This window comes from Xyrauchen texanus, chromosome 42 (assembly GCF_025860055.1).
Source record: "Xyrauchen texanus isolate HMW12.3.18 chromosome 42, RBS_HiC_50CHRs, whole genome shotgun sequence".
In the NCBI taxonomy this organism is placed as follows: Eukaryota; Metazoa; Chordata; class Actinopteri; order Cypriniformes; family Catostomidae; genus Xyrauchen; species Xyrauchen texanus.
Window position 1 is genome coordinate 8009673 of NC_068317.1, and position 72089 is coordinate 8081761.

The 72089-nt window shown below is 39.3% G+C and overlaps 1 protein-coding gene across 5 annotated transcripts; it reads right to left on the reverse strand.

Moving 5' to 3' along the window:
* Positions 1 to 8033: 8033 nt before the first annotated feature.
* LOC127634723 (ATP-dependent 6-phosphofructokinase, platelet type-like) lies at positions 8034 to 42244 on the reverse strand. 5 transcript variants are annotated; one of them, XM_052114388.1, is made up of 23 exons: positions 42032 to 42244; positions 37639 to 37712; positions 35589 to 35666; positions 35221 to 35410; positions 33581 to 33746; positions 33419 to 33463; positions 33140 to 33248; positions 28270 to 28365; positions 27039 to 27131; positions 22975 to 23100; positions 22394 to 22458; positions 21843 to 21912; positions 19949 to 20095; positions 16637 to 16707; positions 16432 to 16519; positions 15569 to 15721; positions 14513 to 14665; positions 12902 to 13066; positions 12662 to 12723; positions 12260 to 12371; positions 10304 to 10403; positions 9005 to 9110; positions 8034 to 8624 (listed from the first exon to the last, which is right to left on the reverse strand). In XM_052114388.1, exons 1-23 carry the CDS (start codon positions 42120 to 42122, stop codon positions 8468 to 8470), a joined length of 2517 nt encoding a protein of 838 aa, XP_051970348.1. In that variant the 5' UTR covers positions 42123 to 42244; the 3' UTR covers positions 8034 to 8467. The 5 variants fall into 5 exon arrangements, with proteins under 5 accessions (XP_051970348.1, XP_051970344.1, XP_051970345.1 ...); XM_052114384.1 differs by lacking the exon at positions 15569 to 15721; XM_052114385.1 differs by lacking the exon at positions 14513 to 14665.
* Between the last annotated feature and the right edge of the window lie 29845 nt (positions 42245 to 72089).

Below are 72089 nucleotides of genomic sequence, written 5' to 3' on the forward strand. Positions count from 1 at the left end.
CTCTTAAACTGATATGTGTAGTATAATACAAACATTAATGTGTATTGTGGAGTGGATAATATACTTAAGTAATTATATAAAAAATTATTGAGAGTGTTGTTTATCTTCCTCAAAGTAAGTAAAATGATATACATGTAAGCGAATAGCATATAATCAACATGAAAATAGCTCATCATGACTCTGCAGGTATTCTCCGAGTCCTTGCTCAAACCATGAGATTCATCCGCCACAAGAGCAGTGCCGAATCACAACTGATGTAAAGTGTTCCTCTGCAAGTAACCACTAGAGGGGCAAAAGTTACATAGTGTAGCTTTAAAGAAATGTTATGTTAAGCTAAATTAATTATTTCCCCCAAAAAATATAATTTAGACTCGTACCTCCTTTATTAAAAAAAAAAAAGCACTTTGGTTACGGTTAGGTGCTTAAAATGTAAGTGAATGCTGAGTCCATAAACACAAAGACACACTGTTTTATAAAGAATCGCCACAAGACGCTGACTTAAAGGTCCGTGATTGATGTTTGGGTTTGCAAGCTATCATGTGTCATACAATAAAATTCAAGCATCTAAGCAAACTATCTGTTCACGATATACCCCATGAGGGATGAGCTCGCTTCTCGTATGTCTTTATAGTCGTGATCGATGTTTCACTTTATAAACCAATGTGTGGAATAGCAGCTGTGATTGTTCACCAGACAATGTTAGATTGGGGTGGGTCTTTTCTTTTCCAGCATGACAATGCAACACAAAGCGAGGTCCATAAAGGTAAGGTTTGTTTGTAAGGAGACTTGTGTGGAAGAACCTGACTGGCCTGCACAAAGCCCAGACCTCAACTGTGATGTGAGATGTGATGCAATGGATAGATGTCCTCATTTAAAAATATGCTCAAATTTTCAGTTTTGCTAGTGAAAATGTCGCCAGGGCAAGAAAAAAATCTACCGGCTAGCTACCGGCCAGACTGGTCCAGCAGAAGAAAATAAAAGTTGATGTGTATGAAAACTATTCCTTTTCTTCTCTATTTAAAAACTAAGTCCTGGAGAAGGAGTCGGTAATAAGGCGTTTGATACAATCACCAATAACAGGCCAGAAGGCAGTGAAGCGTCCAGTCCTTAATCAATGAAGCACCCAGTGTCAGAGACTGTACATTGTACAGCATGCTACAGATGTGTTCAATCTACAGACTGGTACAAAGATTTAAAAAAAGTTTCACATTTATCATCCACGTTTTATCGAGCAGCCAAAGCTGTAGCATTACGGTAGTTTATTTCTGCATAGATTTATTCATTCATAAATATTCATCCTCCACATATGTCACACACATGTGCAATTTATCTGAAAGAGAAATATTGCTTTTCTAATATTACACACCGAGATTTATTGTCTCTCATTATTATTGTTATCGCAGTAGCTTTCAAGTAATCTATTTTTACCACTATGGGTGTTCACTATTTACTGCACAGGAATATCATCCTGGGATCATACATCTTTCTCCAGAAATCCATACAAGTGTGCAATCAAATGCAGAAGTCTGCAGCATGAAGCATTATGGGACCCTACGGTGCTTGGATTAAAAGTCTCTTTAATGGAAATGGTCTATTTGCAAGGGCATTAGAATGATCCAGACCTGACGTTTAATTGGAGTACTGTGATAAGAGGACTAATGTTAAAGTCGGGGGAGTCCACACATCTGTTCTTGATACTGAACCACAAAAATCTCCTCTGTCCAGGGCTTGATCAGTCCGATGAGATCACAGTCTGATTTAAAATGGAAAGAACAAGGAGAGATGAAATGGTAATTACTATTGATTGTCTTTGTGCATATGACCCCACAGGCCCTGCTTTGCATACTTAAATCAACTTAAATAATTGGATTCGCTAATTTTTTTAATGTGTGTGTTTGTGTACCAAAGTGCACGTGTGGGGCTAGGACTATGAAATACCTTCATGATCACAGTAGAGAAAATAAAAGTGACTTGCCTCACCTTTAGTTTGGAGCATTTTTTTTATTGGTAAAATGTGGCACATTTCATTGTAGCCTATATGGTTATTGCATTGCAGCGGGTTTGGATTTAGCAGGCAACAGTTTATGATTCAAAATGGTTTGGGGGATTAAATCTGTTCTATGAAACTTGCTTACAAGCAAATACTGTACCATGAGCATATTTGCAGTATGATGAAGATCAGCAGGAAACATTCAGCAGTGGTGGTGTGTGTCTAAAGGAAGCGTGGTTGACCATGCTGCAGAACACGTGTTTACATGTCTGTGACTGTGATGGTGCACTTCTGCCCTCCGCTGGGTTGAAAGCGAATTGCACTGAAGCATCACACCACATTCAGTAGTAATTATCATGTTTCTCATCATCTCAATTGCAAGTTTAACTGGTGTCTTCAATAATATCCCGATTTTTTTTATGCATTTATTTATTTGATTCATTTGGAGAACAAAATGTGGAAGCCAATGTATTTTTATTCCACAAATGAATTATGTATTCACATAATTAGGCTACTTTAAAATAATATAAAGAGGATGCATTGTTTTATCTTAAAATAAATGATAAAAAAGTGAATCAAAATAACAATATTTGATTGTGTACAGTACAATCACAATGCCCAGATGTTTTATTTATTTATTTATTTAATTTTTCCATGTAGAAATGACTAAAGGTCAAATAGCCAAGTATTTCAAATATGAAATAAAGACTGCATAAGCTTTGGTTAAAATTCCTTTTTCTTTTTTTAAACTATTTTTATTATAATTACTCATTTTTTAAATAAAATAAATTATAAAAAATTAAGTTATTGTTATATTATATTTTGTATATTTATATTTATTTATTTATTATGTTAAGTTAATTTATAATTGTATGTTTTATTATTTATTAAAAGTATTATTAAATGTTATTCATAAATTATACTTTAAACATTATAACAATAAGTAATATTATAAATATTTTATAATAATAATAATACAATAATAATAATGTGTAATAAAGTGTAAAATACTTTGGCTATTAAACTGAATATAATATGAATATTGCAATCTTGTTTAACAGACATAGTGAGGATAAAGCAGTGATTAAATACTTGTCCACATGCAATTTGCAATGTTATAGTTACAAACTATAAAAATCAAAAGCGTTGATGTGTAAAAACAAGGTGCTTGACATTAAATATTAGATCTTAAAAAATACAGGGCCTTGCAGGGCACACCCTACTTCTAGCTACAAGTGATTCCCTTCAGTGGGGAATTAGCAGCTCCACTCCGCCCTGCAACCAATCTTTGTGTAATGGGAGCCGGCTGGAAAGTTATAGCTGTGCAGTGTGTTAACCACACACCTCTGGCCTCAAGAGGCACACTAGCAAATTATGCTAGAGGCTGTAGCATTAAACCTCTTCGTCACTGTGCCCACCTCCCATGCCGGTTCAAATCCCATTCGGAGCAGGTCGAACAGGACCGCTTACATTTGCAGGGTACACAAGACTAAGTCTAAGTGGTTTCCCTAAATAAATAGAGGACTGGATTCCCTTGGCCAGCTACATGGTAATCCCGCCCAGAGTGCTGCATCTGGACCTAGGAAATATAAGAGCAGCGTAGTTCTAGCAGGAAGACTAGCAGCTGTACATCATCGCACCACATGGCACCTGTGCAAGAAGGCTCACTGGGGGAAATGCGTACTTGTGCAGCCCCGTGGGCCAGCTGTGTGCCAATGCGTCTGCCCCGAGGGGAACCTCTGACCGGGCATACCAGAGCGGGCAGTGGGAGGTTTCTTGGGAGGCAAACAGGTCTACCTGGGCCTTGCCAATCCGCTCCCAGATCAGCTGGACCGACTGGGGGTGGAGCCTCCAACCCCTCTGGTCAAGCGTTGTCGTGACAGCGCGTCCGCTATCACATTGAGGTTGCCGGGGATGTGAGTGGCACGCAGCGACTTGAGTCTCCAAAGGAGGAGATGACGGGCGAGTTATGACATGTGGTGGGATTTATATAGGCCGCCACTGTGGTGCTGTCTGACCTGACTAGGACATGTTTGTCTCGAATTAACGGGAGAAACTTCCTCAGGGCAAAGAGAACAGCCAACAACTCTAGGCAGTTGATGTGCCAGCGCAGCGGGGCCCTGTTCCAACGGCCCGCAGCTGCGTGCCCGTTGCACACGGCGCCCCAACCCGATTTGGAGGCGTCAGTCGTGACCAGGACGCGTCGGGACACCTGCTGCAAGGGTACTCCTGCCTGTAGAAAGCAGAGGTCTGAAGGTTTGGCAGCAGGCGGTGGTGATTCTCACATAGTGCGTGCCGCGGCACCATGCTTGTCTCGGGACTCCAGTCTGAAGCCAGTGCTGAAGTAGTCTCATATGCATCAATCCCAGCAGCACGGCCACCGCAGAGGATGCCATATGCCCCAGGAGCCTTTGGAAACGTTTTAAAGGGACCATAGCGCCTGGCTTGAAGGAAGCGATGCATTTCAGCACCGACTGTGCACGCTCGTTTGAGAGACGTGCTGACATTGAGACATTGAGTTTAACTCCATGCCGAGAAAAGAGATCTTGCACTTTTCCCAATTGACCGGAAGTCCCAAACGGCTGAGGTGCCTGAGCACCTGGTCTCTGTGCGTGCATAGTAGCGAGTGGGCCAGGATGAGCCAGTCATCGAGGTAATTGAGTATGCGTCTGCTGGCTTCTCGGAGCGGGGCAAGGGCTCCCTCTGCGACTTTCGTGAAGACTCAAGGGGACAGAGACAGGCCGAAGGGGAGGACTTTGTACTGATACGCCTGGCCATCGAACGCTAACCGTAGAAAGGGTCGGTGTCATGGCAGGATCGAGACGTGAAAGTACGTGTCATTCAGGTCTACAAGATTCTCCTCCCGGCCCTCCTCCGGGGGACGGAGCGGTCTTACCACCTCCAGAACTAACGTCTTGGACTCTGGGTCGGCTGTCTCCAGAGCGCTTGGGAGACTTCCGGGTCCTCGAGGGGGTCCATGAGACAGGGGGCTGAGAGCTTGGCCCGGGTTGAGGTGGAGCAGAGTGTTTCTTAGCCACAGGGAAACGCCCTCGGCGAGCAGACGGGGCATGGCCCAGGGTGGCAGGTTTGCGGCGGGGCATGAGGTGAGAGATGGCCTCTGTCTGCTTCTTCACCGTGGAAAACTGTTGGGCAAAGTCCTCGACGATGTCGCCAGAGAGGCCGAACTGGGAGACAGGGGCGTTGAGGAAGCGAGACTTGTCGGCTTCATGCATCTCAACCAAGTTCAGCCACAGTTGACGTTCCTGGACCACGAGTGTAGCCATCGCCTGCCCGAGGTCGGTCGCTGAGCACAGTTCCTGCAGCGTGTCGGGATCAGGGCCACCCCCGTGCATATTTCTGAGTGCCTTGGCCTGGTGAACTTGCAGGAGGGCCATGGCATGCAGGGCGGAAGTGGCACGTCCAGCAGCGCTGTAGGCCTTCACGGTCAGTGTTGTCCTACAGGGCCGGCAGGGGAGTACAGGTCGGCCCCGCCAGGTGATAGGGTTTCTGGGGCATAGGTGGAGCGCAACTGCCCTATCCACCTGGGGAATCGCCGTGTATCCGTGGCGCGCTCCGGATACCAGAGAAAACCAGAGAGGACAGTGCCACGTCTCGCTTGAAGAGAAAAGGTCCACTTCTGCTCTGCTGAACCTCCTACAGATTTGTTCCATAATCTGAGGATGCATTCTCCGGGCGTCAGACCCTGTCTGGACAGGAGATTTGCCCCCAAGTTCAACCAGCCTAGAACATGAATAGCTTGTAGAGATGTACATTGTAAATTGTCTTGTGATCACAGAAGAATGCGACGTACCAGTCTTAGCATTGCATGAGTGCGCACCTCTGCCTGGTGATTGATGTAGGACACCACCGTCTTGTTGTCTGGATGAAGACATGTTTGTCCTGAATCTCCGGAAGAAAAAAACTTAATGCCAGCAGCACAGTGAGCATCTCCAACCAGTTTTATCACCTTGCGGCAATACACCCGTCCCAACAGAACGGCCGACATCAGAAGGCGGGTCCATTTCCATTGCAGAAGAGTTTGGTAGCACCCACGCATCACTCTGTGTCCCTTTGTGGAGTTCATCCAGCATTGAGAAATACCTGTTTTGTTTTGGCACAATCTGAATATGGAAATAAGCATTCTTCAAATGTATTGTTACAAACCAGTTGTACTTGTGACATTATTTGTTCATAAATCATTCTGAATTAAAATTTTATTAGGGTGAAATTCAAAAACGTCTCAAATCCAGTATGGGACGCAACTGCCATCTATTTTCGGGACAAGAAAATAATGGCTGTAAAAGCCACATTCTCTCTGAGTCCGCCTTAGTTGAGTGTGAGTCAAGTCTGCGTCTATAAACAATCGAGTCCGAGTTGAGTCCGAGTCCAAAAGGGGCCGAGTCGGACTCAAGACCGGGTCCATAACAGGCCGAGACCAAGTCAAGTCCAAATGAATCTGTTCAAGGAGAAAAAAAGGAGAAAAATTATCCTTGCTTTGACAAGTTGCTAGAAACAAAAACAGGCTTAGACAATTTGTGCACTGAAGAACAGAAATTCTGACTTGATGGCATGAAACCAAGCACCTTTATGAAGCCAGTGATGTAGCCCCCGAGGGTGTCGCTTAAGCGGCATCAACCAGTAAATCACTTTGATTGTATAAGGGCTTCAGACCATGTGACACTCGGACGGTGTCCCAAAGCGATCATACACAGCTCGAGTTCCTCGAAAGGGACATCAGAGGTGATGAGTACATTTAAATTCTATGTTGAATAGATGTTTTTTCAAACTAATAACGTTCTGATGCACCGAAACAAATTATAGTGAATGATGATTCAACATTAAAAATGTATTCATGACTGATACTGAACTTTACAATTAAAAATAGACATTGAATTGGTGTCTCTTTGATGTCTGCTTAAGTGCTTTAACAAAAATCTTCCACTGTAAGTGCAACACTGTATCAACGTTTTTTTGTAAGTTTCTTTTTTCAAAATAAAGGAAGTTAAAAAAATCTGTGATTATTACAGCATATGCCACAGATGCTGTTATAGTTTAACTTGCATTGAACCCAGAAACTTACTGATTTACTTGATACTGCATTAAATTAAAGAATCTGCTTGTGGAAGGCCAAACATTTTTGTATATTTTATTTTACACTGAATATTAGCGAGATATTTTAATAATGCTGGGCAGATTTCTTCTGAAGTGTAATCTGGAACTGATTACAAATTACATAACTAAAAATTCAATCATTGACGTAATCTCTTGGATTATATTTTTTGGGTAACATAATATGATTACTTTTAGATTACCTACTCCAACCTAACTCTTATTTAATTGATGTTTGCATTTGAGGTGTATCTTGGATTTTTGATTGTGACTTCCTTTCTACCTCCATTTACTGTTTGGTGCTAGAGTTTATATCCCATTTATTTGTATATCATTTACTGGTCTCTGCTAAATAGTCTCTGACTTCACACTCTATAAAACTACAATGCCCATCATGCACTACGTCTCCTCTCTGAAGTTTGCACACTTTTACAACTGATTTCTCAAAATACTGGAAAAAGTAATCTGAGGACATCCAGGCACAAGAACAGTTTTTACCGTTAGGCCATTTTCCACATGAACAATTAAACTGCCTCAGGACTCCCATAGTGCAATAATGTATATAAATTTTTCATGTGCACATGTAAATTTACATATTTAATTTAATAAATGTACTTACCCCTATCTTGCACATACATTAGCACTTGCACATGCATATACGTTATTCTGTTATAGGCCCTATTATTTGTATGTCTATTTATACTCTTACATTATTTCATATTCTGTGTCTCACTGTAATGTTCTGTGTGCACTTGTTTCTCCTATCAACAAAAAAAGAAAACTACTTGTGTAGGTGAGAACACTTGACAATAAACCTCATTCTGATTCTTAATCTGATTACCAATCCCACGGTATTACCTTTTTTGTTAGTGTTTTTAGATTGACAGTACAGTATGTTAATGCATTATCGTCAAATATCAGACACATTTTCACACATAGTGACTGATCTTTATTTCGTCAGGCAAATATTAACACTTAGTCACATAATACATTCAAACATCAAACAGTGCTCTTGCAATGGTGTTGGGCCCCGAAAAGTGGAATTATGTTTACTTATTTTAAGAGAATTTCAGTGAGCAAGGTTTGTGCTTTGAAGTTTAACACTATTGCAGAGGTGAAAGGGAGACAGTACTGCTCACAGCGCGGCAACAGAAGTGATAAGACATAAAACACAGTCTAACAAAACAGCACTGCATCAGACTCTCCTATGATTAAAGGTGCTTTCTGTAAAATAACAGTGGGTGACATTATTCGAACAAAGCGATGACAGAACAAAAAGGTGCGAGCCTAAAGAACTAAAGTGTCTGACAGCGCTCGCAGGAGATGACGTGCCTGTCTGAAGCGTGACCTTTGAACATCGCCGTTATTTCAATGAGTTGAAATGGCGACTGAATCTTTGGGTCGATTGTGGGCTACGTGCTCCAGCTGACCAGAATCTGACACGTCGTAGCTGGTCTTGTACTTGGCCAAAATCTTCATGAGTGGACGTAACTTCAGCCACCACTGCTCTTTAGGAATTCTGTGACTAGAACACACAGAACAGAGGATATAGAAATTTAGATGAATGGTACTAAATGGTAAATGGTCTGCACTTATACAGCGCCTTTTTTACCCTTAGCGCTTTACACTGTGTCCCACACACACACTCATACACCAATGATGGCAGAGCTGCCATGCAAGGCGCTAGCCTGCCATTGGGAGCAACTTCGGGTTCAGTGTCTTGCCCAAGGACACTTCAGCTTGTGGAGTCAACCCTGCAATTAGTGGCTGACCCGCTCTACCACCTGAGCCACAGCATCCCCAGGTTCATAATGTTGTTAGACAAATCTACATAAATTTCACAAGATATTTGATCATTAATAGCAGAATTTTTAAATATAATTGTTTAAAATCGCATGCACATACATAAAGTCGGTCTCATCCTTCAGTTGAACCACAGGTTGGAAGATCATAGCACGACGCCGCATACCCAGCAAACAGGCAGAGTCCTCTGTGTTGGCAAACACTCTCCCTACACAACACACACACACACACAAGTTCAACAAACACAGTCACACATTGGCGTTGTGTTGACATTAGGTGTTGAAGTATTGTATGTGTTTCTGCAGAAGAGGTTTAGGTTAAAGATAGTATAGCTTAAAAAAAAAAGAAGAAAATATATAGCACACCAAAGGTTGAAAATATAAATAACAAAAATAAATAAATAATCAAAAATAAACAAGTTTGAGAAATATCAAAACAGATATGCCTTGTAAGCACTAATAATTGCTTAATGTATAGCATTGCTCACAAATGATCCTGCTTTGAGATATCTCTGCATGTATGTGTGTTTAATGTTGTTACATTTACAAGATTTTCTATCATCAAAAATAATGTTAACAAATAAAATAAAATAAAAAATGCATAATTAAAAAAATACGTTTTTACAGTATCAATCCCCTCTGTATTACATCACTTTTTCTTGGATAAAGCTAGATAACTGTCTATCAGGAAAGTAAACAATTCAGTAAAATACAAATGTTTAGCTTCATCTTTATTCAGCCACAGGCACAGAAGAAAGTGTGACAACACACACTTACAATATTGAGCTCAAATATGCTGTTATACTTTAAAATGTAAATCAAGGTGGAGTAAGTGAGGTGTGATTAAAGGAATAGTTGAAATGAAATCTCATCATTTGAAATCATCTCATCATTTACTCACCCTTATGCCATCCCTGATGTGTATGACTTTCTTTCATCTGCTGAACTCAAAAGAAGATTATCTCCACTCAATACAATGCAAGTGAATGGGTGCCAACATTTTTGAAGCTCCAAATATCAAGTTTCCATAAGACTCAAGTAGTTAAATCAATATCTTCAGATGTTTCTCACCAACAGCTATCATTTCACTTCTGAAAAGTGGAGTCGTCTGGATATAATAATATATATATATACATTTTGGCACCCATTCAGTTGAAGTGTGAGGACCTACAGTGCTGAAATATTCTTCTAAATATCTGAATTTGTGTTCTGCAGAAGAAAGAAAGTCATACACATCTGGGATGGCATTAGGGTGAGTAAATGATGTGAGCATTTTTCCTTTGTGGGTGAACAAATCCTTTAAGAGGAGTGACAAAAAGAAGAGAAGATTAAAATGTATCACAGCTGAAATGCATTTTAGCAAAGTTCTTTTAATAGTAGACAGAACTGTTGTCAGTTATACCTTGCTTGTAGCTTTCATTCAGTTTCTTGGTGATCCACTGCATGGCTTTAGCAGCAATTTTAGTTCCAAAGTTGCGGTCAAATGGAGAGGGAGAGCCACCCTAGTGGATGAAGAAAGGAAAAGGCTATGGCTGCATTCAGAATTGAATAGTTGTTTAATGCTCACTGTGTGGTATATATACATGTACTGTTCAAAAATAAATACAAGGCTGTGTGTAAGTATGTAGTACGCACAAAATATTTCAAATAGTAGTATGCTGCATGTTTAACTCCACAACTGATGTCCACTTATCATCTCAAAAATAAATATGTTTTTTATATCTATCTTATATAGAGCTAGCTAACACATACTACCCAAATTATGATGATCTAAATGTGTCCATTTCAGATGATTAGAGCTCTCCTTTTAGTTTTTAAGTAACAGATTCGCTGAAAGTAATAACAATAAGCAGTCATAATCCTTTTTTTCTATGGACCCACACATTTGATGTTCCCCTAGCCTTTGTGAAAACAGTAGAAAACATGATATTATAAAGACTTCTTAATTTCAGGAATAAATAATTGGCTTTTATATAGTCAAAAATAAATCAATAATAATAATAATAATACCACAATTAAATAAAGATAGAAGATATTTCATTCTTATTTGGTTGACAGTATACAGTATCTTTCTTATGTTGGAGTAATGTTAGATGTATACACCCTGATGGTGCGTTCACATAGAACGCAAAGAAAATGTTTGCCTTGCATTGCTCGCGCGAGTTTGACCACTGGCATAAAATTTGTGTTTAAACTCGCGTAAGTGTGAGTAATGTGAACCTGCGAGTATTCCCCCTTCTCTTCCGGAATAGGACAGGAGGAGGGGCTTCTACGACTTGATTCCAGCTTTTGGTTGTACTTTACTCTGAACCAAGTAGACACGCATATTTTCAGAACTTACCAGGTAGTCCAACTTCCTCGCTCACTTTCCTCCAAGCGATGTCTTGTTTTGTCCGGTCTCTGTACATGTATGACATTTTGTCATGCAATTCCGGATGCCCACACAACACTACAAACATGTTTTCATACATTTTTCCAGATTTCTTCTACTACTATGTCAGAACGTCAGTGACATCCGGACTATCTCAATGCTGATAGGCTTTCACTACAACACGTCATGCGAATTTCTCGCAAGTTAAAAAATTTTAACTTGAATCCATTTTGAGTGTTGAAGTCGAGTCATTTGCGCCGCCCGGCTTTGCATTGACTATGTATGTAAACGCGCTGCGTGAAATGTGAATAGTGAATTACAACACTTATTTCTTACATAAAATAAAAAAATATAATTTTATAATACACAAAATGATATGCTTGTATTTTTATTTTGGTTTCTATTTCCTGCTGTGGCCGTCAATACAGTAAAATAATATGTGGTTGACTGATATTGATATCGATATCTAGCGAGTATGATGGCCAGTAGCTGACGAAAATGTTAATATCAATAATACAATTAACAGCAAATCAAATGTGCACAACATTTCTAAAATGAAAGAAAACATATTTTATACAATATTTAATGAAATTCTCTTTAAGTTTAAATAATAATAAAAAAACTTCTATACTTTGAAAGATCTATTGGTAGATTTTAGAACTGACAGAAGGTAACACTTATCACTTCTGTTATTATCAGCTGATGCCGATAATTGTGAAATGACCAAATATCACAAAAATACTCATAATTAATCTAATGATCAATAATTAGACAGTTACAACAATGTCAAAATGTAAACAAATTTAAAAAATGAAATGTGTTGCTTGAACACCCCTGCTCTAGACTGCAATTGAATAAGCTGGCCAATAGAAAGCATTATGCCTGCAACAGTATACTGATTCATTAGCTATGAGGTAGTTGGGGCCCACATTACATGTAGTAATTTATCTGCCATTCTTTCAAATAATCTATGGAGATGTGCATTACCTGCTGCATGTGACCCAGAACATTCTTCCTGCAGTCAAACACTCCTCTGCCCTCCTCTGAATACAGCTGATAGATGAAGTCTGTGGTGTAGTTCTCATTACTGTTCTCATTCCTGAATGAACACAAGTACACACACATACACAAATAAACCATCTGTGTGAGGAGGGTGTTGTGAGTGACAGCACACCTGAGATGCAACCACAAAAACTCTCATCTGAGCTGATACCAGGTGAGAGAATTCAGCCATATCTGTTACATATAGAGAGCTTGAAAGAGTTTGTGCCAAAGTACTGTAGACAAACAGATAGATAGATAGATAGATAGATAGATAGATAGATAGATAGATAGATAGATAGATAGATAGATAGATAGATAGATAGATAGATAGATAGTCTGTTTTACCTCAGAACTAGTCCTCTCTGAATGCTGGTTTTCATTTTCTCTCTCAAGTGCTCCACATTAGACTGCGAGGCAAAGAAAAACCCTTTCTTAATTTGACCAACAGATGGCGCTAATGTTTATGTTAAATAACAGCACAAAACTTGGCAAGTCATAATATAATGATTTATAAATCATGTTATGTAATTCATTGTATTACTAAGGCAGGTTTAGGATAGTGATTATTGAGTGTATGTTGGTAACCTGTAGGTCTCTGATGTCAAACGGTTCCTCATAGATGTATGCCGCATCTGCTCCAGATGCAAGACCACCAACACTGGCCAGATAACCACAGTATCCTCCCATCGTTTCAATGATGAACACACGCCGCTTCGTACCACTGGCAGACTGCTTAATACGGTCACATGTCTGGCAAACATGCAGAGATTTCATCAGAATTTTTTTTTTTGTGCAATAATATTTAAAATATTCCAGAAACATTCTCTCCACTGAATTACTAAGATGCCAAAGTACATGCCATGCAACAAGAACCACTTTGGAAATATAGCGAAGATCTCCTTTTCTTTTTATAAACACAACTCAATGTGAACACATGGAATTTCTGCTGTCCATGTTAATATACTAATGAATCTAAGATAAGATAAATTCTAGAGTTATAGAAAGCTTTGAGAAAATAAACATAGCATACAGGCTTTTAGGAGCTTAAGAGTACTTACATAACATTAAAAACCACATTACAGATTGATCAACCACTATTTATGAAACGTATTTACTGAGTTTTTGTGGGTCATTCTCAGGAAACAGTGCAATTTGATTTCATTGTCCTAATGACTTTCAGCTGTTTAAAAATTCAGTATATATACATCATAGTTTACTAAACTTTCATATATATATATATATATATATATATATATATATATATATATATATATATATATATATATATATAGTGTTTGTTTCCTTAGAATATTAGCCATTTTTTTGTTCCTATTCATCAGTTATATTAAAATAGGTTATTTAAAAAACAAAAAAAAAACAAAACATGAACTTTAACTAAATATTGCTTTTTTACACTGAAAGTATTTTATTGTAAATTATTAAGTTTTGCCATAAATGTATATAAAAAAAATGGTCTACATTGTACAGTGTTTTATGCATTCTCTTTAACCTCCAGGTCACCCATTTTTTTATAATGGCCAATATAGCTTCATTTTTCTAACATCATATTTAAGGGCTGAACACATGGGTCAAACAGAGGTAAGCTTCTACATCTTCATCAGAATTACATTATGTTGAGATTTATATGACATTATCAAGCTCAATAATTCAACTCTGTTATGGTATACTGTGTAATGTGGTGTGATAGCATTCAGCCCAAAAATCTTATGAATTGACAGGAGTGATTTTGGGCCTGAAGTGGAAAAATATGATTTCTTGTAAGTTCAGCAGTAATCTTTTCAAATTAAATACATTTTCTGACAAATTCAACTCCAAAACATTTTGAAATTCACAGGGTTGACTTTGAGTCTGAGGCGGGGAAAAAATACTTCTTCGAAGTTCAGCAATAACCATTTTTTAAATGAACTGTAACAGGGTTGACTTTGGGTCTGAAGTTCAGCAGTGTCCTTTTCAAATATATTTGATTTCTTGAAAGTTCAGCAGTAAAAATATATTTATATATTTATTTTTAAATGAAATTCAACCCCAAAACACTTTGAATGTAATAGTGGGTAATATTAATAGTAGACTTTCGGTCTGATGTGGGTAATATTTGATTTCTTGCACTGGCAAAAACAACACCATTTCCTAAGAATGACCCCTTTGCAGACAGAAAGGAGGTTTCTCACATCTTACCTCCACAATGGCATTGAGGGCTGTATCTGCCCCAATACTAAGGTCAGTACCGGGCACATTGTTACTAATGGTTGCAGGCAGCATACAGAGCGGGATGCAAAACTCCTCATAGTTGGACCGAGCTTCATACAGCTGCAGCAGACACTCTAACGCCTTTCACAGGACCGCACAACACATCAGGGTTCGACATAGGACAGGACAATGCACACATTAGACTAGCAGGGGGAGCATTTGTGCAGGAGCGGACCCTGTCTTACAGGCACTGACCGTTTGATGGCTGCCATGGCTTTCGATTGGCAGAGAAGCGGAAGAGGGAGGGGGTACGGATTGGATCGATTCATGCGCATAGATGTGCTCACACATAAACACGCACAGGTGACACTGAAGCGAGGGATTACACACATTTTCACAGCCATAGCAGCAGCAGTGTTTCACAGTTCACACGTCTAGTATGCAAAATAGTATTATATGGCTGTGTTAATATGTCATCAGATAAAACACATGGGTTATTAATAATGGGATAAACTATGTAAAGTGTTACAAGTTAATACTGTCACTATGTGAGCTAATGTAGTTAGCTGTGGCCTGAGTTGTATGCTTGTACAATCTATGCAAACAAACTCCAGTCTGGCCACCATTAGCCAGTTTCACTAATCTGTTATGATGGGTTAATGCAGTGTGATTATAGCACATTGCAGGCTCAGTCACATGACAACCACAGAAAAGCAGTGTGCTCCGAACATACTGCCATGAAGTCATCTCACTTACCTGTTAGCTAACAGCTCACCTTTCTAGTTTACCAGCCAAGCCATTGATAGTTAGTACTAAAACATTCTTTTACTGCTTCATTGGGCAGCTGATCAGTAGTTAGTGTTGTCTAATCATGGATATGCATGCTTGTTAATGAAGCAAAAATTATATTGCATGACAAATCTAATGCTTCAGAAATTATTCCACCATTTATTAAAGATAGACCTACATAAGGCTGGTAAAAAGAAGGCGGAGCATCTGATGTGATGGGCTGGTGAGTGGATGTGGTCCCCCAGCCTCACTTACATCAGTAATGGCATTCAGAGCCGTGTCTGCGCCAATGCTGAGGTCTGATCCCGGCACATTGTTGGAGACGGTTGCCGGCACCATAACCATTGGCACATACAACTCCTCATAAGTCCCACGGGCTGCTAACAACTCCATGATCCCCAGGTAGGCCTGCAGGGCAGAGCCGGTGCTTTAGTGTAGCACTGCCGGTGCTGGGAATGCAATGTAATGATGGAATAGACGGGGAATGAGAGAGGGAGACGAGGAAGGATTGGGAAGCAGCCGCGTGGAAAGCCATGGCCGTCACGACGGAGAGCATGAGACAGAACCCACACCGTACACAAAGTTCAAAAAGAACACTTGTATACAATACATACACACATGACTCATCAGTTGCTCAATAACGCTCTTTCACAAACACATCCTGATGACGTCTATAGAGAAAGAGAAGGTGAGCTTGAAAAAAACTGCATGAAATGACTTTAGAAAAGCTGGTCTGGTCTGGAATTGAGGTCCTTGTTTGTTATGTTCAATCTTGGCTTCACTTGTCATCTCTGCTGTGTAAATGTTGTTTAGTGCTCTCAATGTGGTCAATTTTGATTGTACATTCAAACAGCACAGTTGAGAGTTGAAGTAGTGCATGATAAAATGGTGGCAAACACTTGATAAGCTTTTGGACATTTATTATGAAAAGAACAAGAGCGCTGGAAGTTGAGTAAGCTTTAGGAAAACATGATGGACATGGCAGTCAAATTAAAAGAAAACATCATCAACCATGGAAATTGACATTTAAATATCAGGTAATATAGTAAAAAAAAAGAATGTTATACAAAATATTTGATTATATATATATAGATGTATTCTCACTATGGAAGCCCTACCTCAAATCCTCCAATGACTAACAATGCGTTTATGTTATATTTCCGTATCTGTTCTGCAATTTTGGCAACATTCTTTGCAGGAAGGGTTCTGAAATGTTGAGAATATAGCAGAGAAGAATTGAGCACAATATGACACAATTGTAAAAAAAATTCATAACAAGAAAGTGAACTTCAAATTTCGTAACATCCTTTATGGAAAAGATACCGTTTAGTTCCAAGGAGGGATCCGCCTTGGCCCGTCCATCCACCTACATCTGCCCATTTTATCTCTTTTATCTAAGAAAGGAGAGCAGAATTAATGCCTGGGGATCAACAATGTCTAACAAAGGACACATTTAGAGTTCCCTGTAGAGAACTAAATAATTAATATACAAGAAAACTAAAACTCATAATAATATACATTTCCTTTGTCAAAAACAAAGCAAGCTTATTTCTGAAGGTTTCTGAAATGGAAATGAAAATGTGTATAAGACCAGAAACACAATGCATGCCTAAAGTACTTTAAACATCAGATAGAGTGGTACTGCAGCAGTTAAATTTGGGTTGTATTAATCCTGTTACCTCATCTCCATTAGAGATGAACACAGCAAGCAAAGTGCAACAGTGCAGGGCTAGAGTTGCTTTAGCTACTATTATCTTTGCTCTTTTCAGCATTCACTCAGGCTGAATGTATTAATGTGTTGCCAAGTACTTCATGCTCTTTAAATGCAATTACGACAAGTATGCAATTAACACAATTCAGTTTGAGTGTTCCATTTTAATAGTACAGCCTATAACTGCAATTACCTAGATACCGCTCAAAGTAATACAGCAATGTTCAATCATATTATTTACAGTATTGAGAGAAATCCAATTCCCCTGCAAAATCCCATCCCCTCGGGCCCTACAGTTCTGTTTGATGCATCATTGGAAATCCAACCATATCGCTTGTTGATGTTTGTAATCTTAAGCATGAAAATATATAGGCTCTGTTCCAAAACCTAGTGAGCTTACTTACTGTCTACTGCCTACATAGGCAGATGACTTCTAAGGCAGCATCCTAACTGAACCTCATACGTGATTTGGGACACTCTACAAAGGCAACATCTCCTGACACTAATAGTGCGCAGGAGACTCATATACTGGCTAAAATAGTTTACTTGTAGTTTGAGTTAACTATTTTTATCTGCTATCTTGGATGGATTCATCAGCTCATGGAATGGAAATTATACTATCCTCATTGCCCTGTTGTTTAATTATTGGTGAATTGACATGAAAACGTACAAGACAACAAAACGAAGCAATGTATTTTTGATTAAACAATACAAACCCTTGTGGCCCAAACAGGGTCTGATTTTGACAAGAACTCATGTAAAGCTTATTTGTGGATAAGCCTGTCACAATAATTACGTTATCGACTTATCGTACGATATATGGACACGAACTTGATCACTTTTGCTGACCTCGACAGCCGGTGCGTCCTGCTGGATATTTTCGTCATTACAGCAGAAACAATTTAAAATACTCCGTTATTTTTGGGTATACAGATAAGTGTAAGACATCATTAGAGACTATAAAGGGTCAACTTTAAAAGGGTGAGCTATCAGCAGTCTCTGTGTTCACGAGCATATTTCAGAAACACGTCACAAAACTGAAACTCTGCGAATGGGGGCAGTGGTGGCTCAGTGGTTGAGGCTCAGGGTTACTGACCAGAAGGTCGGGGGTTCAAGCCCCAGCACCTCCAAGATGCCACTGTTGGGCCCTTGAGCAAGGCACTTAAAGGTTGCTCTGGGGGGGATTGTCCCTGTAATAAGTGCACTGTAAGTTGCTTTGGATAAAAGCGTCTGCCAAATGCATAAATGTAAATGTAAATGAATACTTATCACACAAACATGAAACTTATGTCTAAAGAAAGCTTAAAATGTCTAAATCTGTTTGAAACAAAGCGATGTACATCTCATTATCTGTAATGTGATCCCACCCACCAGCAGAGCGTGCCATTCATACGCTAATGTGCTGAGACGATCAAGGCAAATGGGAAACGCCACCGACAGTGTTCAGAGGTTTGATGTAAACACTACACAACTCAACTTTTCTGCGTGTTTGTAACGACACACAGGCGAGGAATCTCCTGGATATTAAGGAAGAGTTAACATTTTCCTCAGAAGAAGAGCGGGACTCCGATGAACATTTGTATTTTGAAGAGAGACTTGATCCAGCCGAGGATAAAATTTCGGACGAGTAAGTCAATAAGTTTTCATTAGCTGACTGTTTCCAGACTTGCCAGACAGGATTCAGAGTATTGACATTTGAAATAAGCATAATAAGCAAGTTTTAGTTACATTTAAATGCTGTTTAGACTAAAGCAGGTATTTAAATTGTATGCTGTATGATATAAATATGGTATGTAATATGATATGATATAAAATAGTATGAATGTTTAGATTATATTTTATCTATTTATTATATAAAATTCAGTTTTGATCACAAATTGCCTTTTACAATAACTTTAAATAGAAAATTGTTCTTTTAAATTGTAAAAAGAGTTCAGAATATCAATGTTGTTTCTGTATTTTGGATCAAATAAATGCAGTCTTGGTGAGCAGAAGAGACTTCTTTTAATGGTAGTGTAGGTCTAAAATTAAGTAAAGTCTTTATGTAAAGAAAATGTATAGTCAGATTTCTTCTTTTAACTTAAAACTTGATTTTGATCATTAAGTCTCCTCACATTCATTCTCTTTCCCTTATTGATAAGCCCAGGGGAGGGTCTTTTGTCTCTCAGGTGTGAATTACAATCCATATTCATTATAGTTCACGCCTCCTCGCATATTACCTTTCAACACTAAAATTGTCTTACAAAAGTTCAATTACTATATTGTTTTGAATGAATGAGTGATCAGGATGGTTTTCACATAATTTTGTAGCAAAAACTCTAGGCTACAAGATCCATTTCTCAAAAGTCTTGTGGACAAATGTTTAGTATGTGTGACCTTATTTCAGTGACTTTTTCAAAAAACATGCATAAACGTTATTTTCTCAAAAATACAAACATGTACACATATGTTGCTCACATATTATTGTTGCCCAGTTTGTGCTGAATACAGTGTTATCAGACTTTAGCCATTAATATGTTTTAAAGCAACTAAAAAATCACAAATGTCAAGGCATGTCAAACCTTCTCCAGGGCCCAAAATACCCTCACACCCCAGAGGGTTAATTTATTTTGACATTCCAATTCCAATGTCTGAATATTCTCAAGAACTTAAAGTTCATTGTTTTCTGAAAGGGTGTACTTGCATTTTTATGCTTTCATATTATCATTATATCAGTGGAATAATATGGTCTGAAAATGACAATAATATTGTTTATCGCAATTATTTCTGGGACAATATATCGTCCAACAAAAGAAGTTATTGTGACAAGTTATTTGTGGCTGTGATGTGCTTTGTCAGTTACAGATTGTCTCACCTAAGTTCTTTAGTTCAAAACCTACAGTATAGTTCTTAAAGATGGGGATGTAGTTGTAAATATTTCTTACCTGTCCTTTATAGAATCCTTCAAAACCGTCGCTGACAGCGAACATTTTGTGTCCTTCGGAGATGCCCACTCTGACAGCAGAGCGCACGGCTGCATTCATGCCAGCTGCAGGGGCGCCCACGTTCAACACAGCCACGTTAAAATTGCTCTGAGGAGGAAGAACACATTGAAGTCTTTATTTCAATAGATCATATTTAGGGCAGATTTCTGAAGTCATAAATGAGCAATCAGAAATGATATGTGACATTTTGTAATCTGGTTGTAAGGTCACACTCATTTTGGCACATAAGCTAAGTTCCCGGATTGCTTCTTCTAGAAGAGTCTTTGCAAAACATTAAACAAGCACAAACATATTTTACATTTTTTTCCTTAGATTTTTTTCCCCATTGTTCTACGTATATCTTATATCTTATCCAGATATTTAATGTTATATTCTATATATGTATTTCCTTTTTTATTCTTATAATTTGAGTTCGTTTTTATCGGTTTTGTAATTTATTTGTATGTCTATTCTTATTCTTTTTATTTTTAAAAATGTACCTTTTGAGACCCCGTGTGATTGCTGTGTGCCTTTTTTATTTCCATTTTATATTTGTAACTAGTAGCACCAAATAAAAATGCAAAAAATCAAGAGTAAATCGTTTGCCTAAAAACTGATGCCCACATATGTGGACAGCGGGACTAAGTTCTGAAATTGTAAGTAATAACAAACAACTGTTTAAATGCATCAAATAGTTTACTATGTGTCCAGGAGTGTTGGTTATTCATGTTTTGAGAAGTTATAGACATTAAAGCTGATTTTCTATAAAGCTGAATAAATAATTCTTATTTAAATTAATGGCCATCATCATCAAATCACAGCCAACCATGTTGAAATATAATTTTGCATTATACAATTCTGAATTTATGCACTGATTATAATTGTCCCATGTCTGCCAAACAAGTTGAGTGATACAAACATCATCTGCAGCATGAAACTGAACTTTTGGTCGGATTTTAGGAGTGAATGCATTTGGCTGCATAGCAAAGCTATAGGATGCACCCTTGATCCTATTTAGTAAACATTTACTAATGTTAATGAATAGAACCATATGTACAGTGACAACAAATAAAATTGATATTAAATTAAAGTGAAATTACTCACAGATGTGTTACAGTTGAAAATTATAAAAAAATAATGAACTTGGTTTTGAAATTGTCCCATTTTCCACATATGTGGACTTCATGTTTGCAGCATGCTGATTTCATTGCTGATATTTATTTAGCAATGTCTCCAAACTGCTGTGGGCATTTATCAATCAGTTTTCCATTCCATTCGGCATGGGCCAATTTGGTTTTCTGTTTCATCGACAAAGCCCAGAGCAGCAATAACACAAATTGATTATTGACTAAACACTTCTGGACAAGCTGACTTTTAACCTTTTTCACTGTAATGCAGCAGCTACAAACTCACCTAGTCCAAATATTGTATAACCAATTCTAATGTTTCTTATATGATTTCAACATACGAATCATGGAGGTCAGGGGTCATCAAAAAGCTTTAAAATGATTATTAATGGACTTCAAGGAAAAAATAAATAAATGCAAAAGTTTAGAATATGGCCCCTTTAAGGAGATTCTATGACACTGAAATAATAATAGACTAAAAATAACAAGAAGTACAAATAGAAGAAATATTCACATAGGCTGCTGTACTAATTAATCACCGTTTCCTTTGGAATAAGGTGCTACTAATGGGATTCTGTAGCACAGCATGTACTGAGAAGTTGTGAATTGCTAAGTATGGTCAAACAGCATGCTGTTGTCAGTCAATAGAAGTGTTGTGTGGTTGATATAGAGGTAGAGATCATCAGGGTAAAATAAACACTGTGTCTCTCTCAGGATTCAACACTCACGTGTGGAAGCTCAGTCTCTGGTTTGCGGTGAGCCAGCAGTTTGTACGTCTTTAAGTTGTTCTCAAAGCTCCTGCAGTTTCACACAAACACACACATACACAGGCATATGAGACTTAATTGTGTTATATTTGCAGTTACACTCAAAATAAATGCAAAATTTCTTAAAACACTGGTTCAAAACATTGCATAGTTAGCTATAATTAGCATAGGAAATTAGAATGGGAAAATTGATTGACTACCAGTGTTTGGGATTCTGCTTTGAAACTGTTGCTTGTTCATGCTTTAAAGCAGTTGAATTACTGTCAATTTACCCTTTTAAAATGCAGTCAGCAACACAACCAGCTACAAACAATACAACATGTTTTTAAAAATGTTGTGTTAGCAACATGGACAGATTTATTTGGTAACTTAACACTGCTGACTTCACACTCGCTGACATACAGTAATGTTTTTCTCTAATTTAATGGCTAAGCAGTTTCAAGAATCCCTTTGACACAAGATACAATTAACTTGGCATGAGAAAACATTGGTCCAGTTGTGTCCAAACACACCTGCCACGCAGCTGTACGGCCTCCTCAAACTTCTTCTCGTCCATGGCCTTCTGCACCTCCTGAGTCTACAAGACAAACAACAGAATTTCTGGGGTGATAACAGTTACAGTACGTTACAATTTGGTTTTGTTTTGAGATTTTTCCCATTTGTTAGATTGAATTTCACAAGAAACATGTCCGGCACATTTCATCCCAAAATCAAAAGAAAAAAAAAACAAGAAATGATCGCACGTGCTAATATCAGATTTTTATTTCACATTCCTGTAGAATGACATTTCTCTACATTGTATTGATGAGAATGAGATTTTTCAACCTTAAAGTAACAAGAATTTTATTTTATTGCATTACAGTAACGTTAAAATATATTTTTCGACATTATAGTAGAGAGAATTTTTTTTTTTCGCAATACAGTAATGGAAATGTCATTTTGTACAGTGCAGTAATAACCAATCAACAGCTCAGATTGTAGATTTGATTTATCAGTGACGCGGTAATGCAGAATTCGTATTCCTCTGCTCAAATGCTTGACTGTGGATCTGTATGATTTTGTGTGTGTGTGCTGGCATCTGACCAGCTCTTACCATCTGCACACACTCCATGAGGGGCAAGCGTACAGACTGGTTCCCACATAAAGACACCACACAGGCTGGCGTGTTTGCAGTGGCCTCAAGCAGAGCCAGAACAGCCTCCACACCCATACGACTGGCCTGATAACAAACACAAAACAGCATAGCAATCTTTAGTTCACTTCAGACAAGCTCTAATAATGTATTAGCAGTCATTTTCTGTTTAAAGATGAATTCACTTTCTGTGAAAACATTAAGTATCAATTAGCCAGTGTTTGTCTCTTGGCAAATTACATATTACCTATAAATTGAATCGCTGCGTATCATTATAATGACTAGTACTGTCTATGGCAATTAATATTAAAAGAAATAATTCAGATTACTTGTAACAACATGTCTGCACTAGAAGCGACTGACTTATGTAAGAAAGGTTTTACGAATGATTTACACAGAAATATATCTGCCTAATATTTAATGAATTCATCTCATTATTAGTATTTTTACAACTGTGTATACATAGTTGGAACTTCCAGTGTAGACATCTTTGTGTAATGGGAGCAATTTTGTTTACACAAAATGAAATACAGTACACTTAAAGGTCCATTAGATTATGTTGATTTCCACAGACAATCATTTTGACTCATCTCTAAATGTATGTAAATGAATGTGACGTGCATGAATACACTTTTAATGGAAGTACTTACAATACAAATGCACTTACATTTGTGAGCATCAGTGCGTTTAAAGTTATATCTAATCTTTCAACTCATGTCATGACATAGTAAACTTTAAGTTAACTGTTCGAAGCGGCACTATTTGAATATCAACATCACAATTCGGTTATTCCATACGTGCAATGCAGGTCTGCAACCTGACGAGCTAATGAGCTCGAGTTACGACAAACTGCCAGGTTTTCCGGACAGGTTTGGGTCAGTTTTTCAAGTATAGGTTGAGTTAGGGGCAGTTCAAACATGCTTTTTTTTCTGTTATAGATCAGTGATACTGCCACACATTGGACAGATGTCTATGACTGTTACTCTGGCTGACTCTCATTTTTTTCTTTCAGCACCTCTCTCAGGATCTCCACATTTTTAGACAGAGTAAAGTTAAATAGACTTTGATTTTTATACACATCTCGAAACACCTGCGTTGTAGGGCTGCAACTATCGATAATATTGATAATCGATTCATCAAACAATTATTGGAACGATTATTCCACTATTTTGCGATTATTGTAACGATTAATCATTAGCTCTTAACCACTTATTCCGCTTGTGAACAGACTTAAAAGGTTGTATTAAACGTGCCTACTAGCAATAAAGAGTGAAAAAATTCATCTTTTAAAAATACCTCTAAATCAATATCACTGAATTAAAGGGGAAAAATGCTTTTTATAAGTTTAATTCAGAAATAAATTCACTATTGTTACCACGTTTTTTTGTCTTGTTTTCCATTTAAAATTGTCTAAAAATCCTTAAAACAAGAAACATTTACATGAGAAGCAACATATAAGATATTTAGACTTGCTTTAAGATGATGTATCTTAAATATATGTGTATTTTGTATATAAGTGTATTTTTTACTTGGTTATAATTCTGCGAGTGCAGTAAATACAAAATATACTTACATTACATTCAAGATCTATTCTCTAAAAGCAAGTATACATATCTTATCTGCTGCTTCTCAGGTGAATGCATCTTTTTTATATTCAACATTATCAGATAACAGTTTTATCTTCTGCTTTATAGCTGTTAAAGAAAATGAAGGTTGTTTTAAAGGAGTTTTAGATATTTTTATTGGAAAACAAGCATATTTTATTGCCGTGTATAATGGGGTAAAGACTACACCTCTCTCACCTTTCTGTTCACGTCAATCCATCTTTAACTAGAGAAAAACAAACTCTCACCTTACTTAAGCTGCTTATTTGAAATTTTCTTCACAATAAGAAATGCACAGTGATTCACATATATTTTGATTCAATAAGCCGCGAGCCATCATGTTATAATCTAGCTTTAGCAAGTGTGCGCTCGGGGGATGAGCGTCCCCGTGCCAGAGTGTGCCTCAGCCGGTGCAGTTTCAATCTCATCCCTATATATCAGGACATATATCGCAACTCATAGAAGAGGCGCTGACCACAGAAAAATGCCAGTTTCGGAGTTTGTAGTTATTTACATGATCTGTTTCCTTATTATTTGAACTTTAATAAAGCTATAACGCATTAAATAAAACTGCATTTAAGGTGTCATGCCGGAATGTTTCCTTTAAAGAGCTCCGGCTCCGCATGTTCCACAACGAGCGTGCTTACTTGTTTTGTATTTTTGCATTATAATTCCCTCATACTTTGTGATGTACATCACCTGAAGCTATCTGGAAAGTTTAGAGAGCATCTGGACTGTGATCTATGTAATTCTTCCTCTTCCTCGTTGCCGATAACTTCGACTAATCGTTTCAGCACTACTGCATTGTGTTTCATTCTTTGTGCTGTGTTCTGAAGAAGAGTAGCCTACTTTAAGTTACACCACAGGGATGCTGCATAGATTTTAACATAAAATTTAAGACTTTTTAAGACTTTTTTCAAGACCTGAATAAAATGAATACCGTATACCCATACCAAAACAAACCAACACAATCTCAAAATATATCATATATAACAGACTCTTAAACTGGCAGGGGCACACATTCAACACAGCCTTAACAATGCTTATCAGTAAAACAGGGTAGAACATATGTATGTTTAAAATACTCAAGACATGTTTTACAAATATATATCAAATTAAAATTGGTTTATGAACCATTATATAAATAAATACAAATTAGAGGTTGACCAATATTGGATTTTGCTGATATGATAATGTGTTGAAAGAAAGGCAATTAATCAGCCAATAGTTTTTAAAATTGGTAGCCTATATTAAATGGCCTTAGTATTTCCTTCCTGTGACGGGGAGGGCCAAACAGAGGCTACAAGAGTTCAAATTCCAGAAGCAGTTTATGGTGCAACCAAAATACCAATAACCACGGGGGGCAATTTGTATTCTGTCTTTCCACCCACAAATTTAAGACCTCTTTAAATGATAATTAAGACTTGTGTTGTATCATTTAAATGTGCACTCAGTGATTCCTGAGAAACACTGTTGATATTCGAACTCAACTGCCAAAACAAACACACCCCTCCTTTCATTGCTCCTTTGGAAGCCTCGCCGATGTTGACCCTGCTCCTAGACCTCGACTTATAATCCTTCTTTTTTAGTTTATATTCGTCTGACTTTTTTCTCTTAGTCTGTTTCTCAGCCATGTGTCCTCCTTGGAGTTTAGAAAGTTCACATCAGCCAGATTTGCCATCGCTCTTCTAATGAATTTTCCTCTCGCTCTGCCCCCACCCCCCATCCTGTGCACATGCAAGGATCACCCCCTGTTGCTGATTGGCTGCAGTACTGTTGTGCGAATCGGTCTGATCCACTTTGTTTTTGTCCCATTTACAGAGCGAGGGCTGTGTACAAATATTAAAAAAAAATTCAGCCCACCCACAGAAATTCTTTATTACAGACTCCAGATGAAAAACCAATTAACCATTTATGAATGTTAACAATTATACCTGGTTCCTTTCATAAACCCGTCCTATTTGCCTAGATAGGTAGTCCCACTCAACAGGACAATTACAATTTAGTTTAACGCTTTAGATTTACTTTAAATAACACTTTACTGCCTGATAAACTTCCACTGGAAGAGCATTACTGTAAACATATTTCTCCCTATCATATTAACCAACTGAGAGATGAGCCAAAATTATTGACTTTGTAAAATGACAGCATGGCAGAGATGCTGTATGAGAGCATGTTATCCATAAAGATTACATTTTAAATAACCAGGAACATTCATTTAAGACCACAAAGGACACAAATTGAAATCTTTGCATGATAATGTTTTCAACTTTTCAGAAAGCGCTTAGGCCTTATATTGTGCTGAACCATTACAGAAACAGCAGAGCATGTGCAGATTGAGGGCATTCAAACTATTCATGTACTTAATGTAAATTCCCTCCCAACCTCCTGATTTTATTCCCTAGATTTTTAGAGTCTCACCAAAATCCTGTCGAACGCTGAGGGAGTCCCTCCTCTCTGGACATGGCCCAAGATGGTCACACGTGTGTCAAATCCCAGACGGCGGACCACCAGCTGGAAGAGTAATAAAAAAGATTTACACTTTAATTATAGGAATCATGGGAATTTAGGGTTCTTTCAAGGCCATCTTTTATCAACAAAACATCTTGTTCATGAAACGACATTTGATTTAAAAAAGAAATCGCATAAAATCTATTTTAACCTAATTAGAAAATAGCATGCAGAAAATAGCTCTAAAACCATCATTTTTATATTATAAACAGAATTTCATTAAATAAGTTTCATGTTTTATTGAATTTAATTGTAATAAAGTAAGAAAATCCAAATAGTATAATCTGTATACAGTAATTAAAATATCAACTATAAAACAAGCAAGGAAGAGTGGAGTTTAGCATTATATTACATGAATTTAGCAGAAAGACCCACAATAAAGCTGTTACACACATGCAGATGGTAAAGATTTGAGTGAAATTCCTAAAATCATAGCAGTGCCCAATGATCGTCAGTAAACTGCAGCCCATTTTCAATATTCAGTGTTGAAATAACTGTCTTAAACAGTGTAAAAAGTTCAAATCCAGCAGGACCTGTTTCAGGCTGTGGAAATGCACTTCCATTCAATCTAATCTGAACAAAGAGAATACTGTATAAATGTTTCACAAACACAACTAAAACTAGATTTTTACCAAAGAAAATGTGAGTGGTTCATGTATACATGACTAGACACAATGATGTTTGAGTTAGTCTGACAATTTTTTCTCTCAGAGTCTGAACACTCTGTCATTTTTGTTTTTGGCCATTTATACAGATGAAAATCGTAAGAATGATTGTTTAGAAAAGTAATGGCACATCTCTCCTCTAACTTTCTTGAGTTGCATGGCCAAATTTGGATTAAATCCCTAGGGTTTAAGCAGTAGTAATAGTGATGTTTTTTTAAAAGAAGCAATGGAAAAATGTGCATGCTCCTGCTTTAGGAAGTGTACAATGCACTAATGCAGTGTAGAAGTTAAGATATTAAGTAAATAGAGGAAAGCTGTTGCTGGATACATTTAGAGGTGACCAAAAGTGCCTTACCAGAAAGAGACTGTATTTAAGCAAACCACACAGGCCAAAGCCAGAGAGGGAGCACACATAGAAGTCAGAGAGGTCAGGGGTCAATGCAGGAGCTGTACCTCTATGGGTCTGACGTACTTACATCCTTTACATGTTCAGAGGTAATGGGCTGGTTGTTATGATCAATCGCACCTTCAGCTACTATTATGATATTCAGCCTTTTCTTTCCTGCACGTTTCTACGAGGGTAAGAGACACGTCACAATGACATAGAATAATAGGAGAGATTCAAAAAGCTGGAGTCCAGGTTGCAGAAGTGGCCCAGGAAGTAGACAGTCACTAGTTGCAAGGACAATTCCCCTGGAGCAACATGTGAGTATACCTCATGGATTGCTTCATGTGGGATTTAAACCTGTCACTTTTTGTTTACCTATCCCAGATCTTTATCCGCTACACCAAACCATTGTTAAGGTGTGTTTTCACTGACAGATTAATTTTAAGATTAACATGTTTGCAATTAAATTGAATTATTAAATCATTTGCAAAGTCGCTGTACTGTTGTAAGTTGTAAGTCTCTAAGTCATTGCATTTCTGGTCAAGGCCACCAAGTCGCTGGTCTGTTAGTCAAAGTCTTAAATTTGCTGTATTCCTAGTTGAAGTCTCCAATTCACTGTACTGTTGGTCGAAGTCTTCAAGTCGCTGTATAGTTAGTTGAACTCTCCAATTCACTGTACTCTTTATCAAAGACTCCAAGTCGCTAAATTGCTAGTCGAACTTTCATAGTCACTGTACCGTTGGTCGAAAGACTTCAGGAGGCTGTATTGCTAGTCGAAGTCTTCAAGTCAATGTATTGTTGGACGAAAGTCTTCAGGTGGCTGTACTGTTAGCTGAAGTCTTAAAGTCACTGTACTGTTGGAAGCAAGTCTTCTGGTAGCTGTACTTTTAGTCAAAGTCTTAAAGTCACTGTACTGTTGGAAGCAAGTCTTCGGGTAGCTGTACTTATAGTCAAAGTCTTCAAGTCACTGTACTGTTGGTCGAAAGTCTTCAGGTGGCTGTACTTGTAGTCAAAGTCTTCAAGTCACTTTACAGTTGTTCAAAAGTCTTAAGGTGGCTGTATTTTAGTCAAAGTATTCAAGTCACTGTATTGTTGATCGAGATCGCTAAGTTGCTATAGTGTTGGTTAAGGTTATCAATTCAATGTACATTTGGTTGTGGTCCTCAAGTTGCTGAATTGCTTATCATAGACTCCTAGTCACTGTATTGCTAGTTGTACTCTCCAAGCCACTGTACATTTGGTCGAAAGTCTTTAGTTTACTCTAATGTTAGTCGAAGTCTTCAACATCACTAAGTTGCTGTACTGTTGTACTGAGGTTATCAAGACAATGCAATGTTGGTTGAAGTCACTGTTCTGCTGGAAAATGTTGCTGTCTGTTGGTTGTGGTTGCCAAGATGCTGCAATATTGGTTGAAGTTGCTAAGAGTCAGTATTTTTGGTCAAGGCTGACGAATCGCTGTACTGTTGTTTGAAATCAATAAGTCACTGTCTCTTGATCGGCAAGTTGCTGTACTGTTAGATGAGGTTATCAAGACCCTGTATTCCTAGTTGAACCCTCAAAGTCACAAGTTGTTGGTTGTGGTCACCAAATCACTGTACTGTTGGTCGGAGTCGCCAAGTTGCTGTATTGCTAGTCGAACCCTCTCGATCACTGTCCTTTTTGTCGAGGACATAAGATCGCTGTACTGTCGGTCACTTAGTCACTGAGCTTTGTTGCTGCATATAGCTGTCAGTGTGAACACTGCTTTGCACTGTGGAGGAGAAATTGTAACTTTGTGACACAAATATTTGCATCTCTTTGGATTCTTAGCAGGGGCCACTTCAGTTCTGCAGGTTTCCAGATTTTTGCTCTCTCCCTTTGGAATCATTCAGTACTCACATCCTTTACAATACTAGAAGTAATAGCTTTTCCATGTCTGTCAATGGCTCCTTCAGCGACTATAATTATGTTCAATCTCGAACCTCTGGATCGAGTCTGGGGCAGCGAACACATTCGTTCCACATAAGCTTGTTACAAACAGGAGAGGTCATACAAAAATGCAGAATACATTTAGTGCAAATGGAGAATGTTTCTCTTCCACACTAGGATGAGAAGTATTTGAGAAATAAGTAGTAAGAAATAAGAGTTAAGTTCAGTAAAATGGATGTGTACAACAAGTGTTGGAGAATAACTAATTAAAAGTAGCCATGCTACTGACTTACAGTTACTACATTTGTTTGTTGTTGACATAGCATTTCCAATAACAAGCTAGTTTTTATCAGGCAAAGCAGTGTAGTAAGACAATAGCCGCTTTCCCAACACATTCTCACCCCAACTCGTCACATACAGACGCTTGGGCAGTTTCGTCACATATTGACACGCCGGGTATACCTTTGGCGTCATTTTTCGACGCGCAGGTTAGTCCAATAGACTTCTATGTATCTCTGAACTGGAGCGTGTAGCGTTGAAATTTCACGTCTCGGGTAAGCTCACGCTGCGAATGGGTGGAGAGTAGAGACTGCAATAAATAAAAATCAAAAGGAATAGGCTACAATGGCCCTCCAACTGTTTTTTGATGTTTAAAACCCCGGACATGTTGTAAAATGACGCCATTCTATATATCTCTGAACCGGAGCGTGTAGCGTTGAAATTTCACGTCTTGGGTAAGCTCACGCCGCGAATGGGTCGACAGTCGAGACTGCAATAAATAAAAATAAAAAGGAATAGGCTACAATGGCCCTCCAACTGTTTTTTTATGTTTCAAAACCGGACTCGTCGTAAAATGACGCCAAAGGTACACCCAGCGCGTCAATAAGTGACGCCAAGGGGTCCTGCCCTAGCGTCCGTATGTGACGAGTTGGGGTGTGAGAATGTGTTGGCTTTCCCACACACAGTTATTTTCCCTTAGCAACCTTCTAGATGTGAACTCTTAAGATGAATGGCACATCTGAGGAGACATTTCCCTCTTACATTCTCGCACAGAAAATGAACCACTGTAGTGACCTCATCTAGCGTCGACCACTTTTTTCCTTTGTTAGTACATGTGATTCAATAGCAACAACACCAAAATCAGGAATTGGAAAATTAGCACAATTCTCTGAGTAGCAGGCGAGCAGCTACAAATTTGTTTACTCATGGCAGATGCCGAATCCTTGTTTTTCTTGCTTTGTGTGTCATAGAGGCAGCAGCCCCTCCCACTGTCCCTCATCTGAGGGCAGACGTACCCTCTAATTAGTCCGTCTAAAGTCCTTCTTAAGGCTAAGAGGTAAGTTCCTATTGCTACTCATGTTTGAAAAATACAAACTGGCTTTGTTTTCTGCAGTGGGAAAGCGCCTAATGCTTTTCTTGAGACTTTTCTCTCTCATGTAGTGTTTGGAGGTACTTGAGAGATGATTCAATTAATCAAATTTATTCAGATGGTTTGTTTTAGCGAATGGGATCGAGACTTAATTTCAACTAGTCCAAAAAATGGATTTGCCAATTCATCAGTTCTATCTTAAAGATACTGTCCCCTTAAATAGCTTCAATGTAGTTAGCTTTTCTTTTGTAACAAGCCTGTGTTATTGCAAACTACTTTTACAAAAGGGTAGATTGACAGTAGTTGATCCAAAAAAAATATGAATAGCTTGTAGCTTGGTAAACTACACTTTCAAAGTAACTTCTCCAACACTGTGTACAACCACATGCCTATTATAATTTTTACAATTTTCCAGGTGAAAAAATTAATATATGTAATAAATGTAAATAGGGATGGGCATGAGTACCCGAGTACTCGGAAGTGATAGCAATGATCGATCATGAAAACAATGATGTGACTTTTCACTGAATTCAAAATTCAGAGACAGCTACCTGAAAACTATACACAAAAGTGTCAAAGAGGGGCCTTATTTTAAATTTTGAGATTGATTACGTTGTGATATTCAGCGGTAGCTTGACTGTCAACAGAGATGCCTCATAGCAACCAAACGATGCAGCAATGCTAGCATATGTTCAACACATTTACGATAATCACAAGAAAGTTTAATCCACTGTGTTTTGAACATATAAATAAAACAAGTTTTATTGTCATGTAATGTAGAAACTTTGACTCATTAATTAATATTATTTAATAAAAGTTCAGTTTTATCATTGACTCTAAATCTCTCTGTGTGCCAACATGTTTGTGTGATGTCTTACCTGAGTCTCAGCAAAATCAGAGCTTATGCACGAGTTATAAGTCCAACATAAAGTGGCATTCCATTGCAGTTTTCACAGTACGAAGCTTAAAATCCCGAGTTAAATGGGACGAAGCGTGAATCATCACAGCAACAAACTCCACCAAAGCACGCGTGACTTTCTGTCTGGGGAAAAGACGGCGATCTACACTCTGGAGAAGCGCATGCACTCACACACACAAGACAAGCTCTATATTTCAAATATCTAGACGAAGCACAGCTAAATGGAACAGAACATTATTTTCAGCTTAATACACCATTTTAGAAAACGCAATGTCTATGCCGTCTCCAGTCACGGCAACCGCGGTTTGGAGATACATGGTTCAGAAACAGTGATGTACATTTACTAAGCTTATTACGGTGCCCCGAAGGAAGAACAGAGACATGCATTCTGGGCACTGTTTCAATGAACTGGCTAACGAAACTTTACATAATGACAAAATATGATGAATTTTATGTTGATTATGCCCTCTTTTTAACTTCTTGTAACAAACTACATTATAACAGCCTATAATAATGAATAGGCACTGGAACAACGACACGCAATGCAGTAGCCAAAGACAATAACATATACTAAATGTACATCACATACAATACTGTATATGTACATGTCTATGTGCCTCCCCACCCGAGTAATTACTTTGAGTACTCGAGTATGCGAACTGACCAAAATGCCCATCCCTACATGTAAATATGAGCACTTAGCATGAAAGTATATGAAACGTGCATAGAGTTTCTTCAGTGAGAAGTTAATTTTTGTTATACCGCAGAGAGTTTTTGACACATTTTCTCTTCCCAGCCATCCGCAGGGGGCATTTCAGGAATCAACACCCAGTCAGCTCCACACGCCAGGGCACTCACTAATGCCAGATAACTTCACACAGAAACACAGAGTGATATACAAAATATAGGGTCTGATTTGACAGTATACAATCATTTTACCACTGGCTGAATGCAATAATCATGCCATTGGTATGAACTGAATTGAATTAATTTAATCCAGTCCTATTAAAAATTACTAGTGGTAATATGTAATAATCGTACCCACAATGCCTGCCCATCACCTCCAGTACAAATGTCCTCTGGTGACTGTAAATCATAAAGTCATTTTTGGTTGAAAAGGATTCTAAGTTTAGTATATTCCTTTGCAGAAAACATCTGGGTTATGCAATTTCAGAATTGTGTTGCAGCATTGTTTTGGAGTACCTCTGAGCTGTAGTCATGATCGCATCCACTACCTCAATGATTCTGTGTAGGGCTGAGTCTGTTCCTATGGTCATATCAGTGCCACAGAAGTCATTGTCAATAGAGCCCACCATACCCACGATATGAAGAACTGAGTATTTCTGAGCTGCCTCTTCATCAATCAGACCTAGAAGAAAAAACAGCAACAACAAAATAGTCAACACAAAAGCTTTTTATAACTGTTGTTCTGTTGTAACTTCTAGCCAATATCTTTTATTAGTTACATTTGTCATAATTCACCCCAAAATAAATAATATTGTGATTAATGAAGCATAATTTAGGACAATATATATATAATATATATATATATATATATATATATATATATATATATATATATATATATCAATGACAGCAGCAAATGATCAATGACAGCTTTGCAGATCCTTGGCATTCTAACTGTCAGTTTGTCCAGATACTCAGGTGACATTTCACCCCACACTTCCTGTAGCACTTGCCATAGATGTGGCTGTCTTGTCGGGCGTTTCTCACACACCTTACAGTCTAGCTGATCCCACAAAACTCAATGGGGTTAAGATCCATAACACTCTTTTCCAATTATCTGTTGTCCAATGTCTGTGTTTCTTTGCCCCCTCTAATCTTTTCTTTTTGTTTTTCTGTTTCAAAAGTGGCTTTTTCTTTGCAATTCTTCCCATAAAGCCTGCACCCCTGAGTCTTCTCTTTACTGTGGTACATGAAACTGGTGTTGAGCGGGTAGAATTCAATGAAGCTGTCAGCTGAGGACATGTGAGGTGTCTATTTCTCAAACTAGAGACTCTGATGTACTTATCCTCTTGTTTAGTTGTACATCTGGTCTTCCACATCCCTTTCTGTCATTGTTAGAGCCAGTTGTCCTTTGTCTTTGAAGACTGTAGTTACACCTTTGTATGAAATCTTCCATTTTTGGCAATTTCAAATATTGTATCATTCCTCAAAACAATGATTGACTGATGAGTTTCTAGAGAAAGCTGTTTCTTTTTTGCCATTTTTGACCAAATATTAACCTTAAGACATGCCAGTCTATTACATACTATGGCAACTCAAAAACAAACACAAAGACAATGTTAACCTTCATTTAATGTACCAAACACCTTTCAGCAGTGTTTGATATAATGGCACATGATTTTCTAGTACAGAATTTGCCATTTAGCATGATTACTCAAGGATAAGGTGTTTGAGTGATGACTGCTGTCTAGATTTGATCAAAAATGACTTTTTTCAAATAGTGATGGTGCTGTTTTCTTACATCAGTAATGTCCTGACTATACTTTGTGATCAGTTGAATGCCACTTTGGTAACTTAAAGTAACAATTTCTTTCCATAAGAACAAAAAAAATTTTTTTGAACTAACAGCTCAAATGCTTCCACCATACATTGGTAATATTCTATTAGAACAATTATCTTTGTTTGACCATCGAGACAACCAAACAAAGTAAAATACATTATTTGTCCACCTCCAAAAACCCAAGTTTATTTACCAGGTAAACTAATCTGCTTGAATCCACCATTTCTTCTGATAAAAATCACATGAAAAAGCCTTCAAAATAAACAGACTAGCCACAAAATAACACCATCCTCCACAAAGTACATACAGTACATACCTTGCTCAACCAGCTCTACGAGCAGTCCGCTCCACTCCTCTCTAAAGAGATTGGCCCCGGTCAAGCTGCCGTCTCCACCAATCACACACAGATTGGTGATGCCCCTCTGGACCAGGTTATGTGCTGCCTTTAGGCGGCCCTCATGTGTGCGGAACTCTGTACATCGTGCACTGCCAATAACAGTTCCACCCTAGAACATAATCATAAAACATGTCGATTAATGCAAGCATGAGATGGCCAAGACCTGTTAATCTTTATTTCATTAATTCCTGTAGAACCTTTTCATAAACTTTAGGTTAGTAATGCTCAGTAGTCTAATGAGTAGTCTGATGGGCCCCTTGGGGCCATCTGGTTCTCATCACACTCACCACTTGAAGCATACTGGACACACTCTCCCATTTTGCCTCCTTGATGTTGTCACCTCCATCCACCATGCCCTGATATCCCTATAAGTCAATGCACACACAATTAAAACCCCTGCTCCAATCATTCAATGGCCTCTTAGTAAATTATTTAGATTCCCCAGGTGATAATATGCACAGGCTTACAAAAAGATATTGTCAAGAAAAAATTGGCTTTGCAAAGAATTGCTTAGTGTTTAATAAATATCAGTGTGAATTCTATTCATGCCATTATCTCTGTACTCAAGAAAAAGTGTGTCATTTTATCACCACTAGCATCCCTAACAGAATTTTACAAATAATTTGATATGTATATATTTTCAGAAACAAATGTAAGTCACCACCACAATGCTATGGTGTTGTTGGTGGTTGGCAGGGCATCGCTATGCAGTTGCTGAAGTGTTATAAGTGGCTTTTAGCAATTTGCTATGTGATATCTAGGGTGTTGTGGGTGGTTGCTTACTGGCTCACCAAGTAAGCAACCACCATGTCGAAAGAGCCCAGCTCCAAGTCTCTATGACAGGGGTCGACAACCTATGGCATGTGTGAGGGGTAATCACTGGCACGCCAGCAACAGCGAGAGAGGAGTAGACTATTTTATTATATATATATATATATATATATATATATATATATATATATATATATATATATATATATATATGAAATTCTGCACCTGCATTCCAGTCTACATCTTGATGTAATCCTTCCTCATGATCACGCAGCTTTTTTTCATGAGCTGAATGTAAAAATTTCATAATTATTTAAATTATGTAATTATTTCATAAACATTTTGAACGTTAATTGTTTCATAAGCTAAACAAAAAGTTCAAATGTGATGAGACTGCAGTATACCCAAACATACATGTGCAGTATGTGCAAGCCACTCATGCATGACGAGCGTTCATGATATATATATATATATATATATATATATATATATATATATATATATATATATATATATAAATAATCTACAAAGAAGAGTTATAAAAATAAATGAGGTATAATAGTAAAAAGAGCTACAAAAACAGGAATAACATCAAAAATAACAATAAAGAAGACGTATAACAACTAAAGGAGGAATAATGAGTAACACAAAAGGTATAACAACAAAAAACAAAAAAATAACGAGGTATAAAAACAAAAAAGAGGTACATTTGCAAAAAGATAGCAACAAAAAAGAGGTATAGCAACAAAAAAGAACAATAAAGAACATGCATAACAAAAAGAAGTATAAATGTAAAAAAGAGCAACACAAAGAATTATAACAATAAAAATAACAATAAATAAAAGGTATAGAAACAAAAAAGTATATTATAAAAAACATCAAAAAGCAGTATAAAATTTAAAAAAAGCAAAAAAAGAACAATAAAGAAGAGTTATAACATCAAAAAAGAACAGCAAAAATATATATAACAAAATAGAAAAATAAGGAAGAGGTATAAAAACAAAAAAGAGGTATACCACCACCACTCCATAGAAGTTAGTTTTTTTTGTCTGTATTTTTACAGATATGTGCAGATATGAAAACTTTTTTCAGAATATATACTGCAGAAAACAAATTTAGAATTAGTGTCATTACGTAGTTTGCTCCGACTCCACTGTTTACAGAGCTGAGCTGACAGTGGCTCTGCAGACAGGGCAGAGTTAAGCGGTGTGGAGTTAAGTGGTGTCTTCTCGGTAAGTTGCTAACTAGTTTGTGATATACATCCTGGAAACCTAATAAAAAATGACCCCATAATTTTCCCTTTTCAATATAACTAATATAACGTTAACCCTGTCCCTGACAGCCATGTCACTCATGTCTGTTTGCTGTTAGCCAGCTATAGTTTGTCAGTGTAGCAGATTGAAAGGTAAACATCAGAGCATCTTTTTTGCAGCTCAGCAGACAATGGTGCGGTGGTGGATTGTGTCTGTTCAGTGTTGATGTGAACAATCCACATAGAAAAGGTCTGTTTTCATTTCAGTTCAAAATGTGAATATATCAGCCACCAGATGTCTTAAAAACACTCACCTCATGAATGAAATAGACTTTGGCACCTACATAGATTCCCACTCGGACAACTGCCCGAACAGCAGCATTCATCCCTACACAGAAACAACAAACAAGTAATTTTATATACAGTAAGAATATATATTGCTTAATAGTAGTGGTGTAACGATTCAGTTCAGTTCATGATACTGAACTCACGGTTCGATTCATTTCACAATTCTTTAAACAAAGCTAGAATTAAGAAAAGCTATTATTATTCTCATTAAAAACATGCGCAAAACAGTTAATTTCTTTCATTGCTTAAAGTACTGTTCTTAAAAGTACATCCCTACTAAATAGTGAAAAAACAGACTAGAACAGGTTTATGAGGTGCTAGTAGCTAGAAAGCTATTTGTAGTAATTTGCAGGCAAAAATGCAGATTTAGGATGAATAACTGCAGTGGTTACGTTTCAAGGCCTATTTTGATGCAGGTTAACATGAAGATTTTTTTTCAGTAACCTTCTAAACCTATCACAAGAAAAGTTGCTTAAAAACAATTGCTAAGCAATTTATGTGTCAGATGAGAGTCTTGCATGCCTCTTTAAAATTCAAATCAGCGATTAGTCACTGTCATCGTATTTCAAGCTTTTGCACTCAAAACTGTCCAGATCTAAAGTACAGTAAGTAAACAGACAGAGAATTCAGATCTGATTTGTTTGTCCTGCAGCTGCTTTAAAGATCTAAAGTGTTAATGAGTGAATTCACATATGTTCTGTATTTGTAAGACGGGTGCAGGTAACAGTTCATCACAGGAGAGACTGAAATCACATGATAGTTACTGAACAGAAACACTCGATAAATGTGCTAACATGAAATTATGCATGACTAGTCTGCTACTCTGCTTAAGCGCAACACACTACACATACATTTTAAAAAATGTATTGGAAAGTGAAATGGCTGCAATAGTCTTATAAACTAAATTTGCATTTGCTGAAGGAAATTCCAGGGCTTGCAAGACTGCCGAAGAATAGCCATTGTGACGTAATTATCACTGGCAGTTGGACTTTGAAATAAATGGAAGTTGAAGTCACTGTGGATCTTTTATTAAATGTAATGAATTACTTGCAGTTCAAAGCATGCAGCCAAAACTTTCGGAAGGACTTTATAATTCTGGGTTAATAGTAGCCAATCATTTGGCTCTTCAGAATAACTATAGCAACAATTGAGATGCGATGATACTGACGATATTCTCTGAGTGAATGATGTTTTCACATGGCTTGTTGAGGCAAAGTCACATGACATTTTTGATGCACATCTGTATTCAAATTTGAATTCTATAGGAATATGTTCAGTCAACGCATGTCTTCTTACCGAATTTTGGAATGACATTAGGGCGAGCAAATAACAGAATTTTCATTTTTGGGAGAACTATCCCTTTAAAGGTGCTGTAAGTGATGTTAAGCATTCTAGAACTTCCGCTTGTCTTAATCGTTGAATGAAAGCACCATTTAAGCACAAGGAACAACTTCCTTGGAATATTCAGTTATCACTTACAGTTGTTAAGATCCATCTGACTCATGGTTTACCACTGTTCCTTTAAATCCAGTGTTTTGAACGTGACGTCACCTCAGCTCACAAGGGATTATGAGATCGTAAAGTGTCTAGTCAATCCACATTTTGGAATCTCGCCAAAAATAGTAGGTCATCTGGGGACTTTTCGCTTACTGTTATGAATACTGTGGACTCGGACATACTATTCCATTGGCATACTATTTTTGCAATACTACATAGTAGGGAAGAATAGATATTCAAACACAGTGACAGATCCGTTTGGAGACCATTATAACAAGAAATGGAGCAGGGGCCGGTTGCACCAGCTACACATACGTTACAATTTAGCTTAGTTGTGGCATAAATGGGAACTAAGTCACAATTTATGCACTACTAAATATTTGAGTGTTGCACCATTAAACTTAGGTAGAACGTAACTCAACGTGTAAACTAAATATTTATGGAAGCCTCGGACCAGTAGTGATGGATGGAATAAAAAAACAGAATGATATTTTAACTAGGGCTGTCAATCGATTAAAATTTGTAATCAAATTAATTACATGGTGTCCCGATTAATTAATCACGATTAATCGCATATACAAATATTTGCTGAGAAAGCCCCTCATATAACAATAACTCAATATATAATGATTATACATATTTATATCAATATATAATTATAAATAGTTATCTTTAAATATATAAAAATTATATATATATATATATATATATATATATATATATATATATATATAATTAAAATGCATTACATTCTTGTGACAGAAGAGTTCATCATTAATAATACATTACAAAAAGCGGCTTTAGAATACAATGTATTGTTTACGACCATATTATTGAACATAAGTCAATCATTGGCACACAGTTCACAGCAATCCATTTCACAAGTGAATTTGTCAATCAGTTCAACATTTATTATGAGGGCTTGTTTAAGGGCCCGTCAATTTACACCTACGTCATACGTCTCGGGTGTGTTGTGTCATAAACATAAAAGGTTTATGTCACTGTGTCAAGTAAAATATAGTTTAATACTCAATCTTTAAACAAATCTTGAGATCCCTTAGATCGCATTTGCACTCCTTCAAGTGTTTTGAACGCAAGAACGTAATGCATGTTTGTGTTGTGGGTTGTTTTCTTCACTGTACAAACTGTGTGTTGCTCATACAGCTGAAATTTCACTTACTGTCCTCTGGAATACACAAAAGGTGGTACAACAAGCTTGCATTTCTCAGGAATCTTCCTTATTGTGGTCCATGGGCATGCGATTAATTACGTACATTTTTTTAACGTTATTTTTTTTTTTAAATTAATCACACTGAATTAATGCGTTAAATTGGCAGCCCTAATTTTAACATATCAATGATATATATATATATATATATATATATATATATATATATATATATATATATATATATATATATATATATATATATAAAGTTCATTGTAAAAGTTACTGAGAGCACCTTTAATTTCACAGGTAAGAAAAATAAATATGCAATTTGATGTCAGCAAACCCAACCAGTTACAATGACCTTCCACAGGTACTAGTTTTTGACAATTATTTGTTTTAATTGTTAAAAGCAACGGTATCAAATTAGCGATCTCACGTGACATCAGGACGGAGCTTCCTTATGCCCAAATATGGGCTTCCATGCGAACGTGCAGAATGATTGACAGGCAAAAAGTTCTGTCCCGCGGCCCGCTGTCACTTTTTTTCCAGCAGTTCACAGAGCCTAGCGCTGACACAGTGACAGCTGTGATATTTCATGATGCCACCTATTTCAGTGATATCTGAAAGGTAATAAGTACTTGCATGTCATATCATTCAAAATAAACACTTACAGCACCTTTTAAACGTCTAAAGCTAAATTAACTAAACGTGTAAAAAGAAAAAGAACGACACCATCAACACATACATTTGCAAGAAAGTATGAAATTGGCAAGCATTGCTGTTTTTATATGACTGAGGGAAATGTAGCACGGAAGGCTTATAGTTCTGTAGTCACGTGGCTAAGTTTCCTCTATGATGTAAGGCAAAAGTAAAATGGGCATCGGTTGCAATGCGATACCTAAACTTCACCTAAATCACATTTATACTTTACAAACACACAATTTAGTGTCTTAACAAACTTTACAATTTAGGTCTGCGCGCGACAGTAGCGCATCTGCGCGAAGCGATAGAGAAACGCGCGACAACTTCCTGATTAAGGAAGACGCGAAATGATATTGATGATTGACAGCCAAACGAATACTGATACAGTGTAAACCACACATGGTGTGTAATATCGAGCACACACTATGAGATGTAAGTCTAGGTGGAGAGAGGTTGAAGACATGCTACGTGCTGTTTCGTGAAGGTCACATGAAACAGGAAGGATGAATGGCGCAATGCAGTGACATTCAAGCCAGAATAACACTAAATGCCATTCATTCATTCAACTATAATACGCCTATTATATATAAGGACGACAAACTCAGTTCTCTGAAAACATTATAGTTACTTAAAGGACTGTCAAACGTGACACATTCGAGCATATGTGACCTTGCCATCATCGGGTGGTTTCATTTCCATCATTTTGGCCCCTCTGAGGCCCAGATTATTCATCCTAACAAGATAAACTGATTCTCAATAATCCTAAAACAATTCCAGAGATATGCTGACACAATGTAACAATCAACATCTTACTGATGCAATGTAACAGCTCATTACCTCACTGATACACTGCAAGTTATAATCAGGAGTAATATGATACAGTGTAACAGGCTGACCATCAAATGTCACACTGCTACAATGTAACAGTGACCAAGATTCAAATGACAGACTGTAACAAGCTGCCCAGCATCAGGAGTTTTGTAGCCTACCTTGCGCATCCCCTCCGCTCGTCAGCACTGCTATGGCTTTCCCAGCGCCCGTCAAGTTCTCGAAAAATTTCTTATTTTCTGTCTGAGCCATCTTCCCTTGACTGAATAATCAAAATAAAGTAAAACGCGGTAATAAATAAATTAAATGTTAATGCCTTCCTCTCCTCTACACTCTCCTGCGGTCTCCTCCTGTACGTCGTCTGAATGACTCCTCTCGTGTGATTGACTGTTTCGTCAGCCAATGGGTGAAAAGAGAACTCCGTCTTGTCAAGATTGTGACCAATAGCGGGCGCCCTCTGCGACGTTTTAGCGTAGGAAGATGATATAGGCGGGGCGACAACTTTGCATTGGACAAAAATGGTCCGCCAAATAAGGGCTATATCGGAGAGAGAGCAAGAGATCTGTTTTCAGTCTAAATTATTTTAGTCATTCAGGTATTAGCATTTATAAATGTGTTTCCTGCGAAAGGTGTTCAAAACTAGTGTTTTGAAAATGAACTTTGCCTTTATTTAATTTTTTTACTTATGGTAGGCCTAATCATTTTTTTTCAAACTTTGCGGGAGTTTTTTTTTTTTTTAAGACTTTTTTGTATTTTTTACTTTTTGTAGAATATGCTGCCGCCTGTTCGCTTGTCTTAGTACTGCAAGGGAATTTGCAGGATTGCTGTAATTGTCATGGTTTATGTGTGCTCTTACAAAAATGAATGATGTTTAGAATTTATATGTTTTTAAACAAGGTTTTTATTACATGCTTTAAGACTCATTAGGTTATTAATGCCATACAACTTTTATAGGTGTAGCCTTTATGGTGTAGACTGTTTAAATATGCGTGCTGGCATGTTTTAGTTTAGTTTCATTCTAAATATTTTGACATACATTAAAACACACACATACACTGTTTATCGTTTAAGGCAATATAATATAAACTTTTTATTTGACTTTTAAAACATTAAAAAAAATTAAAATACAATATATTTGGTAAAGTTTATCAAACTTAATATTTACAAAGAGTTTGTTAATATGTTTGTTCAAAAACACATTGTAACATTAGGTAGCATTTGCATGAGTTAAAATTCACACATAATTTCAAGAATTAATCGAATACTTCTTCGATCACGTGTGACACCTGACTCTATGGACAGACGAGGAGTTCAGGTTTTAGACATAACTGAGGACACACATTTTTTTGTATAACATATTTTTTGTAAAATATGTTATACACAAGAATCTCACACTGCAAATAATCTTTGTATGGCTCAATAAATTGTAATTTTGACATGTTAATCATCACTTCATAACATAATTTCACACACAAAAAAAACAGCAAAAATACAGTACACATATCAACTTTTCAAAATAACGCATATCATTTTATATGAAATATTTGCTATTATTAAATGCATGTATTCAAGTTTATCCCTGAGATGATCATATCATCTGATACCAAAAAATATATTTTTTCAACTGCAAAATAATGCTACTGTTTGACTTTAGCTTTGATCATATTAAAAGACCTTCTCAATACACATATCTACAAAAACCTTATTAGCACCAAGAGTTTTATATTACAGATGTGGCATTAAAGACATGTTTTCAAGTTTATCCCTGTGAAGACATTCAAGATCTGCATTATAAAGTCTTTAGCGTCGCCTTCGGATGGAACGTTTCTCTAGCCTCTGAAGGATCTCTCTCACTTTTGAATTAATGATTTCCCAGGCACATTGTGAGTGGGACTGAAAGAAACAGAAATATATAGAGATTTGGATATCTTTATAAATGGATCTAGACAGACAGATAGATAGATAGATAGATAGATAGATAGATAGAAAGACAGACAGATAGATAGATAGATAGATAGATAGATAGATAGATAGATAGATAGATAGATAGATAGATAGATAGATAGATAAATAGACAGACAGACAGACAGACAGACAGACAGACAGACAGACAGATAGATAGATAGATAGATAGCAAAACTTTGTTGGTTTATGTTTAGGATCTCACCTTTTTCTGTAGAAATGCTTCTAATGTGTTAAAGCATGCGGTCACAGGTTTATTTTCTACATTCTCAGAGTGATGAATCTACAGAGAAAAAGAAAACATGATTATCATGGTAAAATAAGCTATGACTATTTGATCTAATTAAAGTGCATTTAGGAGTCTTACACAGGGACTTAGAACATGGCGAGTGTGGCGAAGCACTTCAATGAATTTCTGTGGGTTTGGGTTTTCCCTGTACATTGTTTCTGCCTTCTTGACAATGTCCACCAGCAGGATTACATTGTGACCCATCTGTGAACATCAAAAATCATTTATTTTGTGTTTGTTGTCATTGCCCAAACATTTTAAACACTTTTTAATGGCAATTTTATGAGGAGGGAAAGGAGGATGAATATACAAACCATATTGACCAGGTGGCGTGGATGACACAGACTGTCTTCTTGATAGTCATACGCACATTCATGAGATATCGCAGTGCCCTTTGAACATATCATATACATGCTTTATAAAACTGGATTTAGGATTGTCACATAGAAAATAATTGATTGTGCAATTATAATGGTTTTGTATTAAGGTCATTTACCATTGAATTCAAAGACTGAGTGAGTTGTTCCCATTTTATGAGTCCTGTACACTCCTTGTGAGCTTGCAGCAGACACATAAAGGTGCAAATGATGAAGATTCTGATCCAGATCATATTTTCTGAAACAATAGATGAACATTTATATTCTTCTCTTATATTAAATTATGACATGATTAACATCTTAAAAATGATTATACTATGCATGATGCACCTGAGAGCCAACAAAAAACATGACATTTAAATCTCTATTACTGCAACTATTATACAACTTATTATTGCAGTAGTTTAATATTTAATATGAAGTTAAATGTTTCCATAAATTCTCACCTTCTTCAGTTGTACTGCTTTCCACTCAGTGTAGGAGAGAAGCTTATGAGATGCTGATGTGACACTGATGCTGTGTCTTTTATACCTTGAGATGACACCTAGCATACCACACCTGTCAGGCTGGGTAAAAATGAAACTGTCCAGAGGGACTGACCACACCTCTCAGGTGGGGTAAAAATGAAAGAGGACATCAGTTTTGGGATGCCCAAATTCTGGTATCCCTTGAGGAAGTTCCTCTCAATGGAAAGTGTGGGGGCGCTTAACTGACACTGTGGGTGGTTTATTTAGAACATTGTTGTAACTGCTGTTTATCTTTAGAAGACTTAAATCTGATTTGTTTTGTTTTCTTTTTATTATAAACAGCATTGTAAACAATACTCATACAATTGAAACTAAATAATCTACACATGTATGTAACACATATAGTATATATTCAGTAGGCTACTTCATGCTCATTTGTGTGATTTCCTGGATTGATGAAGTGCTGCTCTATTTGTTAAAAGTGCAAACTGAGTTATATATTAAGGAAAAAATAAAATGTAAGAAATTCATTAAAAAGTTATTTATTATTTGTAATAAACTATCAAATAATTCCATAAAACATTTAAATAAAATATTTTATTAAATAATTCATAATTGCACTAATTCAATATTAAAATAAAATTCAAATATCACAGTATGTAAGAGAAGCTGAAATCTATTACAAGAAAAGTCTCTAAGCTGTAATGGTATAGCTCTTGAATTATTTTATCACAGGCAGAGAATGCACAATGTTCTTGTGCGGTATACATTACTTGATTTTCCTCAGGCACTGGAGGTACCCATCAGATGTCATCCCTGTGACACTGATGACGTGTTATTATGATGAAAGTTAGCAGGTTGATTCTGTACTGGAAATGAAAGTGAAAGTTTTCTCACTGCTCATGCTGACACAAGAAATCCTTCAGTAGTAATGCAGTGAATAGCAGTTAGTGGAGATGCATATACAGCACATTTTTATTTTAGCTCATGTGTACATGAGCTAATGACCTCTTAACATGTACACAATGTGGCTGTGCATATGCCCAGCACTGTGAATACATTTGAGATACTAATAAGTTCAAACATGTTCTAAATGTTGAGTGGATTCACACAGTCATGGAAACCTGGTAATATCAGGGACTTTAAAAACTGTTCTTTCCAGGCCTGGAAAATACATGGGAATGAACTAATTATTAAAACGTTTTGGTAATTTCTATATCGAGTGTGTGTATATATATATATATATATATATATATATATATATATATATATATATATATACACAGTATATACATGTATGGTAAATACCCTGATGCAACTACATCTACAGTACATCTACTATACTACTGTATAGTAGAAACTGTACTAATACTGAAGTAATAATTAAATATGCATGAAAAGATATATGGCAATTACTTCTGAAAATAGTACCAGAACATTGTTCTGCTCATTCAGTGTCTTATTATTTACGCATGTGTAACATACATAACAATGTCACTGTTCTATGCAAGTTCTGTTTTATTTAGACTGATCACACTGAATTGTTGGTTGGTCCGTCTGGAACCAACAATTATCCATGCAATTATCTAATCAGCCAATCATGTGGCAGCAGTGCAGTGCATAAAATCATGCAGATACGGGTCAGGAGCTTCAGTTAATGTTCACATCAACCATCAGAATGGGGAAAAATGTGAGCTCAGTTATTTGGGCCACGGCATGATTGTTGGTGCCAGACAGGCTGGTTTGATTATTTCTGTAACTGCTGATCTCCTGAGATTTTCACACACAATAGTCTCTAGAATTTACACAGAATGGTGCCATAAACAAAAAACATCCAGTGAGCGGCAGTTCTGTGGATGGAAATGTGTTGTTGATGAGAGAGGTCAACAGAGAATGGCCAGACTGGCTCAAACTGGCAAAGTCTACAGTAACTCAGATAACTGCTCTGCACAATTGTGGTGAGAAAAACATCATCTCAGAATGATATTCTGTGGCTGATCGGTGTATATATATATATATATATAATCTAGAATTCTGTATATTCTGGTTATTTGAAGCTCATTGGTTAGAAATATATTAAATCCAGTCAACAGAAACTAACAGAAAAGACATGCAGATTCATTGGTCAAAAAGTGTGGCATTATAGAACAATAATACAGGTATTCTGATTTTATTTACTTGAAATTTCTGTGACAATTTGCCAGGAAATGTTTTGTGATACACTGACCCGATTCTGCACTCTCTGGGTTATTAGAAAAGAAAACTGAAATACATTGAGGACGTCAGTTGAGAAAACAGGCTCTTCCACACAGAATACATCACTATATTGAAAAAAAGCCTGTCCTAACATGTACAGCAAACAGCCTTTCTTTGAAACATGCAACCACATCTACAGTACATCTACTATACTACTATACTGATGATGCAATTTTAACTTTACTATGTAAGTTAGCAATAGCATACTGTATATTTAGCTTAGTCAGAATATGGGAAGTCATAATTACATATACATAAAAAAAATATATGGGCCTTTTTTTAATTGTCAGTTTCTTGTTGTATCCACTGACAAAATTTGTAGCAATTACTTCTGAAAATAGTACCAGAACATTGTTCTGCTCATTTAGTTTCTTATTTGTTATCCATGTGTAACATGCATAACAATGTCACTGTTCTATGCAAGTTCTGTTTTATTTAGACTGATCACACTGAATTGTTGGTTGGAAGTTTTGCTGCTGAAATCACTCTGTGCTTACCAAAATTAAATCAACTGTCCCAAGTGGCTGAAGCTGGCAGTGTTGTTCAGTGTATGTTCATGTGTGCGCTCAAGTTTCCGGGTGAAATCTCCATAGCGTAGTGCCAAAATCAAGTTGAATTTATTTATTTATTTGTTTTTTGTTAAAAATGCTGTACAGTCAACAGGAATATATATTTTAACTCTTCACCAAAACCCCAACCCTAAACCTAACCGTCAGTTGAGTAATAATTGAATATTAGAAGGAAATAGATTCACTCTCAACATTATTATGTGAACGTGAATACATCTTGGTTCCTATGGGACAAGAACCCATTTCTGGGAAGTTGCTCACACACCACACTATCTGAAATGATCCAATGATGTCTGGTGAGGGATTGCACTTGACAGTAATTTAGCTTAATGGGGATAAGTTCTGAAGCAAAATATCAATTTTGCATTTTGAGCAAGCTTTGATAATCGCACATGAGCCACATCAAGATCTAATTCACACAAAGCTATTTTTGAGAGGCAAATGTTATTGACCTAATATGGACTTTGAAAGACTGGTCAAAAATTGTAATACTTGTGTTCTGAATCAACCCTTGCGTGAAGATCAACCATTGCACCCATTAGTGCTACCGCCTAAACCCTGGAGTAAGATAGGTGATGATTTGGTGGGTCCTATACAGAACATGTATATTTTTACACGTCATACCCTGAAGCAGTAATCATCGCTGACATAACTATTGAGTATGTTACCAAGGAAATTATGAAAATGTTTGTCTGATTTGGGTATCCACACACATCAAAGCTTCACCTTACTACACCAAAAGTAATGGGAAAATCACAATCTGAAGAAAGCCTTCAAAGCAGCCAAGTGAGGGAAGAAATTGGAGAGAGGATCTCTCGAAGATTCTTCTTGCTTGTTGATCTGCTCCACATAGACCATCAGGTGAGACACCAGCTTATTTGATGTTTGGATAAGATGTACGCACAAAGTTGCCTAGTCTCGTCACAGACAGAAGGGAAATAAAAGACATGGTAAGTCATCACAAAAGCTAAAAAGAAAAAAATGAAACAATATGCCGACCTGACAAATCAAGCCAAAGAACAGAACTTCAAGTTGGGAGATGTAATATACAGTATGTGGCAAGTATGGAGGATGGTAAGCTGGATTCTAAGAATAGAGACTGTCACTATGTACTGTTGAAGCATACATCAGACAATTCCTTTGAAATGATCAATACTGAGGATGGTTCGAAGATCATGAGAAATGTGAAGCAATAGTGGGAGAGTGGTTAAGATTATTCAGATTGTACAAAAAAAAAAAGATATTAAAACTGAAGATAATTTGTTATTCGGCAGTATATAAGCTCTTTAATACTAACAAGGGGAGAGATGTAGTGTAGTGATATTGTGAGAGGATGGGGAGAGAAGAAAAGTGGAAAACCCAGAGACAGATGTAGTGTAGACTGTAGTTGAGAGTTGTTAAAAAAGCTGCTAAAAGACAATGAAGACTGAATATTTTAACCGTCATAAAAATGAATCCTTTTGAAATTTGCTTCTTTAAAAAACACATGGGTTCCTTCATCTCAGTGGCATGAGGTTTGGTGACGTTTCCCACATTTGCTATCTACACACACACAAGAACTGGGCTGGTTTGACAAAAATATTCACACTCGTCATGTTTGGTGAACCCTCATAACAAATGAATGGATAAGACAATTAAAAAAAAGATTTTATATTTTTTTATTCTACATTCAAAATCAATAAATCAGTCACAATGAAGAACACACACATAAATTATGGGGTGATACTATAGCACATCCACAGTGCGGAACGCACATGCTCTCTCTCTCACACACACACACCAAAGATTGTTACTGTTTGCTACAACCAGTGAAATGATTGGACCTCTGCAGCAATTTACAGGTTAAAGTTGTCATTTCAGGTCATCAAAAAATTGAGAAATGTTGATCTTAACTGAAGTAAATGTAACATAAAATGTTTTTATTTAATTTTTATTTTATAAGAAAATGAATGGTGTAGTTAAGTAATTTAAAGGTAAATAATGTAAAAAAAAGAACATACCACAACCCCCCAAAACACTGCACAACTTTACAGTTTTGAAATTAGTGAAGTTAGTGTTATTACATTTGTTTACAAAATGTACATGATTACAATACAAAATTACACTTTTATTGTTTGGGGTCAAATTTGACCCTAAACACTAAGAGAATGCACCGCTAATGAACAGAATACAAGGATTATGATGTAAAACACAACAATAACTACATCAAAACTGTGACATTTAAGTTTTTTTAATATTATTAATAAGTGCTTGAAAGCTTTAAAAGATTAGTGGGGCTTGCAAAGGCAAACATTACTATTATTAATGCTCATAGGTTTTGAAATTGACATTGAAGGACAGGCTTATTTGCAAGTTTTTCATCTGCATCATCAAACTGGGTGTGAGTGACACTGTCTGGCTTCATGGTACAGGCTTCAGCTCAGTTTTTTTTAACCGTAATAATAAAGACAACATGAACAGATTCATAGAAATATGTATATGTGTATTACATAATTATTTCCAGATCTTCACTTAATGATTTGTATATATGATGCATTATTACAAATAAGATGTCGGAGTTGAATAGCAGAAGTTATGATTATCTGTGCAGTGCATTTTTATTGTAGACCTTATTTTTTGTTATGTTTGCTTTCAGATGGATATCACAAAGGTAATACAGGAGTGACAAAGGTGATACAGGACTTGATTAGCTCGAAAAGCATGGTCTGTGCATCCAAATTCAATACATGGGTATTGGGTATTTTAATAAAACAATATTATTTGGTCAAATAATAAAGTATTAATCGTGTAGTATGTTTTCTTTTTCATCCTGTGTTTCTGCCTCTCTTAGCCTCTACCCCAATGATTTTAATAAGTGTGATCTATTCATTGACTTTGGATTGTTAGTTCTATATGTGAAATATTTTAATGGAAAAAAAAAAGGACTGGATCTAATTGTCACAAGGGCTATATTTAAGGAACTACTGTGTAATGTTTTGAGATAAAAGTCTAATTTTAAAGTCTAAGTTTTCTTTAGCAGTGGTTTTGTATGCTGGTTTCAAACACATAGTTCAAAAACCTCCTTAATTGCAATACATTTGTGTGAATTCTGTCATGTATGATCACATGGATGTTCTCATGAAATCTTTGCCACTAGTTTAATGGCAGGTTCCAATGTGACAACTTACCCCTTGTGGACAAAAGTTTAACAAATATTCTTGTCTTGGAATAAAATAAAATGCCTTGGGCAATAATGGTGAAAGTGTTGAATTTTGTTGCCAATACTTCAATGCTATAGATAAATTATATAAAAAAATAAAGATACCTCCTAATCCTAATTTCCACCTTGAAATATTTACTGGAATAAAAAGTATGAAAGCTAGCACAAGTTGAGCTAAGGAACATTTAGAATCTGTTAATGTGTACGTAATGTCTTTGCGCTCTGGAGCATGGTTTTATATATATATATATATACAACAGTTAGTTCCAGTCCTCAAATCTGATTGGATGAGAGATGTTCCATGAGCACTGATGGTCTGACAGGATCAGCAATCGGACACTTCTCTGTGTGATTTATCACTCCGCTTGTGTTCGTGCCATTCTAAACTAAGGCGTAAGAGCAGTGCATATGTGTTAGGAGTTACTGCCTTTATTTTTGAAATTACATATGTTAGCCAGCAGGTGGTGGCAGAAGATCATTTTTGTGTGTAATATGAGCCAGTTGGTGATGTAAAGTGAATCTGTTAGTCATTGTCTACATAGAACAGCGCTCTGTGATCACTGGTCTTACCACTACATTACTTAAGCTAGGACATTGTTTTAAACGGCTTTAAATGAACAATTTCAGGATTAAGGCTCATTGCACCTGAGAGACACAAAGGACTGTTTGATTACAGAACTCGAGGCGCTTACAGAGATTCCACATTGGATAACACTGTTTAAAAATGGCGGAGGACATCTTGCGCAGCTACCACGAAATAGGGAGAAATACCCCCTCTTGGATGCTATTTTTCCACTGAGAAAGCTGACCTTCAGAACGCTGACAGCATATCTGCTTGGGAGTGGCAACAAGTGATTGCACACACTCCATCTCTCTCTCTCTATCTCTCTCTCTCTCACACACACACACACACACACACACACACACACACACACACACACACACACACACATAGACACACACACACCCATCAATCCATCCTTGTTTATCCAATAACTTGTTAGAAACAGCACACGCCATGATACTATTTCTGAAGTGAACTTTTTAAATTACTAATGGAGGTTTGGACGCATCATTTGTTTTGAACCAGTAATGCCAGATTCTGATCAGTAGCGTAATAAAGTAGTTTCATGCACAAATGTGTTTTTATGACCTTACTCAATTTTTCCAAATTTAAAAAATTTTTATTGTTCATTGAACTGTTGTATATAAGCAATATCACACTCGCAATCATGCTATATTGCTCTACACATTGCTGATGTAGGGCCATATAGCACACTTGCTTGTGTGATATTACTTTGATATTACCACTAAGAATCTGAATTTTTGCATATCCAAATTGTATCCAGATGAGTTTTGATAGTCGTTACCAATGCAGGCCATACATATAGGTTGATTATGTCTGAATGTGCAAATCTGATTTTATCACTTGCAATTAATAGTGTGGACAGTGTGCCTGAGAAGATCAGATTTGAGAAAAAATCTGTCTGAATATAGCCTAACAGCTAACAGATGGTAAGCAATTAAGGTCATGGTTATAAAAACAGTAGACCTTTCTACTGACTCCAAAACACCAAAAGAAAGATGCCCAGGATTATGGGACCTGGACATTACATTGATAGGGATAGTTACGTGGCAAGGGGAACACAACATCTCGTTCCTTCCATCCTGGAATGGAGGTTACAACAGTACCCATGACATTCCCCTTCTGTCACTCACTTGAAGTTGTGATGACTGTAGTGACAAGGGGTCCCACTTCAAAACGCCATGAACTACCTGTGTTACATGACTGCCGAGCCAGGTGCAAGCAGGCTGCTGAGTGCTAGAAGCAGCTGGGTCGGCTGCACGTAACCCTCCCCAACGCCCCCAATGAAAGGAGTCATATACCGCTCTTAGGTTCCCAACACCCATACGGGAACAGGCGACATGACTTGTATGGGAGCCAGCCGGCCAGCCGCTCCTTTTCTCTCTCTATGTTTCTCGTCATAGAGTTAAAAAGTGGCTGGGGCTATCTTAACGCTATAGACCCGTTGGGGAAGGCATCCTTTTCTGTTCCTATTCTTTCAGGGGGAAATGGCCCTGCGGAGACCACAACCTGCCCAGACTGGGGGGTGGTAACTTGTGGCTAATACACCTGTTGTCAAGCCACCCGTGGACATGGTGACAAGGGAGGAGTTGCTACAGACACGGCGACCGGGAGCAGCGAGGACTGCCCAAGGGAGACGCGGGTCCTGGCAGCAGGGGGACCGTATCACAGAATATACATCACAGGGAGTTGCCTGAAGTGGGAACTATGCCTGTGGAGCCCAAGCCCGTGTTGGAGCACTCGACTCGTGGTGGGTCTGGCAGCGAATTCCTTCACTGAATTTGCCGGCCAGAGGGCTAGAGAGGAAGAGCATCCAGGAAGTGAGAGCTTAGTGGCTAACCTGGGAAAGAAGGCACACTGGATCAACTTGGTGAAGGGCGCAAGGTGCAAGCGGAACACCTGGTCGGCTGTTCCATATAACCGAATTCTATCTGCTCGGCCCTGACAAAACACAGGACGAGACCGACTCAGCCCTGAGGTTGTAGAATCTTGCAAAGGTGTTGGGTGTTGCCCTAGGGAGGTGCCATGGGCCAGTGCCCACAAGGATGCCACACTTCTCGTAGAGTGTGCTCAAACCCGCAATGGGGGCGGGGGCACGGCCTGGGTGTGATAGGCTAGGGGATAGCATCAACAACCCAATGAGCTAACCTCTGTTTTGAGAGCATCTAGAGCCCAGCGTGTGGTCCACATGGATACGCAAAGCACGAGCACAATCAGGAGGGCCGTCTTCAAGGAGAGGGCTTTGAGCCCGACTGAATCAATGCGACACAAGCCGCACTCATCCCGAGGGGTTTGTGGAGTTTTCCCCAGCGAAACCGAGCCTGTCATCACCCCCGAATCGCCTTTAATGTCAGCCGGGACGTCCTCAATCCCGTAGGAAGAAGGAACATGAGGGGGCAGGCTGAAGTGACTTTCTCTCGTGAGAAAAGAAAGCCACGACCGCAATGTTGCCATGGCTATGTTCTCGCACTGAGAACATGAACCATTCATAAAACGCTGTCTGCGTGTGTTCACAGCCCAGGCACACGAGGCAGCTTTTTATGACCATCAGAAGTGGAGAGAAATCGACTGCATCCAGGAACTACACAGAGGTGGAAGGGCATATTGAAAAAGACACGTCCTGAAAAGGACGTTCAATGCCTGCTGTGTATTGCTATTTTATGACTGGAAACTCAAACTCTTTTAGAGGAAATAAAGTCTTTTAGGAGGAGAAACACTCTTTCGGGCAATGAAAGCGCTGTCGAAGCACCCAGGGTCATGGACTGCACAGCGTGCAGAGAGGAGAAAGCTGCTGGAAAGCACCGTAGATCCAACAGCAATGCTGTCATCCCTCTCAATCACAAACAGCATCAACTCAGTTTGTTCTTTTCCCTATGATAATTTGCAGGACACATTTTTTCAAAATGAAAGAATAGACATTTTATGTCTTTTTTTCAAAAATAAAATTAAATGTAAATGTAGTAAGTTTAAAGTAAATTTTGGCCCTCTAGGGGTTAAAAAATAAAACTGCATGCGTCTTGCGGAAGGACATGAATGTGGTTCAAGGCACCGGTGTACATAAGGACATCAGAGTAAATGGACAAATAAATAACGAAAGGAAAAGACGGATATCTGAAAACATGTCATCTGAACAGCAAGTGCCATATCTTATGCTGTTGTTTTGAAAATAAGTTTGTTAAAAATAAGTTTGTTATGTCTAATTTCGTTAAAATTAGACATAACGATTGTTGGTGTGATAAGGTCTAATGTTGTAAAGTTTTTATAAACGCAGGATATTCTGGCAAAATAGTCCACAATAGTAACTAATTTATAGATTGCCATTGTTTCCAACCAGTGGTCAACATAATTTCAAGACTCACATGTTCTTGGTAAGTCTTAGACTAATGGATTTATTTATACAAATTGTTGCTGTTATAAAGGGAAATACACATATGTGCTAGCAAGTGAAAAGTTCTGCACAGATTACAGTATAATTATTGTATTTCACTTCACACACACACAAAGAATAAAGATCCCCCATTTAGCCTTAACATGACTGTAGGGGCAAGTGCTGTTAGCGAGCATCTATGAAGGCCAGAACGGTACACGAGGGGGTGGGTGGCCAGCAATTAGGGTGTTTTTTTTAAGTAACATGTTACTTGCAATGAAAGTGCCAGTTAAGATGAACAATGTTTGGCCCCCGCCAAGTTCTCATCTGGACAATATGGCCCACAAGAAAGCAGTCGAAGAACCATGCTGTACACAAACGCTAAAGTTCAGTTTAATTTCACATGTGAGAAATGTGATTTTAGCCATCAAGTTTGTTTGTTTTTATTTCTTTGGATGCTAAATTGTTAAGACCCGCCCTAGTGTGAGGGTATGTGGGTCGTTATTGGAATTTAGAAAATCAGTCAATCGAGAGCATTGGTAGTTGCAGATCGGAAAGAGATGCTGAATGCTTCATTATGAAAAACGTGCAAATGAACTGCTCAACCAGCAAGTTAAATCGTTTCTATTTGCTATATATGTGTTTATATTTTGTTTATTTGTTAGTGTGAACATTTGTGTATTTGTCAGATACAAAAAAGTTTATTTCTCTTCTCTGGTGTCCGAGTGACATTGCAGTTTAAAAGCTTCATTACAGACATTAACTGCTCATCAGCGGTCTGTTTGTGAGCCGTGAGAATGGATCGCTGTGAAAATCAGCATTTGGTGTATTGCTCTGCTTATTTCGCTCTGTAATGTGGCTAAATGTGGAGCCATGAGCAGAGAGAACCAGATAGCGCCACAAGCCCCCTAAATTTACTTAATTTATTTTTTTAATTAAATACGGCCAAAACAGCCACCAGAATAAAACCCCCAAAATATATTTTTTGAATCCTGTGTTTCTTTTCAACTCAACAGCTACATTAGTAGGCACATCACCCTCATGCCACCTCAGAGTGGGCAGAGGTTGATTAGCATTTCAATGCTTTTGAACATGTTGCATTGGCCAAGTGAGGTCTGGCCTCTCTTGTTACAATGCAAGTTTACTGGTAAAGCTCAGGAATTCTGCTCTGCTTTGTCTATTGATGATAGACTGAATTAAGTAATGGGTAAATCCACAGTATTTAGTGCTTACAAACTTATTCTTGAAACTTATCGACAAAAATTCTGTAGTCACATGTAAACTGCCAATCAGAGATTTGTGGAGTATGCCTATAAGATGGGTACACTCTTTGATAAGTAGTTTTATATGACTAGTTTTGATTGAGAATTTTAAGAATTATTTAAATTGTTTAATAACTCATAAAAAAGGGGTCACATTCAATCCATACAAAATTGTTTGAGCCACCCAACTCTGTTGATCTAGTCTTTGAATATCCGTTTGTGTTCCTTGATTGCGTGAATACTAATATTGATTGAGCTCAATCAAGAAAGTTTGGTGATATTGTGGATATTTCTGAGTTGTTTTAGTTGCAGATGGTGGCCCTGACTTCCCTGTAGTGCAACCTGATGTGTCTGTGCTGAGTCGCTGTCTACATTTGATGGTGCTGAACCTGACCTATCTTACCTGTCGCTGTCCACTGATAGTGCTGATTGCTAGTGTGCAAAAGCAGGCTCCCTCCCTTTTTCACTGCACAAAGAAATTGTGAGTAAACCGGTTGTTTTTTTGGGAGAAAACGTCTAGGTTACATATGTAACCTCCGTTCCCTGATGGAGGGAACGAGACGTTGTGTCAGAGAAGCGACACTAGGGGTCTCTCTTGAGCGCCGATATTCACCTCTGAACTATGAAAAAAGGCCAATGAGAGTTGGCAACCAGTATTTGCATGTCCCGCCCCCGGACATACGGGTATTTAAGCGGCGCAAATACGGGAGTTCATTCAGGATTTTTCTGAGGAGCCGGAAATGGTCCGGCCACAACAGTGGCTCGGCTCAGCGATGTGGCAGGGGAGACACAACGTCTCGTTCCCTCCATCAGGGAACGGAGGTTACATACGTAACCTAGACGTTCCCCTTCTGTCGCTCTCTCCACGTTGTGTCAGAGAAGCGACACTAGGGGTCCACTTATAAAAGCGCCATGCGCTGAGCCGTGTACGTGAACTGCTGATACAGGAGCGAGCAGGTATTCTTACGTGCAGGATGACCAACTGTATCAGGCTGCACGTACCCTTCCGCAATGCCCCATTTAAGCCATCAGGATTCCTTATTGTTACCCCGGAAGGGGGAACAAGGTGCTGGCCGCCAACCTGGGAACGGGCCAAGCCTGGCCGGGCCTCTTTTCTCTCTATGTTTCTCGCATAGAGCAACTTAGGCCGGGGCCCTTACACGCATTGAGGGAAGGGGGTCTTAGCCCTTATTCAGGGTGGAGAAGACCCTGCGGAGGCCACGCCTACCCGAGAGGGGAGGCAAGTTTAAGTGGCAAACCCATCAGAGGCCTGACTTAGGGCTTCTGTGGAAAAGTCGGTGCGGTGGTGGATCCAGCCTATAGAGGGGGGAACATACAGCACGGCAACCGAGGCAGCCGTGACTGCCTAAGGGAAGCACGGGAGTCCACTCACCAGAGGGGACAGAACCATGGCGTTACACACAGGGGGAGTCCGAAGGAGGCCTTACCTGTGGAGCACCATACCAGTGCAGGGTAGCTTGCGGTACCCGCAGTGGCTTGGGTCGGCGAGTTCCTCCGCTGAACTGCGACCCACGAGGGCTAGGGAGGAATCAACCAGTGTCCCAAACCTGAGATCTCCTGGGAATGAAGGCGCACTGTTTCCCCTGGTTAGGGGGAAGGGCGCTAGATGCAAGCGATTCACCCGGTCAGATCGTGGGTTTGCCACCGAGTTCTATGGGCTCGGTACCTGAGAGAACACGGGACGATACTGACTCAACTCGGAGATTGTAGAATCTCGCGAAAGTGTTAGGTGTTGCCCAGCCCGCTGCTCTACAAATGTCTGCTAGGGCAGTGCCCCTAGCCAGTGCCCCTAGCATGAGGACGCAACACTCCTGGTGGAGTGACCTCGGACCCGCAAAGGGGGGGACACGGCCTGGGTGTGATAAGCCAGGGAAATGGCGTCGACAACCCAGTGGGCGAGTCTCTGCTTGGAGACAGCATTCCCTTTCTGCTGTCCCCCAAAGCAGACGAAGAGCTGCTCAGAGTGTCTAGTGCTCTGTGTGCGGTCCAGGTAGATACGTAAGGCACGTACTGGACACAGCAGTGAAAGGGCTGGATCTGCCTTCTTCCGGGGCAGCGCTTGCAGGTTCACTACCTGATCCCTGAAGGGTGTGGTAGGAACCTTGGGCACATAGCCCGGTCGCGGTATTAGGATCACGAACGTGTCTGCCGGACCGAACTCCAGGCAAGCGCCGCTAACAGAGAACGCATGCAGGTCCCCGATCCTCTTGATGGAAGCGAGCGTGATCAGCGTCCGCCATCACATTGAGGTTGCCGGGGATGTGAGTGGCATGCAGTGACTCCAGTCGCTGCTGACTCCATAGGAGGAGACGACGGGCGAGCTGTGACATGTGGAGGGAGCGTACTCCGCCTTGGCGGTTTATGTAGGCTACGACCGTGGTGCTGTCTGTCCTGACTAAGACGTGTTTGTGCCGAATTAACGGAAGAAAGTTCTGCAGGGCCAGAAAAACAGCCAGCAGCTCTAGGCAGTTGATGTGCCAGGGCAGCGGGCCTCGGTTCCACCGGCCTGCGGCTGCGTGCCCGTTGCACACGGCGCCCCAACCCAATTTGGAGGAGTCGGTCGTGACCAGAACGCGTCGGGACACCTGCTGCAAGGGTACTTCAGCCCTTAGAAAGCAAAGGTCTGTCCAGGGTTTGAAGGTCTGGCGGCAGGCAGAGGTAACTTTTACGTTGTGCGTGCCGCGGCACCATGCTCGTCTCGGGACTCGAGTCCGGAGCCAGTGCTGAAGTGGTCTCATATGCATCAACCCCAGCGGTGAGGCCGCCGCGGAGGATGCCATATGCCCCAGGAGCTGTTGGAAACGTTTTAGCGGGACCACGGCACCTGGCTTGAAGGAAGCGAGGCATTTCAGCACTGACTGAGCAGGCTCGTTGGAGAGACGTGCTGTCATTGAGACTGAGTCTAACTCCAGACCGAGAAAAGAGATGCTCTGGACCGGGGAGAGCTTGCTTTTTTCCCAGTTGACCTGAAGCCCCAACGGCTGAGGTGCCTGAGCACCTGGTCTCTGTGTGCGCATAGTAACTCTCGAGAGTGAGCCAGTATGAGCCAGTCGTCGAGGTAATTGAGTATGCGTATGCCAGCTACTCGGAGCGGGGCAAGAGCTGCCTCTGCGACTTTCGTGAAGACGCAAGGGGACAGAGACAGGCCAAAGGGGAGGACTTTGTACTGATATGCCTGACCGTCGAACGCGAACCGTAGGAAGGGTCGATGTCGAGGGCAAATTGAGACGTGGAAGTACGCGTCCTTCAGGTGTACCGCTGCGAACCAATCTAGATGCCGGATGCCAGATAGAATTTGTTTCTGGGTGAGCATTTTGAACAGGAGTTTGGACAAGGTTCGATTGAAAACTCGCAGGTCCAAGATCGGTCGTAAGCCGCCGCCTTTCTTGGGTACAACAAAGTAAGGGCTGTAGAAACCCTTCTTCGTTTCGGTTGGAGGGACAGGCTCTATCGCGTCCTTTAATAGAAGGGAGGCGATTTCTTCGCAGCAGGGAATGGGCATGTTGGCCGTGTACTGCGGTACTACGAAGGGGGGCGGAGACCTGGCAAACTGAATTGCGTAACCGAGTCGAATGGTCCAGTGCAGCCAGCCTGACGGGTTAGGCAGTGAAAGCCACGCCTCTAAACTCTGTGCTAGGGGCACCAAAGGGACGGGTTTTTTGGACGTACCCGGCGGGGCTTCGCAGCACTTACCTTGCTCCGCGCACCCGGCAGGGGGCGGGTTCGTGACTGAGGAGGAGGTCTGATGCTGGCGTCCTCTGGACTCGTCTGAACCGGCCGGCCGGGGAACAGTCGTGGGGCTGAAGGCGGGGACACCGCATCCATGGAGCCGGGACTGTTGAGGCCTGAAAGCAGAGTGCCGTGAGAATGGCATTTGCGGGCCATATGCCCCAGAGACAAAGGAAATAGCTCTTTTATTGAGAATTTGGGTACCGCAGCCCCGTTAAGGGTGCGGCAAATGAAAAACAAAGGATTCTCCTCCCGGCCCTCCACCGGGGGACGGAGCGGTCTTACCACCTCTGGAGCTAACTTCTTGGACTCTGGGTGCGTTGTCTCAGGAGCGCCTGGGAGCCTTCCGGGTCCTCAAGGGGGTCCGTGAGACAGGGGGCGTGCGCTTCCCGTGGTTTGCTCGACGCTGGGGCTGAGAGCTGGGCCCGGGTTGAAGCGGAGCAGGAGCTTGTCTTCTGGCCGTGGGAGGACGCCCTTGGCGAGCAGACGGGGCATGGGCCGTGGCGGCAGGCTTGCGGCGAGGCATGATGTGAGAGATGGCCTTCGTCTGCTTCTTTACCGTGGAGAACTGCTGGGCAAAGTCCTCGACGGTGTCGCCGAAGAGGCCGAACTGGGAGACAGGGGCGTTGAGGAAGCGAGTCTTGTCGGCTTCACGCATCTCGACCATGTTCAGCCACAGTTGACGTTCCTGGACCACTAGCGTGGCCATCGCCTGCCCGAGCGCTTGCGCTGTGACCTTCGTCACTCTCAGGGCGAGGTCGGTCGCTGAGCGCAGTTCCTGCAGCGTGTCGGGATCAGGGCCACCCCCGTGCATGTTGCGAAGTGCCTTGGCTTGGTGGACCTGCAGGAGAGCCATGGCATGCAGGGCAGAAGCGGCGCGTCCAGTGGCGCTGTAGACCTTCGCTGTCAGCGAGGAGGTTGCTCTACAGGTCCGGGAAGGGAGTACGGGGCGACCTCGCCAGGTGGTAGGGGTACCGGGGCATAGATGGATCGCAACCGCCCTATCCACCTGGGGAATCGCCGCATACCCGGGGCGCGCTCCGCCGTCGAGGGTGGTGAGGGCGGACGAGCCTGTGGCGGTGTGACGAGTGGAGAGGGGTGCTCTCCACGAAGATGCACTTCCGGGAAAAACGGAACCGGGGGGGGTGAGGCTGTGAGCGGCGCGCAGACCCCAGGAACCAGTCATCTAGCCGTGATGGCTGTGGGGAGGATGGAGGGTTCCAATCCAAGCCCACGCTGTTGGCTGCCCGGGAAAGCATGTCGGACATCTGTGCGTCAGCCTCAGCTTGGGCGTGCAAGTCCGAAGGCGGCAGCCCAGGGGAGTCCTCTGCATCAGATGCCGCGCCCTCCGATGTCACGGCGAGCTCATCGGCTTCCATCGCAAGAGGGTCGGCTGACTGGCTGTGAGGCCAGGGAATCAACGAGCGTGCAGGGGCGCGGGTGGTCCGAGGGGGTGTACCCGGGGTGCCATCCCCAAATCGCCTCCATCGCCAGCCGCATCGTCCTCAATCCCGTGGGAAGAAGGAGCAATACGGGGGGTGGCTGGAGTGGCTTGCTCATGGTTGTAAGCAAGCCGCGACCGCAACGTTGTCATGGTCATGTTCTCGCAGTGAGAACATGAACCATCCACAAACGCAGCCTCGGTGTGATCGCTACCCAGACACACGAGACAGCGCCTGTGGCCGTCGGAAGCGGAGAGCACTCTACCGCATCCAGAAACAACACGGGGCGGAAGGGCATCTTTATAAAGACCCGTCCTTAAAAGGACGTTCAACGCCGCTGTGTTTTGCTCTTTTAGAGGAAATTACTCTTTTAAATAAAATCACTCTTTTAGGGAAAAAACTCGTGAGAGTTTTTAAATCTGCACTGTCGATCGCCTAGGGGCAGGAATGCACAGCCGTGCAAACAGGAGAAAGCCGCTGTTGTGCGCCGTGGAATCCAACAGTTATGCAGCAGAGGGATGACAGGAACTCGGTGTGTAGTATGCAGCAATTGCAGACACGACCATCGGCTCCGACGAAATTTTCTGAATGAACTCCCGTATTTGCGCCGCTTAAATACCCGTATGTCCGGGGGCGGGACATGCAAATACTGGTTGCCAACTCTCATTGGCCTTTTTTTCATAGTTCAGAGGTGAATATCGGCGCTCAAGAGAGACCCCTAGTGTCGCTTCTCTGACACAACGTGGAGAGAGCGACAGAAGGGGAATGGAGTATTAACAAACTCGGTGTCAGATGATTTTGGATGAGACTCAGTTGGTAGTTCCAAAAGGTTTCGCAAACAGCTGTTGAGTTTAGCTCAAGATGATTTTGCTTGTCATTAGGGCATTACCAAAACCTATTGTAGAATTTTGCACCATTTCCTTTGGTCTGATGTCAAATCTGACATTACACAATACTGCAAGTCATGGCACATGTGTCAACTGGTCGGAAAACTCAATCAAGATGTTCCCCCTGCACCTCGACCCCTGTCATCGGAAAACCATTTGAAAGCATTTTTCTAGATCGTGTTGGACCACTGCAGATAACAAAGTCTGGGATACCTGCTCACAATTATGTGTGGGTAAACACGTTATCCTGAGGTGGTTCCTTTACACTTGCTGAAAGCTAAGGCTTTAGTGAAATATAGCTTTAACTATATATATATACTAATATAGTTTATATTTTACACTATATTGGATAAGCCAAACTCTTCTGTGACAAGAAAGATCTAGTGTAGTGTTTATTTTGGAATGGCATTCCACCATACTATTCTTTTTATTTCTGCCATATCTATATACAGTAGAAATACTATGAGTATTAGTATATGCTAATCTATTCCGAACTCAGCCTAAGAAAACTGGATGCAATCATAACTCAGTTTTGACTAAATGTGTGATTTATGAGATTTGCCTTTGCAAATAGTTTAAATGAATACTAAAAAAAGAGGTTTAAATCATTAAATAATTTTAAATACTCAGTGCCTTTGGACCATAACATTCACAAATGTTTCAAACTGTATATATAACACTAGATTACTGAGCAGTATATTAGTATTTTGTCTGACAGAAAACACTGTTGAGATGTAAAAAAATTAGCTTGCTCTATGGTTTCAGTTAGAGATCCCAGCAGTGGATTGGAATTCTAAACAATGTTCCAAACACAGCAGAGATGTCAGTGTTTCAGTAAAGAGCAACAATGAATGTGAATCACAAAACCCGTTGGGGCAGAAAACACACTGTCACAGATGTCAAAAACAAGTCAATTTGAAGCAAAATGATGACACATTAATTCCAGTTCAGAACTCCTTATTCAAAACAATTATCCTATTTATTAAAACAAAGGAACCAAGAAATACAGAGGTACTGTATATGCATCTTTGCAGAAAGACAGATGCTGACATCTCTTACTCCCATAGAGAAAAATAAAATAAATCAATAATAAATAAATACATTTTCATAGGTTTGACCCTAAACCAAAAACTCAACCTAACCAAAAGTCAACAACCATCAGATTGCTAGCCTTAATCATCTATGAGTAAACTTATGTGGATGACTAAAAGCATGCAGGTCAAACATTGCATAGTGTATGCATTACTATAATGCTATTAATGTTACAAACTTTGAATTAAATGTCATTTTGACAGCTCACAAATCAAAAAATGAATAGGTTCATGATGCAACATATTTAATTTTGTCCAGACCTTATATATACAGTGAGGAAAATAAGTATTTGAACACCCTGCTATTTTGCAAGTTCTCCCACTTGGAAATCATGGAGGGGTCTGAAATTGTCATCGTAGGTGCATGTCCACTGTGAGAGACATAATCTAAAAAAAAAAATCCAGAAATCACAATGTATGATTTTTTAACTATTTATTTGTATGATACAGCTGCAAATAAGTATTTGAACACCTGAGAAAATCAATGTTAATATTTGGTACAGTAGCCTTTGTTTGCAATTAAACGCTTCCTGTAGTTTTTCACCAGGTTTGCACACACTGCAGAAGGGATTTTGGCCCACTCCTCCACACAGATCTTCTCTAGATCAGTCAGGTTTCTGGGCTGTCACTGAGAAACACGGAGTTTGAGCTCCCTCCAAAGATTCTCTATTGGGTTTAGGTCTGGAGACTGGCTAGGCCACGCCAGAACCTTGATATGCTTCTTACAGAGCCACTCCTTGGTTATCCTGGCTGTGTGCTTCGGGTCATTGTCATGTTGGAAGACCAAGCCTCGACCCATCTTCAATGCTCTAACTGAGGGAAGGAGGTTGTTCCCCAAAATCTCGCAATACATCCTCTCCTTAATACAGTGCAGTCAGCCCTGTCCCATGTGCAGAAAAACACCCCCAAAGCATGATGCTACCACCCCGTGCTTCACAGTAGGGATGGTGTTCTTGGGATGGTACTCATCATTCTTCTTCCTCCAAACACGGTTAGTGGAATTATGACCAAAAAGTTCTATTTTGGTCTCATCTGACCACATGACTTTCTCCCATGACTCCTCTGGATCATCCAAATGGTCATTGGCAAACTTAAGACGGGCCTTGACATGTGCTGGTTTAAGCAGGGGAACCTTCCGTGCCATGCATGATTTCAAACCATGACGCCTTAGTGTATTACCAACAGTAACCTTGGAAACGGTGGTCCCAGCTCTTTTCAGGTCATTGACCAGCTCCTCCCGTGTAGTTCTGGGCTGATTTCTCACCTTTCTTAGGATCATTGAGACCCCACGAGGTGAGATCTTGCATGGAGCCCCAGTCCGAGGGAGATTGACAGTCATGTTTAGCTTCTTCCATATTCTAATGATTGCTCCAACAGTGGACCTTTTTTCACCAAGCTGCTTGGCAATTTCCCAGTAGCCCTTTCCAGCCTTGTGGAGGTGTACAATTTTGTCTCTAGTGTCTTTGGACAGCTCTTTGGTCTTGGCCATGTTAGTAGTTGGATTCTTACTGATTGTATGGGGTGGACAGGTGTCTTTATGCAGCTAACGACCTCAAACAGGTGCATCTAATTTAGGATAATAAATGGAGTGGAGGTGGACATTTTAAAGGCAGACTAACAGGTCTTTGAGGGTCAGAATTCTAGCTGATAGACAGGTGTTCAAATACTTATTTGCAGCTGTATCATACAAATAAATAGTTAAAAATCATACATTGTGATTTCTGGATTTTTTTTTTAGATTATGTCTCTCACAGTGGACATGCACCTACGATGACAATTTCAGACCCCTCCATGATTTCCAAGTGGGAGAACTTGCAAAATAGCAGGGTGTTCAAATACTTATTTTCCTCACTGTATATATATATATATATATACTGTATAAGGCATTTTGAATGAACCTCTCTGAATGTGTAAATTGACATTTAAAGAGATACCATGACAGAAACAAAGACTTCCATCCTCTCCAATCTGGCACTACAATTTCAGTTCTTTTTGGCTTGACTTTTGAAACCTTGTTTTTAAATAATGTGTTGCACAGCACTATACTTATTGTTAGTAATTGTTCACTACAAAACAAATCTTTCTGCTGCAGCTCACGAATTTCATTTGTGCCTCTGTACATTCAAACTTGCATGTTGCATGGGCCATTATGATCATTTATTTCAAACCTGTTTCAACAAGTTTTCACATGCCAAGTTTGAATTTGCATGAATGAGATAAGAGAGCTACACTGCCCTTTGGATGGCAATAGAGCAATAGCGCAAATGGCAACATGAGTATTTCTGTAAAATATAACATTTTCATCAATACATCATTTTTAGCTTTGCTTTAAATGTCAAACATTAAAAACTGCATTGGCACTGTATGTGCTTTTCATACTGTATATCGATTCATACAACTACTGAACTGTGTACTTCGTTTAAACGTTGTAATGGAAAACAGGATCTTCTATTCTAAGTTCAACACAGGGTTCCCACTCTTTCAAGGCACAATTTTCCAGGACATGTCCAGGACATTTTATGTGGCCAACACGTGTAATATTTAAGCAAAAACACATGCATCCATTTAAATTTAATTACTTTGATTTGATCTTTTCTGTGTGTTTTTGACAGTAGTTTCTAACCTCCAGATAAGCAGTTTGCTCCAAATCAACTGATTTCAGTAGAATGTTTAAGCATTATAACAACAAAGCAGATCTACGGTATCATTTTCCTACAGTAATTAAACTGGTGACCATTACTTTTATCAGAAAATACAACAATAATGGCCTAATAATAATAATTTTGAGTTTCAATAATGTCCTTTCATCATTGTGAAATGTATTTCACATGAGTTTAGCAGAGGCATCAACGCTCCACTCAACGGCAGCGTCAAGCGGTGCTTTGCCCTCCTCATGACAAGTGTTGCAGCAGGCCTCATGGAGGGGCGAATTTACGAGGAGGTGTGCAAAATAAACATTGAAAACATGTATTTGGTAGAGAAAAAATGGCAATTGCTTTGATTGCAGAAAGTAAAAAGAGGACTTGTTTATGTTGAGGTCTTAGCCTATTTGTTTATTCATTTGATTTATTTTTGGTAAATGTAATTACTGTAGTTCAATAACTGGTGTCTCTGGATACTCGGAACCGATAAGGTAATAATTAATTGAAATAAATTATGAGACATTCAATATCTCATCATAAATTTTGACAGTTTTGAAATATTTTTTGTAGCTTTGTACTCTCAAAGACATCATTTGTGAGGCAAAAACTTGTGTGAACAAGGCCACGGAAACTAGAAACTCCCTGTGAATGGCAGTTTAACTGCATTGAAACTTGTAACAACTTGAAATAAAGGGTTTCAAGAGAGACCCCTAGTGTCATTTCATCAACACAATGTCGAGTGAGTGACAGAAGGGGTCTCTCTTGAAACCCTCAGTTACCCCTAATCTTTAAGAAAAAGCCAATAAGAATTGGCGAACAGAATTTGCATGCCCCTCCCCCAGATATATGGGTATAAAAGGAGGGAAGCATGCCTCTGTTCAGACAGATTTTTTCTTCGGAGACGAGCGGTTGTGTTTCAGCGAGCTGAATAAATCCATTGCTGTTCCACTCACCTCTACAACAGCGTATGCTGTTGGAAATATGGCGCAAATCAGCGGCTTTTCTCTTCTCTTCACCCCAGTGCAGACTACGCTCCTGGGTGCTTCGACAGCCATCTAAAATAGTTTTATTCTTTAAAAGAATATATTTCTCTAAAAGAGCAAGCACTGGACTTTTTCAAGATGCCTTTTGTTATTCCTGGATGCAGTCGTTACCTCTCCGCTTCAGACAGCCACGGGCACTGCCTCACGTATCTGGGCAAAGAACACACTGAGGTGGCATTTCTGGATGGTTCATGTTCTCATTGTGAGAACATGACCATGGTAACGTTCAGGGGGAAAGGCACTCCAGCCGCCCCCCGCATCGCGCCTTCTACCCACGGGTATAGGGCCGGCGCGGCTGGTGCTTGGGGCGATTTCAGGAGTCCCCAGCACACTCATCTGCCTCCGTCCGGGTCTGAAATGAGACCAGCTTGCCTTACCATCAGTCTGATATCTCTTTCGGACCGCCCGAGCTGACTGAGAATTTTGCCGCTGCATCAGAGAGCATCATGACATACTCCGACCTGAGGACCTGCCCGGGCTGCCGCGAACTTTGGGCTCCGGAGGTGCACGATGAGCTGACGAAGTTGTGTAGGACTTCCTTGCTCATCCACTCTCACTACCCTTGATGGCGGGGCGGTCCACAGATACACGGAACTCCCTCAGCTGGATAAAGCTGTTGCTGTGCACCTGTTCCCACAAAACGCCAACACCTGGCGGGATCGATCGTCACTCCCCTTCAAGGCCTGTAGGTTGCCATCGTCTCTGGCAACCAAGGCCTACAGCGCCCTCCTACATGTCCACCAGGGCACTAAGAGATCTGCACTTGGGTAGTACTGATCCTGATGTGATGCAGGAACTGCACTCGGTGACTGTCCTCGCCCTCCGGGCCACCAAGGTCATGGCGCACCCTCGTGGTCCAGGAACTTTGCCCAGCAGTTTTCGGTGGAGAAGAATCAGACGGAGGCCATCCAGCATATCTTGCCCCACCATGGCTTAAGATATCGCACCCCATCTGCTCCCCGACTGTGTCCACCTGCGGCGGTAAACCCCCAGGCAGCTCCGCCCCAGCTTTCAGCCCCAGCGTAGACCCGGAAGGCTCCCAAACGCTCCTGAGACAGGCAACCCAGGGGGAGAGATGTCTGCTGCGGAGATGGTGCTCAGACTACTCAATCCGCCGGTGGAGGGCTTTGTTTGCTGCACCCCCAATGGGCTGCGATACCCACATTGTCAGTAGTAGTTGCTTCCGAGCTGTGCAAACTATTGGCACTATGGGAAATGACTTGCTGACGACACAGCTTGATGCTCATTGGCTTAAGCAACCGTGATGGTTCATTCTCTTCTAAAATGTTAGATTTGTTTTAGGTGTATAAATTATATGTGAACATTCACAACATTCTGACAGTGTGATTGTTGTATGGGATATGTGATTAGTATCATATTTCTGAAAAAGCTAAAATACGTGTTTATATTCAACTAAAGATTTATGGAAAGAAACGTCTTATGGGGGAACATTTTGTTCATCCAATTTATTGTCATTTAAAACCAACAGAATTAAAATTGCATCCACTTTATTAACAACAAAGCACCTTACATTACGCGATATCCGCCCTTGATCTCATGGTGGTTGATCCACTACGAGAAGTGAAAACTGTCTGACTTGACAGCTCTTATTTCACTTCTCCACTGACTGCATCTGCCTACTCTCGTTTATTTTCAAGGCGAGGCATTTGGCATCTCAAATGAGCCTGTAGTTTCACAATGTAGCCACTGGCAGAGACAAAACGATACAAAATTGTATATTTGACTCCTATTATGAGTCCCAATTGTTACCACGTTTTTGTACATGTAACGAAAACCTTGCTAGCAACACCGTCAAACCGTTTTATTTTACTAAAATATTTTCCAGAACAAATAATTATTTTCCAGGACATTTAGGTATTTTTCTCATTTTCAATGACTTTTCCATGACTGGAAAACTGCATTGCAGAATTCCAAGTTTTTCAGGACACATGAGAACCCTGTCAATAGTACAGATTTATGAGTGGTCTGAGGCTTGAGACCATGAATGTTAAATTGATACAATACAGCCATCAAATTTCTTCTTCTAGCCAACACTTAGTGCTGCCAGTGAACAAATTTGGTTACTCATTACATATTTATTTCTGCAATACACATCCCTGATGCATGTCAATAATCTGTAATACACTTACCTCATATCTTTTTTCAAATTCCAATGTTTCGCTTTCTTCCGTGATCCACAATTATTTTCCCATTAAAAACATGGATATGTTTAGGGTTTGGGAAGGGTTAGGCTTTATAGTTGTATGAATTATTGAGACCTGTCATGAGATCAGGTTGATATTTAATACAATGCATTGTGTTCATATGTGTTGTTCCATTACTTACATTTAAAGTATAGGCATGTCACAACATCTGTAATAACACCGTTGACCCTAACCCTACCTTCATATTACCCCAAACTTGGTAGCTGCAAATGCAAATCTCGTGAGCGTTTCACAGAACAACCCTAATAGATGCAATAAGTAAATTTTTTAGTTCATAGTAATGACACCTGATATAAATTGGAACAGATGAGGTAGCCTAACACTTACTGCATCACTTCTTGTCAATTACTGTACCAGCAAGAAGAACAGCATAGACTTTTAATGAAAAAGCAGAACAGCATTGAATCACATAAAGCATTCTCTCTCCTCTTATCTGCATATACAGCTACTCTATCATCTATCTAGCACACTGTAATGGTAGGTTCCTTATTATTTAGCTGATCATGTGTTGCAAGCCATTTAGCATGCTCAATGATCTGTGCATTCACTGCAGCGACAATGGCAGTCTTACTGTTGGTCATTACTATAAAGGAGAATGCTGGTGTTATTCAGTTGCTGCGTGCATTTACATCACATGTTTTATAGTTGTGTAGTAAAATTAGGTCTCCTTTAAACTAATATATGCAGTGCTTCACAAATAAGGGAGATTTTATGATGCACTGTAATTTAACATTTGTTTGGCTAATGAGCAGTGCCCCCATTGACCAACCATCCGCGGGAACTCTCTGGCCCATTAAATAAACTATTAGTCCATGGTAATAGGAGTCATATTACTGCAGCGTGGGTGTCTGATAGGAAGACAATGAGCTGCTGGTTATTTTCACATAGAAAGCTCACCGCTCACAGTACTGTGCTTAATGTGGCATAGGATAACAGATAGAAGGTCTGCATTATGTCAGCGAGATATTTTTGTTTTATAAATGACAAGTGTTTTCATAGTACAGCACATTTTGTGTTTATTGTCAGATTCTGCTGTTTACTTTAGTTACTTAACAATCGATGTGTGATGAATGTGTGTGATGAATGTGATTTGAATAATGTAAAACAAATAAATAAATAGCTACAGACAAAAAATTAAATGCATGGGTTTTTAATAGTTAATTTACTCTCAATTCACCAGCTTCTCAAGATAAAGATATTGCTGTAAAACAAATGTTGTTCATAGTTAGTTCATGATATATTTACTAATGTTAACAAATCAAAATATGAAGTGTTACCAGATTATATAAAAGGTTTTTTTTTGCAGATCACATGACATCAAACCAAACCATTTTGAATGTAAACGTGATAAACTGTGGTTACACAAGGACATCTGTGTGAACTTGAAGGGAACTGACTTCATACATCCACTAAAACTATTGAAAATTGAAGTTCTGAGAAAAGATTTACATTCATTTGTTAGCAGATGTTATTTGGTTTGATATTTTGATATCTTATGCTATGCAATTCATACATTAAGTGTGGCTTAAGTGCCCAAACTCTTTTTGTGGCCATGGTAAATTAATGTAATGACTGGACAAAAAGGAAACTAAGCATATAATGTAGAAGAGTAACCAGCAGAGGGCAGCAATGACACAGAAATATCTTCTGCTCTCACTATTTCCCATTGCCATTAGCAATAAAGAGCAGCATGGGACTTCACTAATAGCTGACTGAAAGTTCTCTTACTGACCAGCACAATTGAAATGAAGATCTACAATACCTCAGTTACACACTGGCATTAGTTTATATGTTATATAGCATAAACTACAGTGTATATATATATATATACACACACACACACACACACACACACACACACACTACCGGTCAAAAGTTTTAGAACACCCCCATTTTTCCAGTTTTTATTGAAATTTAAGCAGTTCAAGTACAGTGAATAACCTGGAATGGTACAAAGGTAAGCAGTAAACTGCCAGAGGTTAAAAAAAAACATTTAGGTTACCAAAAACTGAAAACGTTGTTCAGGGAACAAGTAATGAGTTAACAACTTACAGCTGTTCTGCAGCAATGGAAGTTGATTAAGCCTTGAACATTGACGCTAACAATTCCTTCAGGTGTCCTAACATTTGTTGATTACTTACAACCCCTTTGTCTGTATAAAAGCAGTGTCTGAACAGACTGTGTTACTACACACTCTTAAGCATTATTTGGACAGTACTGTACAGCAGGAAGTAGTATATTGCTCTCATAATGGTGAGAAAAAGGCAATGAACATAGGAAGACAGACAGACCATTATAACCCTTAACAGTGTAGGTATTTCCTTTAGAGAAATTGGTAAGAAAGCCAAGGTGTCAGTGAGTACAGTTTCCTACACCATCAAAAGGCACTTGTAAACTGGAGGAAACTCTGACAGGAAGAGGTCTGGCAGACCCAAAGCCTCAACAGAATGAGAAGACAAGTTTCTGAGAGTCAGCAGCTTGACGCTGGTCGAAGTAAGCAAGTCTCAGTTTCAACTGTGAACAGTGAAGACTTCGAGCTGCAGGTTTGACAGGTCGAGTGGCAGTAAGAAAGCCATTGCTAAGATGGCAAAATAAGAAAAAGAGGCTTGCCTGGGCAATGAAGCACCACCAGTGGACTACTGAAGACTGGAAGAAGGTCTTATTGACTGATGAATCCAAATTTGAAATCTTCGGTTCATCACGCAGGGTTTTTGTACACCGTCAAATAGGCGAATAGATGGTTCCTGTGTGACCAACTGTCAAACATGGAGGAGGAAGCGTGATGGTCTGGGGCTCTTTTGCTGG

Coding starts and splice junctions, on each gene's coding strand:
- LOC127634723 (XM_052114388.1), bottom strand. CDS start 42,122: ATGGCTCAGACAGAAAATAAGAAATTTTTCGAGAACTTGACGGGCGCT. Junction 15,722..16,431: donor TAGTCATTGGAGGATTTGAG/GTAGGGCTTCCA, acceptor TCTGCCCTGCAG/GCCTACCTGGGGATCATGGA. Junction 10,404..12,259: donor TTCTGGGTCACATGCAGCAG/GTAATGCACATC, acceptor TTCATCCACTAG/GGTGGCTCTCCCTCTCCATT.